The sequence below is a fragment of the Triticum urartu genome, chromosome 6 (assembly GCF_003073215.2).
Source record: "Triticum urartu cultivar G1812 chromosome 6, Tu2.1, whole genome shotgun sequence".
Lineage (NCBI taxonomy): Eukaryota > Viridiplantae > Streptophyta > Magnoliopsida > Poales > Poaceae > Triticum > Triticum urartu.
In genome coordinates, this window is record NC_053027.1 from 69,828,218 (window position 1) to 69,900,306 (window position 72,089).

At 47.5% G+C, this 72,089-nt stretch overlaps 1 long non-coding RNA gene across 1 annotated transcript; it reads left to right on the forward strand.

Moving 5' to 3' along the window:
- Positions 1-34,267: 34,267 nt before the first annotated feature.
- Positions 34,268-35,573, forward strand: LOC125515013. The gene is made up of 2 exons (XR_007286750.1): positions 34,268-35,025; positions 35,112-35,573. It is a non-coding gene; the product is annotated as an uncharacterized LOC125515013 (long non-coding RNA).
- Positions 35,574-72,089: the final 36,516 nt, after the last annotated feature.

The window sequence follows — 72,089 nt, forward strand, 5'->3', positions numbered from 1 at the left end:
AGATAATGCCTTTGGAGGGAGGTAAAGGGGAGGACAAGGAAACTATGGCCTCCTCGAAGGAGGCCGCTCCGAAGGGAGGAACCGACAATTCCTCTCCTAAGGGAAAGAAGAGGGCCGCCTCTGACGACCCGGAGACCACGGCCTCGAAGCGGGGGAAAAAATCCTCGTCAGAGGGTCCGACGCCGGGGAGCTCCTTGGCCGAACTACGCCCTCAAAGGGATCAGCTCTCCAGCGAGCCGTAAGTAGGAAAATATTTTCCTTTTGAGGGATGAGAGAAATCCTTGATTTATATCTGAGAAGATTTAACCGAAATCTTACCTTGTAGCTCGGACCTCAGCCCTTCTCAGCAGAGCTCATCTTCGGGGGATCTTCTTCCGGAGATGATGGAGAGCGGGACGCCTCCCCCTTTCGTACCACCTAGCGAGGCGGGCGACCCTGAGGTGTCGTCGCGAAGGGTTTCTCCGAATCCGGCAGGGGCGGAAGATAGCCATGTGGCCCCCCCAAGGTTCTCCGCATCCGGCCTTCGAAAGAGGCCATAGGACAAGTCCGACATCGTCTGGTGCTCGGCCGGAGGAGCTGAAGATTCTACTGGGGCGAGTCTCTATCTCAGAGGAGCACCGTGCATTGATGGGCACGGTGATTGAAAGGATTTCATCCGCAGAAAGCGGATTGCATGAGGCCGTCAAAAGTTTACTGACGGGTTTTGAGGTACGTTTAGATAATGTACACTTTTGTCAGTTGCGCATAAGTAAGGTGCGCCCTGTGTAGATAGTAGCCCCTGAGACTCTGTGCGTCGTCAAAATTGACGGCGTGCAGAGGATCCTAATCCCAGGTCTTTTAAGTGTCACCTTTGTATATAGGTGGCTAATTGTCCGGGGTCAAGCCGGATTGATGATTTTGCTGAACTGAAGCGGCAACTTGACGTGGTAGATGCCGACATCGCGCTTGTTAACGAGCGGCTTGATGAAGCTCAAGGTATGTAATTCATCGGGCGGCAGCTAGTAAGAGGAGCTTTATGCCAATATCTTACCATGTGTTTGCTTGACACAGATGGTGCGGCCGCCATGGAGGGTCTTAGGGCCGAACTCGCCCGAGCGAAGGAACAAGCCAGAAAAAGCGATGCGGCTGCCAGAAAAGCCCTTGAAGAGCTGAGAGCCGAACAGGCTGCCCACTGCCGAAGCAAGGAGGAGATGGCCGATATGGCCGTGAAGTTAAAGAGTGCTGCTGACCGGTGCAAGCTTCTTGAGGAAGAAGGCCGGGCAAGGCAAACGGGTTTAGAGAAGGCCGTTGCTGATGCCAAGGATGCTCGCTCTGCGATGAGAGCTGCAAAGGAGGAGCTGCGCCAAGCCGGACAGATTGCGGATGGAAATCCCTTTATGCTGCGGAGAAAATTTTGTGATCCAAAGTTCGCTCCGTTGGACCGGATGTGGAGTGTGGAGGACACCTATCTAGATTTGGCAGCGAGTGCTGCTGATGCGACCGAACACTTTCGAGATCAAAAAGATCACGAAGTGGAAAAGCTTTTCTGGTCGCAGTTCCTCAATCCAGAGCGTCCACTAGCAGTGGACGATCGCCTGGCTCAATGGGCCGAACTGAATAGGTTGTCCGAACTCGCCATGAAGTACGTCATGGGTCATCTGTGGCCGGGGAGATCAGAGCCGAAGAGTTATTTCAGCTTGGTGCAGCAATTTCTTGACGTGGTGCCATGTATCAATGTGATGAAGAGGTCGGCATGCATAGAGGGCGCACGGATGGCTCTTGCCCGTGTCAAGACATACTGGGCAGAGATGGAGACCATCGTTGTTGCGTCCCGAGATTCGGACAAAAGCCGAGTACCCTCCGAGCACTATTTTCAGAAAGTCCTTAAAGGTGCTCGTGTAATAGAGATGCAGTGCTCGAATGATGCTATTTTATGATAGCATATGTAATCATTGATGAAGCTATGTACCTAGGGTAGGGGCACGGACCCGTCCAAAGAGCCCTACCCAAGGACATCCCCAGAAGAAATCACCTATCAATCGACTTGAAGGTACCCCACTCGACAGGTTCAAGACACTCGACCAAGAAGCTACCACTCGACCAAGAAGCTACCACTCGACCATGAAGCTAATCACTCGACTGCCAGGAGACCTACAGTCACTCCGTAGGCAAACGGTCAGCTGTTAACTAGTCTTCATGGTCATTAGAGCACTTTATTAGAGGCGTTACCAGTAACGCCCAATCTTAAATGTACCTTAAACTCTGCATTACTGAGGGCAGGAGGGGGCCGGCGAACTCTATATAAGCCACCCCCCTCCTCAGTATGAAGGGTTCGCACCCTGTAATCCATACACGCATAATCCAGTCGACCGCCTCCGGGCTCTGAGACATAGGGCTATTACTTCTTCCGAGAAGGGCCTGAACTCGTAAACCTTGCGTGTAACAACTTCCCAATAGCTAGGATCTAGCCTCTCCATACTCACCCCCCTACATCACTGTCAGAGTCAGAACCACGACAGTTGGCGCCCACCGTGGGGCCGGAATCTTAGCACTTAGTTGGAGAAGTTGCGATCTTTTCTGATCCCTTTGATCATGGTTTCTTGCGGAGTTTTGGTGAAGGGCCGCGAGATCCGTCTCGGCGCGCTCACCTTCATCGCCGATGACTCCGCCTGGCTTCAGGAGGCACCACTCGACATCGACGCGCTCCCCGTCCGCGGCGCGACGCACTTCCGCGCATGCATTCGTGGCGTCCTCCTACGACAGCCGTCGACCCAGTATCGGTCGACCCCTGCGTCGTCTCCCCGCCCTGTCTCCCACCAGCGCAAGCGCTCCGGTCGGTCGAGACTTCAGCGGTGGGTGAGGCACGCCGTGGCCCGCCAGTCGGCAGCCCCACAAGTTGCGGCGATCGAGCCCGTCGAGTCCCTCTATAGCCTGTTCGACCTGTCGACTGGCTCCGTGGGGACCGCATCCGAGTGCGACAGCAGCGACCCAGCGGCTGAGGTTCTGGCGGTCGATGGAACACGCAGTCCCCCCGGTTTCCCTCGCGCTGATGGAGGCGCGGGTGGGGGCGATCCATCGCATCCCCACGATGAGTATCTCCCCGAACCTCTCACGTCATTACAACGAGAGGAGCTTCGCTGCCGGAACATGGATGCGCTCCGCACTCCTATCGTCGGAGAGACCCCCGAGGCCCGGGCCTTGGAGGACGCGCGTTTGGCCAACTTGGCCGAGCGCACTCGACTGGAGAATCTCCAGCGAGCACTCGACGAACAAGCGCGTCAGCGGGCTCCCGAGTCTAGTCGACGCCAGCTCTTCCCGCCGACGCAGGTATATCGAACCCCAGTTCAGAATTTGGCCGCTGCAGCCCGTATAGCAGAATCAATTCAGCCATCCCAGTCAGAGGCAGGCAGGGGCTTGTTGCAGATCAGAGCATTGCTCCGGGCGGCAGGAAACCAGAATTCCGCCGTTTCTCAGTCGCGGGATAGGATCCACAGTCGATCCGTCGCAACAGATACAGTCGAGTCGGCTCACAGCCCGAGATCGCCCCCGAGGCGTGATGGACGTGGTGACCGGCGTGACCAATACAGGAGGAATGAGCAGTATGATCACCGATTCGACCGGGATGGTCGACGTCGAGTGCCAACCCCTCCCCCGAGGAGTGGATCGTATGCGCCTCGACGGCAAGATGACGGACGCCCTCATAGTGTTGGGCAGAGGATTCCAGTCGACCCCAGAGACCCAGGCTTTGATGCGAGATCCATCCTCGTTCAAGGTTTGGTTAACAGGAACAGAGCTCACCGAGAAGGCCACAACAGAGATGCGCCTGCCAGCAGCGGAGTACGTGCTTCAGGGCCAGAGTGTTTCAGTCGAGCCATCAGAGCCGCAGTGATTCCTCCCAATTTCAGGCTGGCGACTGGAATCAGTAAGTTCACCAGTGAATCTAAGCCTGACACCTGGCTCGAAGATTACCGAGTGGCTGTACAGATTGGCGGTGGCAATGATGAGGTGGCCATGAAACATTTGCCTCTCATGTTGGAGGGCTCGGCCAGAGCGTGGCTAAATCAATTAGCACCCAGCAGCATTTACACTTGGGAGGACCTCTCCCGAGTGTTTATCACGACCTTTGAAGGAACATGCAAACGACCTGCAGGCCTCACAGAGTTGCGGTCTTGCGTACAGAAGCCGAATGAAACACTGAGGGATTACATCCAGAGGTGGATCACGCTGCACCACACAGTTGAGAACGTGCCAGACCATCAAGCAGTTTGCGCTTTCAAAGAGGGCGTTAAATACAGAGAGTTGAATCTGAAGTTCGGTCGAACTGGAGAGATGTCTCTGAATCGGATGATGGAGATCGCCACCAAGTACGCTAACGGTGAAGATGAAGACCGACTCCGAAGCGGCAAGCTCAAAGCAGTCGCCCAAGAAACTGGAGGAAACTCCACTCGGAAACAGAAGCAGAAGGCCGAGCCAGCTGCTCCCGGGGAGTCCCTGGCCGTTGCCCAGGGAAACTTCAAGGGAAAACCCAAGGGCACCTGGAAGCCCAAAAAAGTCAAGGATCAGGATGGAAACGATGTTTTGGACTTACCGTGTCACATCCACACCAAGAAAGACGAAGAGGGTAATTTTATTTACCCAAAGCATACCACTCGACAGTGCCGGCTCCTGATCCAACAGTTCCAGGGCAAGCAGCCCAAAGATAAGGAAAAAGAGCCAGACAGGATTGAAGACAAAGAAGACAGTGACGATGGATACCCCCAGATCAATTCCACCCTGATGATTTTTGCTGATGTTGAGAGCAAGAGTCGACTGAAAGTAATTAACCGTGAGGTGAACATGGTTGCCCCGGCAACACCCAGTTACCTGAAGTGGTCGCAGACTGCCATCACATTCGACCAGTTAGATCACCCGACGCACATTGCCACCCCTGGGAGGCAAGCTTTGGTGGTCGACCCAGTTGTCGAAGGCACTCGACTGACCAAAGTATTGATGGACGGCGGCAGTGGCCTGAACATACTGTACTCTGAGACTTTGAAAGGGATGGGCATTCCGATGTCCAGACTTAGTACCAGCAACATGAGCTTCCATGGAGTCATTCCTGGGAAGAAAGCCGAGTCGCTCGGCCAGATTGCTCTTCATGTAGTTTTCGGTGATTAAAAGAATTACCGCAAGGAAAGGTTGACATTCGAAGTTGTGGACTTCCAGAGTGCCTATCATGCCATTTTGGGTAGGCCAGCTTACGCACGCTTCATGGCTCGACCATGTTACGTGTATCTCAAACTGAAGATGCCTGGCCCTAAAGGTGTGATCACTATTACTGGCAATCGGAAGAAGGCGGAAGAATGCTTTCAGAAGGGCTCAAAGATTGCAGATGCTCAGATGGTAGTGGTCGAGCTGCAAGAGTACCAAAAGACTGCCGATCCAAGCGAGTTGCTACGAGCCAAGAAGCCTGCTTCAGAATCAGCTTTTCAGTCGTCCGGTGAAACAAAGACAGTCCACGTTCACCCGACCAACCCCGACGCTGCTCCGACTCACATCTCGACGACACTCAACTCCAAATAGGAAGAAGCGCTCATCCAGCTCCTCCGTGAGAACTGGGATATCTTCGCATGGAAACCCTCTGACATGCCTGGAGTTCCCAGAGAGCTGGCTGAGCACCGTCTACGAGTCGACCCAAAATTCAAGCCTGTGAAGGAACATCTTCGACGGTCCGCCGTCCAGAAGAAGCAAGCCATTGGCGAGGAAGTGGCTCGGCTCTTAGCAGCAGAGTTCATCCGAGAGATTTACCACTCCGAGTGGCTCGCCAATGTCGTCATGGTCCCCAAAAAGGACAAGTCGCTCCGCATGTGCATTGACTTCAAGCATATCAATTGGGCCTGCCCGAAAGATCATTTCCCCCTCCCTCGCATCGACCAAATAGTCGACTCGACTGCGGGGTGCGAGAGACTGTCTTTCCTAGGCGCCTATTCCGGGTACCATCAGATCCGTCTGTATGGGCCCGACGAGATCAAAACAGCTTTCATCACTCCATTCGGGTGCTTCTGTTACGTCACCATGCCGTTCGGCCTCAAGAACGCTGGAGCCACGTTCATGAGAATGATTCAGAAGTGTTTACTCACTCAAATCAGTCGGAATGTGGAGGCATACATGGACGATATCGTGGTCAAGTCCCGAAAAGGTTCCGACCTGCGGGCTGACCTTGCAGAAACCTTTGCCAATCTCAGGAGGTATGATATCAAGCTCAATCCATCAAAGTGCACATTCGGAGTTCCAGGTGGAAAGTTACTCGGTTTCCTTGTTTCCGAACGAGGGATCGACGCCAATCCTGAGAAAATTGGCACCATACTCCGGATGAAGCGTCCTGTACACGTGCACGATGTCCAAAAGCTTACAGGCTGCTTGGCCGCTTTAAGTCGATTCATTTCTCGTCTCGGTGAAAAGGCGTTGCCTCTTTACCAACTGATGAAGAAGTCTGACAAATTCAAGTGGACTCCAGAAGCTGATGCAGCGTTTGCAGATCTCAAAGCTCTGCTATCCACCCAGCCGGTGCTTGCTGCCCCAATCAGCAAAGAACCTTTGCTGCTTTACATTGCAGCCACAGGACAAGTTGTCAGCACAGTACTTACGGTCGAGCGGGAAGAGGAAGGAAAGGCCTTCAGAGTTCAGCGCCCAGTCTATTACGTGTCTGAAGTTTTGACCCCTTCAAAACAAAGATACCCCCATTACCAGAAGCTTGTATATGGGATTTACATGACCACAAAGAAGGTTGCACATTACTTCTCTGACCACTCCATTACAGTCGTCAGCGACGCCCCACTGTCAGAGATTCTGCACAACAGAGATGCAACTGGTCGAGTGGCCAAGTGGGCGATTGAACTCCTTCCCTTAGATATCAAGTTCGAGGCAAAGAAGGCTATCAAGTCCCAAGCAATCGCAGATTTCATCGCCGAGTGGATTGAACAGAAACTTCCGACTCAAGTTCACTCGGAGCACTGGACCATGTTTTTCGATGGATCTAAGATGCTTAATGGTTCCGGCGCGGGAGTAGTCTTAGTCTCCCCCCGAGGAGATAAGCTCAGATATGTTCTCCAGATTCACTTTGATTCCTCCAATAATGAAGCAGAATATGAAGCACTTTTGTATGGGTTGTGCATGGCCATTTCACTCGGCGTCCGTCGCCTCATGGTCTATGGCGATTCGGATTTAGTGGTTAATCAAGTGATGAAGGAGTGGGACGTCAGAAGTCCGGCTATGACCGGTTACTGCAGCGCAGTAAGAAAGCTAGAAAAGAAATTTGAGGGGTTGGAGCTTCATCACATTCCCCGACTGAAAAATCAGGCAGCTGATGATCTGGCAAAGATAGGCTCCAAGAGGGAAGCCATTCCCAGCAACGTGTTCCTGGAACACATCCACTCGCCGTCAGTCCAAGAAGATCCCTTCACAGAAGAAACCCCGCAGCCGAAAAGTGCCACAGATCCGACTGAAGTCGAAGTTCCTGCCGTGGTCGACCTAATCATGGAAGTCTTGGCGATCACTCCCGACTGGACGGTACCGTACACCGCGTATATCCTAAGAAAAGAACTCCCGGAGGACGAAGAAGAGGCTCGACAGATCGTCCGTCGATCCAAGGCCTTCACAGTCATAAAAGGACAGTTGTACAGAGAAAGCGCGACTGGAATCGGTCAGAAGTGCATAACACCGGAAGAAGGTCAGATGATCCTTGATGAGATCCACTCGGGGACCTGTGGTCACCATGCGTCCTCTCGGACCATTGTGGCCAAAGCATACCGAGCGGGATTTTACTGGCCGAGAGCAAATGAGATGGCAAAGGAGATAGTCGACAAGTGTGAGGGGTGTCAGTTCTACTCCAACATGTCACACAAGCCCGCATCAGTCCTGAAGACCATTCCACTCGTCTGGCCCTTCGCTGTCTGGGGACTGGACATGGTCGGTCCTCTGAGAACAGGCAGGAGCGGTTTCACCCATGTGCTTGTGGCAGTCGACAAGTTTACCAAATGGATTGAAGCTAAACCCATCAAGAACCTCGATGCTCGCACTGCTACTAGTTTCGTCAGAGGACTAACATTCAGATATGGAGTCCCTCACAGCATCATCACTGACAATGGTTCAAACTTCGATTCAGACCAGTTCAGAGCCTTTTGCGCCTCTCAAGGTACTCGAGTCGACTATGCATCAGTCACCCATCCCCAGTCGAATGGACGAGCTGAAAGAGAAAATGGCCTGATCCTCAAAGGACTAAAACCTCGACTAATGCGTGATCTCAAGCACGCGGCAGGTGCCTGGGTCGACGAGCTTCCGTCAGTTCTGTGGGGATTAAGGACCACCCCTAACCGGTCGACTGGAAGAACCCCATTCTTTCTTGTTTATGGAGCCGAAGCCGTTCTGCCAAGTGATCTCCTTCACAACGCTCCCCGAGTCGAGCTTTACACCGAAGATGAAGCAGAACAGGCTCGGCAAGATGCAGTAGACCTCCTGGAAGAAGAAAGAGAGATGGCCATGATCAGATCGACCATTTATCAGCAAGACTTGCGTCGATTCCATGCCCAGCATGTGAAGAGTCGAGCCTTTCAAGAAGGAGATTTGGTCCTCCGAGTGGATCAACAGAAACCACACAAGCTCGCTCCTACTTGGGAAGGCCCCTTCATCATCACCAGAGTCCTCCACAATGGAGCGTATCACCTCTACAATATTGATCGCCAGATCGACGAGCCGCGAGCTTGGAACGCGGAGCTGCTCCGCCACTTTTACACTTAAGTTCCTTCCTATAAAGATGTAATAAGAGAAACTTCCGCAGTTCATTTTTATCAAAGTCAAGAGTGTTCCAATGATTGCTATCACTTTTGTTTACATACGAAAACCCCCAATGGGTGACTTAGCCACGAATCCGTTTCGCCTAAGTTAAAAAAAAATCCTACCGAGTGGAGAGCAAACCTCCCACTCGGGGGCTTAGCTGCAGTCCAGCACTCGCCTAACTTCTCCTACGAAGAGACTTAGCTGCAGTCAGCACTCGCCTAAGTTTGAAAAATCCTACCGAGTGGAGAGCAAACCTCCCACTCGGGGGCTTAGCTGCAGTCCAGCACTCGCCTAAGTTCTCCTACGAAGAGACTTAGCTGCAGTCAGCACTCGCCTAAGTTTGAAAAATCCTACCGAGTGGAGAGCAAACCTCCCACTCGGGGGCTTAGCTGCAGTCCAGCACTCGCCTAAGTTCTCCTACGAAGAGACTTAGCTGCAGTCAGCACTCGCCTAAGTTTGAAAAATCCTACCGAGTGGAGAGCAAACCTCCCACTCGGGGGCTTAGCTGCAGTCCAGCACTCGCCTAAGTTCTCCTACGAAGAGACTTAGCTGCAGTCAGCACTCGCCTAAGTTTGAAAAATCCTACCGAGTGGAGAGCAAACCTCCCACTCGGGGGCTTAGCTGCAGTCCAGCACTCGCCTAAGTTCTCCTACGAAGAGACTTAGCTGCAGTCGGCACTCGCCTAAGTTTGAAATCCTACCGAGCGAGAGCAAACCTCCCGCTCGGAGGCTTAGCTGCAGCCCAGCGCTCGCCTAAGTATGAAACACATCTCATTTCCCAAGGACGACGAGGGGCAGGTCGACTGCCACCTTCTCCTGGAGAGCTTCACCACAAATACAATGTGCGCTCCGTCCCACTCTGCAGTAACAGGGTGTAGATCGACTACTACCTTCTCCTTCGGAGCTGCACCACAGACACAAAGTTATTTCGAGTGAAGACCAAATTCCACTCGACGGGTCATCCACAAAGAGATTCAACGACAAATCAAGTTCAAATAAAGCCTAAAAGGTCCCAGAGATCTCAGATCAAAGTACTCGAGCCCCCGGCTCGGCAAAGTTTAACTGTTACACTTCCACTCGGCATTCCGAGGAAAATTTAAGGCAGAGTTTAACGGATTACAAAATACACTCGGCATTCCGAGGCAAGTTTTTTTTCATTCCTCAGGAGGAGGAGGACTGGCAGGGGAGACAAACTCATCCAAGTCGATCCCGTCTGCGATACGGGTAGCAGCAGCAATAAATGTCTCCATGAAGTCCTGGAAGTTGTGCTTCCTCGTGTTGGTGACTTGGATGGCGGCCAGCTTCTCCTCCCGCACCTCCTTGCAATGGACGCGGACCAGAGACAGAGCCACGTCAGCGCCACACCGAGCTGAAGACTTCTTCCACTCCTGCACTCGGTCAGGGATTCCGTTGAGTCGAGTCATCAGAGACTCAAGATCATTCTGGAGCGTAGACTCTGACCAAAGCGTCGGGTCGATCCGCGTCATGGCAACCTTCAGTCGAGCCAAGTAATCCACGACGCCGTCAACACGAGATTCCAGTCGGAGCAGGTTCATGGCAGCTTCATCTTTCACCAGAGAGTTGATTGGATCCAAACCTGTTTCGATCCGCCCAGTCTTCTCTTCAAAGTTCTGGCAAAGTTCTGCATACACGACCCAAGGATAAGTCAAATTTCGTAAAACTGAGTCGACACAAAAAAACCAGTCGGAACTGAGTGTGTACCTTCGAGCTTGATGTACAACTTCTTGGCAAGGCTCCTCAAGTAGCTCTCCAGGTCGTCCCTCCTACGAGCGATGCCTTCCACCTTCTTGTTCAGGGTGAGGTTCTCCTTCTTCCAACGCGAACACTCCCTGTTGGCTTCATTCAAAGCGGTCTTCAACTTGGTATTCTCTCCTTCTAATTGGTCGACCGAAGCCAGCTTCTGTGCGGCCAGAGCAGTCTTGTCATCAGCCTCCTTACGGGCAGCAGCCAAGTCCTGATCCTTCTTCGCCAGAGCTTCTTTCAGTTTTTCTGCAAAAAAATGATGATTGATTCAGAGAAAGCGAAAAGATACTCAAGCCTAAAGACTAACCAGTCGACAAAGGCATCTTACGTGCGGCGCCGTCTCTGACCTTCTGCAGCTCTATCCTGGCCAGCTCCAGATCAAGGTTCATTTGAATTTGCTGCTTCTCCAAGTCAGCCAAGCGGGTTCCAAGATCACAAGATTTCTGAAGTCAAAGGGGAGGAGTTACAATTTCAGTAAAAAAAAGCAACAAAGGCAATAAATACTAAGACTACGGTCGACTGCCAGCAGTCCACCATAGTCTCGGGGACTACACCCAGTGGGTGCACTTAGCGTGCCCCCACCGGTTCCTATCCCACCCGACCGACCCCTGAAGTCGATTCCAAGACAAGTTGCTTCCGAGCAGCTAAGAGACAATAATGGAGTTTTTTAAGACTACAGCCGAAGCGAAACATTCGACAGTAGCCTCGGGGACTACACCCAGTGGGTGCACTCAGCGTGCCCCCACAGTAAAAAAAGAGAGAAAGACGTCGACTGCCCGCAGTCGACAGGATACCGTTCCATTCGACATGACCCGATCAGACAGAGCGAAGAAACTCAACTACAACGACTCAATTTAAAGACTACAGTCGACTGCCAGCAGTCCACCGTAGTCTCGGGGACTACACCCAGTGGGTGCACTTAGCGTGCCCCCACTCATCCAAGAATTGGCAAAAACACCCAGTGGGTGTACAAACTTAAAGATCTTCGGAAAAGAGATTCTTCAAAGGACATATCGAAACAGACCAAGTGTTGAAGTCGACTGACCTGGACATTGCTCTGAAGAGCCGAGCTTGCGTCATAAGCCGCCTGGCAAGCCTCCCGAGCCACTTTCACCTGTTCCATCATGATTCCAGCCTGGCGTACAGCCTCCTTCGCAGCAGCCGCTTGGTCCTCAGGGACGGGGTACGCAGCAAAAAGCGAAGACGGATCCGCAGTCGACGCTGAAGCCGCATACTCGTCAGAGGAACAGCGAAAGTCACGGAAGCCCGAGTGGGTTCGCCATCATCCCGAACTACGGCCTCAGGCGCCGGAGGGGGTTGCGGAGTCTTGCCAGCCAATGCCTTCTTCTTCCTCTTCACCCTCAGTGGTTCGTTGTCGTCGTCGTCCGGGAGGTCGATAACATGAGGGGGAGCTGCAAGGAAAACATTCAATCGACCAGAGTCGCAATAAAGTTTCAGTCGACTCGAAAGCAGGACGTCAGTGATCGTACCAGGGTTGGAGGTGACAGCGTCCTCCATCTCTTGGTCGTCGTTCCTAGCGGAGACCTCAGAAGTTGCACCACTGCAAATCTCTAAAGTTAGTCAGTTGGCCCAGTGAATCGACCAAGGATCCGTCCGTAGTCGACAAAGGAAAGCAAGTGTTATTGTTACCCGGAAATGGTGGGAATAGCTATCTTCATCTTGGGCAAGGCCTTGGGCGGCTTGGATGGCGTCGCTCGTGGGTGCTTGGGAGCCTTCCCGGTAGGCGGAGGAGAAGAAGTCCGAGGGCGTTTCGACGACTGCCCAATAGGAGCAGTCGCCTTGCCATGTTCCTGCGCTGGGTCATGGGTGAGATTGGATCGCCCCTCCGAGTGGGAGGGTTTAGCCTCCTCCTCCTCTTCGCTGGAGAAGATGTCGTCGCCTTCCTCTCCCTCACTGTCGGACTCCCATTCGCCCTGGTCGTCCCCGCTCTCGCCTCCGCTCCCCTCACCTTCTTCAGTCGACCCTTGTGCCCCGTTGGGCGTCGAGTACATCTCAATGGTCGCCTAGAAGACAACAGACAGGACGAAAGTCAATCGACTTACCCAAAGAAAACCAATACAGAAGGTCAGATATCCGACACAAAGACATACCTGATCCACTTCATATGAGTTGTCGAGTGGAATTACCCTTCTGGCTCCTCGGGGGTTGTCCTTGTTCCCCGTGATGCTTGACAGCCACCCCTCCAGCATCTCATCGGTGACTTCCTCCGGGTGGATCCGAGTGGTGTCGTCAAGGCCAGAATACAGCCACATCGGGTGGTCTCGCGCCTGGAGCGGTTGGATGCGCCTCTGGAGAAAGACCTCTAACAGGTCCATCCCAGTCACCCCCTCACGGACCAGCTCAACCACTCGACCCGCCAATACCTTGACTTGGGCCCTTTCCTCCGGCGTGACTTTCAGAGAGATAGGCTTCTCGGCTCGGTCGAGGGAAAAAGGAGGAAGACCAGTCGACTGTCCGGGGGTCGCCTGGTCCTGGCAGTAGAACCAGGTCGACTGCCAGCCGCGGACCGACTCCGGGAAGGTGATAGAGGGGAAACAGCTCTTCCCCCTCGTCTGGATCGCCAGGCCCCCGCACAGCTGGATCACTTGCGTCTTCTCATCACTCGACTTGGCCTTTTTAACCGACTGAGAGCGGCAAGTAAAAATATGCTTGAAAAGCCCCCAATGCGGATGGCAACCCAGGAAGGCCTCGCACATGGAAATGAACGCGGCAAGATAGACTATGGAGTTGGGGGTAAAGTGATGGAGCTGCGCTCCGAAGAAATTCAAGAAGCTCCGGAAGAATGGATGGGGAGGCAGAGAAAACCCTCGGTCGATGTGGGTGGCGAGGAGCATGCACTCACCGTCGCGGGGTTGAGGTTCGATCTCCCCCCCGGGAGACGCGCAGCCTCGTGGGGAATGGCTCCTCCCTCGACCATGTCTTCGAGATCTTCCTGCCGGAGCACCGATGGCATCCAGTCACCCTGAATCCAACCCTTGGGCAGGGCGGTCCGGGAGGAAGATCCACCTCGTGCAGACCTCTTTCCTTTCCCCGCCGCCGCCACCTTCTTCGCGTGCTCCAAAGCAGTGGTCTTGCCCTTCACCATCGTCGCCGGCGAGGTCTCACACGGGCTAACGGCGCTAGGGTACGGCCGAAGGTCACGGGAGGGCTGGCGAAGGGAGAGAGGAAGAAGGAAGAAGAAGAGAAGCGCACGGCTTGGAAACCCCGAGCCAGAAACTTATAAGGGGCCGCTCCTGAGTGGCTGACTGGTAGGCCCAGGCAGTCCAGTCAAATCCCGCAGCATACGCGCGCGCAGTACGTGGCGAAAAAGGAGACGCGAGGATCGAGGTGTTTCCGCTTTATCACTTCCGATTACTGCGGCTGCTCCCGTCCCGCGCGCTTCCCAAAATCCGAATCCCGTGAGATCTGCGGGCCACAGAACCACTTGCCAAAAATAGAGTATCCCGCTCGCACCAACACTCGGCATGTCGCAAGCGAAGATATTCACTCGACGAAAGGCCTGGAATGGATCAAGGCGACTGAAAGAGGTTGATGACGTCATCCGTGACAACTGACCCTAAACGAGGCACTCACACAGCCCCAAAGAACCAGTCGGAAAGGATCCCCAACTCTTTCCCCACTCTAACCTCAATCCATTCGGGGGCTAATGATGAAGCTATGTTCCTAGGGTAGGGGCACGGACCCATCCAAAGAGCCCTACCCAAGGATATCCCCAGAAGAAATCACCTATCAATCGACTTGAAGGTACCCCAGTCGACAGGTTCAAGACACTCGACCAAGAAGCTACCACTCGACCAAGAAGCTACCACTCGACCATGAAGCTAATCACTCGACTGCCAGGAGACCTACAGTCACTCCGTAGGCAAACGGTCAGCTGTTAAGTAGTCTTCATGGTCATTAGAGCACTTTATTAGAGGCGTTACCAGTAACGCCCAATCTTAAATGTACCTTAAACCCTGCATTACTGAGGGCAGGAGGGGGCCGGCGAACTCTATATAAGCCACCCCCTCCTCAGTATGAAGGGTTCGCACCCCTGTAATCCATACACGCATAATCCAGTCGACCGCCTCCGGGCTCCGAGACGTAGGGCTATTACTTCTTTCGAGAAGGGCCTAAACTCGTAAACCTCGCGTGTAACAACTTCCCAATAGCTAGGATCTAGCCTCTCCATACTCACCCCCCTACATCACTGTAAGAGTCAGAACCACGACAATCATAAAGCAATATTTTGATAAATTGTTTTGGCATTTTTTTAGACTTGTGCCTTCAAGTATTGGGAACACCTCCTGTGCGGCCGTTTTAATATATATGTATACAAAATCTGAAAGATGGCAGTCGTTGGCTTCAGCCCCCATGCACATAGTGCGGGGGTGCTCACAGAAGACGCATTTTCACACTTAATCCAACGTCTTGGTCCTACAAAGGAGGTGATAGCGCAGCGGGCTAGGCAACCGGACTATAATGCTTAAAACTTTCACTTAGCCATAGGAGCTTGACAGTGGGACTATTTAGGTAGCCCCTTAGTGGCGACTGTGCTCGCCCGAGTTCGGGGCGCGTATGTGCCTGGCCGGGAAACGGCCCTTCGTCAAAGCAGAGGAATTTGATAGATTCCGATAGGTCATCGAGTGGCTGACCAGTCTCACGCTACATCATGACAGTCAGTTTTCGGCTTTCTCTACTGAGGTGCTCACCCGGCCGAACCGGTGCACAATCGCAGTAGTTCTCCTGGTGCTACCTTAGCCGATATAGCGGAACGTAAGGTAGCCGAACTCAGGAGCCGGACAACCCAACATTTGACCAAAGACATGATTCGGAGCTGATGCATATAATGCCAAAACTCGCGACGCCGAACACTCCCTAAGGTGTTCGGTCTTTATGAGTGCGGGCGAAACAACACTCTTTATTATTAAAAAAGCCCCTAGTGTCCAGGTACGCGCAAAAAATCTGACGTGGCCACATGCCAAGACGCCAGCCTCCTCCTTGGTTATAACAGAGGAAACCAGGGGATGTGTAGCAACGAGAGACAGTAAAAAAGGTTTACGTAGGGTCTTAATCTAAAAAGAATCCTTAGGACGGGTCCCTACTGCACGTCTGCGCCTGTGTCTCCGTTGTGCCGTATCCTGGACGGGCGCCGCACGACGTTCATCTGTAAAAGAGAGGAACTGAACTGAAAATGGGTCGTGCCGAACAAAAAGTTGAAAATAAACAAAGTATAAAGTAGAATATATAAGATTGAGCTTTATTGTCTCTTTATTGTATGTGTACAGAGCCCCTAGTGCGGGGGTATATGGCCACTAAGCCTGCATCAATGATAGTGTTATACCGAACTCGTCTATCCGCGTTCGTGGTCTTTAATGGCCTACTCCGAAGTTTTTGGCTTGTGAAGCCATTTTACTGTGGGGCCGTCAAAGCGGCCGCACAGTCCTCCACTTAGGGGAGGCTCACTCTAATGCTTCCCCTTCAAAGAGATGATGCCTCGTGGACCGGGCATCTTAAGCGTTAGAGATGCATAATGCGGTATTGCGTTAAAGCGGGCGAAAGCTTCTCGTCCCAGTAGTGCTTGGTAGTGACTTGAGAATGGGACGATGTGGAAAGTCAGCTTTTCGCGGCGGAAGTTATCGGTAGAGCCGAATATAACTTCGAACCGGAGAAAACCCATGCAATGGGTGTCCGGACCAGGCGTTACCCCTTGAAAGGTGGTTTTGCTGCGGCGGATTCTTGTTGGGTTTATCCCCATGTGACGGATTGTGTCCTGATATATCAGGTTTAGTCCACTGCCGCCGTCCATAAGGACATTTGAAAACTGGAGTCCGCCGATTATTGGATCGAGTACCAAGGCAGACCAGCCTGCATTCCTGATACTTCTGGAATAATCCAGCTGATCGAAGATGATTGGTTTTGACAACCAGTGGCGGGACCCCTTTGGGATAGATGGTGCAGTGCGTACCTTTATGGGTGCCGCACGTTTTGTTATGTGAAGTAAGTTTACTGTTTTTACTTCTTGTGGGAAGTTCTTTTGTTTGCTGGTGCTCTGCTTTTGGGGTTCGTCCTCGTCTTCGCTTGGTGTGTCGAGCCCCTTGTGTTCGTCGTTGAGTCTGCCGGATTGTTTGAAAACCCAACAATCTCTGTGGGTATGGTTAGCGGGCCTCCCGGGAGTGCTGTGTATTTGACATATCCTATCCAGGATCTTGTTTAAGTTGGATGGATCATCCCTGTTATCCTGGAGGGGTGGCTTCTTCTGATTCTGTCGTGAGTTTTTGAATCCGGCGTTGACTGCCATGCTCTTCGGACTTTTTTCCTTAGTCCCGCGACGGTCCTTGTTCCGTCGCGGTTTTCCGTTTCCATCCCTAGTTTCGGATGTACTTGGGTCGCTGGTGCTACGTCTTTCCAACTAGCTGTCCTCCCTGCGCAAAAGCGGGTCATGAGGCTTGTCAGTGCGGCCATTGTTTTTGGCTTTTCTTGGCCGAGGTGTCTGGCGAGCCATTCGTCTCGGACGTTATGCCTGAAAGCTGCTAAGGCTTCGGCGTCCGGACAATCAACTATCTGATTCTTTTAGTGAGGAATCTATTCCAGAATTGCCGAGCTGATTCTCCGGGCTGTTGAGTTATGTGACTAAGATCGTCTGCATCCGGAGGGCGGACATAGGTCCCTTGAAAATTTGCTCGGAAAGCGTCCTCGAGCTCTTCCCAACTTCCGATGGTGTTTTCCGGCAGGCTTTTAAGCCAATGCCGGGCCGGCCCTTTAAGCTTAAGGGGTAAGTATTTTATGGCATGGAGGTCATCTCCTCTGGCCATATGTATGTGGAGGATATAGTCCTCGATCTAGACTCCAGGGTCTGTTGTTCCATCGTACGCCTCTATGTTTACGGGTTTGAATCCCTCCGGAAATTCATAGTCCAGAACCTCGTCGGTGAAACATAGGGGGTGTGCGGCACCCCTGTATTTGGGTGTGCCGGATTCTGATGGCGGTTTTATTGCATTGCTTACGAGAGCTTGCTTTCTTGGCCCGTAAATGGACTTGACTGGGCCATGATGCGAATCCTTAAGTGGGTCGCATGCCGCCTTAAGTGCGGCGCCGCTTGCCGCTTTATGCTGGCCATGGGGTCGTCTATCCGACCGTGTGGCTTTCTTATTTTTTTTTTAATGCGAGGGCTCTAGGGCCTCTTCGTCGAATTCGGGCAGTAGCTTTCTCTTCGGATAGCTTTTAGTGTGGCGATTGTCGCCGTATTTATCTGCGGTGTTGATTACTCTGCTCCATCTGATCCTGAGTGCATCTTCCGCCGTTTTTAGCTTCCGCTTCTGCTTTTTCAGGCTGCGTGCTGTTGCGACGAGCCTCTTGTGGATATTCTTCTGCTCCGTGGGTTTATCCGGTGTAAGGTCGCCCGGGGTTCCATTATGGCCGGGGGAGGGATGTTCGGCTTCTCTATCCGTGTTGCCCTGTTCGAACGGTTGCTCTAAGGCATGCTCATCGTCGACCGGCTCATCCTGCTCTATGGCTGGGTCTTTATCGAGGCGGGGCTTGGGTCGGTGTTTACGCCGACGCTTTGATTGCTTTTCAAGGGATCGATCCCCTGTTCCATCCCCTTTTTCCTTGTTGTCGTTTCCTTTAGGGGTATCCACCATGTACACATCGTGAGATGGGGTGGCTGTCCAATGCCCTATGGGCGTTGATTCATCTGTATCTCCCGCATCATCATCCATGATGTCGATGTCTGCGGAGTCGAAGTTGAGCACGTCGTTTAAATTGTCAACGGTAGCTACCAAGTGGGCGGTGGGTGGGCTTTGAATTTCTTCATCGTCCGAATCCCAACCTTGCAGACCGTAGTCCGGCCAGGGCTCTCCTGATAAAGAGAGAGACTTTAGGGGGTTCAGGATATCGCCGAAAGGCGAGTGCTGAAAGACGTCCGCGGCGGTGAACTCCATTATAGGCGCCCAATCGGATTCGATCGGTAGGGGCGCGGGGGGCTCGGAGTTCGGAGAAGAATCCGGCTCCTCGGAGTCACGGGCCGTGCGGAGCGCGGGGCTGACGTTCGGCTCGATCGCCTTTGAGATCGTAGCCCCCGAGGCGACGTCCAACCGCTCATCCTCGATTGGCGCAACAGGCTCCGAATTAAGGGTCGGAACCGGCGCTTGTGCGGCCTCCAGGGCACTGCTCGGCGGCAGAGCTAGATCATGCCTCTCGAAACAGTGCGGCGCGCTTGGCTGTGGCTCAAAGCCGTCGAAGATCAAATCTCCGCGGATGTCCACCGTGTAGTTTAGGCTTCCAAACCTGACCTGATGGCCAGGGGCGTAGCTTTCGATCTGCTCCGGTGGCCAAGCGAATTGGCCCGCAGTGCGAAGCCGCCGAAGGCGAAGATCTGTCCGGGGAGAAAAATATCACCCTGGACTGCATCGCCGTTGATGATCAAAGGAGCCATCGAGCCCAAAAGTGACGACACAGAGGAACTCTCAATGAAAGCACCAATGTCGGTGTCAAAACCGGCGAATCTCAGGTAGGGGGTCCCGAACTGTGCGTCTAGGCCGGATGGTAACAGGAGACAAGGGACACGATGTTTTTACCCAGGTTCGGGCCCTCTCGATGGAGATAAAACCCTACTCCTGCTTGATTAATATTGATGATATGGGTAGTACAAGAGTAGATCTACCACGAGATCAAGGAGGCTAAACCCTAGAAGCTAGCCTATGGTATGATTGTTGTATGATGATGTTGTCCTACGGACTAGAACCCTCCGGTTTATATAGACACCGGATAGGGTTAGGGTTACACAGAGTCGGTTACAATGGTAGGAGATCTTGAATATCCGCATCGCCAAGCTTGCCTTCCACGCCAAGGAAAGCCCCATCCGGACACGGGACGAAGTCTTCAATCTTGTATCTTCATAGTCCTGGAGTCCGGCTGAAGGTATTGTCCGGCTATCCGAACACCCCCTAATCCAGGACTCCCTCACTAGTAGTACCCCTAAACCCTCAAACCCTAAAAAATAACCGCTTTTTTCAGGTTGCAACAAAAAACGCAAAGACTAGAACCCCTAAACCCTCAAACCCTCAAAAAAAGTAAGGGTCCAACCCTCAAACCCAATTTCAATCTGTAGAAGTGAGGGTTGGAGAGGGGCGCTCGACACCAACCCGCACTCCCTTCCCCCGTCGCGCGGGAGGGAAGTTTCCCGTCCCCAACCTCCCGCCTCCTCCCTCCCAAGCCGCCGGTCATCGCCCGCCACCAATCCGGCCGGCCCCCCGCCTCCCCTCGACGCACGCCGGCTGTCCCGCCCCTGCGCCACACTCCCCTCCGCCGTATCCGTCGTTCCCCGCCGCCTCCCGCCCCGCGCCCCGGCCCCCGGCCGCCCCGCCCCGTGCCCCACCCCCTGGCCTCCCGCCCCGCCTCCTCTCTTCCTCCCCCCCAGCCGCCTACCGCCCCCCAGCGGCCAGAGGCAGGCCGGCCTCAGGCCTCCTCGAGCCGCCGCGCTAGAGGCCAGGCGGGCCAGAGGCAGCCGCGCCGCCGCCCCGAGCTCCCCGCAGGTATGCTTACTTTTCTTTCTTTTTGTTTTTTTCTTTCTGATTCATTGTTGGCACTCACAATTTATTGTTTGTTGTATTGTGTAGATGGAGGTGAACAACAATGACATGGACTCATTGTCCGATTCGTCGGGTTGATCGTCATCCGATGATTCGGACATCGACGAGTTGTTGCAAGACGACGACGTTGAGATGATGAGCCTCCTCATCGACGTGCAATTGTTTGAAAACCGCGTGAAGCTGATGGATCAGAGGAGAGGGTCGAAGATGGGCCGAGTCACCATCTACCGGAACCGCGCTCTCGGACACGAGCATTTGATGAAATGTGATGAAATGTGTGATATATGAAATGTTTTATGTCAAATGTGATGGAATTTGTGATATGTCATATGATGAAATGTGATGAAATGTGTGATATATGAAATGACAGTTTTAAAGGTTGGTGTTGAGGCAAAGACTAGAACCCTCAAATCCAACCCTTAAAGCAATTTACGGGTTGGGTTTGAGGATTCTAGTCTTTGCCCCTGTTTTTCAACCCTTAAAAGTGTCAAAAACTGGCACTTCTCAACCCTTAAAACTGCTATAAGGGTTTGAGGATTTGAGGGTTCTACTAGTAATACTCTAACACCGATGGATTTATAGGGGCTCCGGGGGTCTGTGGTGCCACTCGTACGCCCAGCTCTCAATCTTATCTCCTTCGAGAAGAAGAGATTATGTGGGAGCTCCTGCGGCTGAGTCAGCCACCGGTGGATTCTTCTCCTGGTGCCCAGGCTGTTGCATCGGCGCCACCCATCGTGGTCCGGTTGCTGCTGCACCTCCTCTTCTCTTCTCTTCCGCCCAACAAGGCGGAAAGGGACTCTCGATCATTAAAAATTCAGTCGTCGTGGCCAATCGATCACAAGCTAGCTAGCTTCCCTCGTTGTCGCCGCATCTTGTTTACGGAGTCTCCCAACGGGATCAGCCATGGCCGCAGGCACGCATTCGATTCTTTTACAGTGCAGAATTTTATTGGAGCAGAGAGAAATCAACGGCCGGAGACGGATGGTACGGACGGCGGCGCACGGGCAGAGGCGGTGGAAGGATCCGGTTCGTGGCCATACTGTCCTCGGACCTCTAGAACTAGGGGTCGGAGGCTCACGTTTTCAGTGGCCTGTAAAAAGTTTACAGTTCCCTGAACTTTTACGGGGTCTGTACTGGACACAAATTGGTCCAAAACCGTAAACTCGCCGGAATTTTTACAGTTTTGGGGTTTTTGTGGGTCTGCTAGAGTTGCTATTATCATGTGGACTTTCATGGGACTTGTGGTTTTTGTGTTCGTGGTTACTATCATGCATCAATAAGTTCTTATCACTTCTTTTTTTGTTTTGAGATGGTATCAACTCGTGAAGATTTTTGGATGCAAATCTTTGTACTAGGTATACGAGAAGTTCACATGTGCAAACAATGTCCACATGGCTAATTCCTAGAGTTTATCATTTCAAATAATGCTTTAACATGACAACTTCCTAGAGTTTTTCTTAACGTCAACATGCGAAAATAATTTTTTGACATGGCAAATTTATAGAGTTGTCATGATATATAATGCTTTTTAACATGGCAAATTGTTGCTTTTTTTTAACAAACTTCATTCTAGTGTTGTCATGTGTGAATTTCATTATAGGTAGCATAGCATTTTTACCTTTTTTAGACCATGACATTTTAACTCGTTAGACCATGTCATTTTATTAGTCCGGCCATGTAGTTTTATTGTTAAGATGATGACAATTTTCGTTATTAATAAGACGGCAGTTGAACATGGCATTTTTTTTAGCATATAGTGGTATTTTCCCTCTTTGTATGAATTTTTTTAGGTTCAAACATCACAGCCACTTTTTTTGTGTGCATAAAACATTTTTTAATTTTATAGATACGTCAAATTATTATAAATTGTGCTTTTTTTAGATATATAGACTGAGCCTTCTTTTGGCCCAACTAGAACAACTAGAACAGGATACGGCGAGGCGCTCTCCTCGTCGTACCCGGTTGGGGAGGCCGGGGTCGCCTTCTTCTCCCACGCGGGGGTCAGCTGTCAGAGCCACGATGGGCAGGCCGTGGGCGTGGCGGGAGGCGCTGAACGCGACGGCCTCCGGAGAGCTGCGGCGATGCGCGGGCCAGGGCGCGGCGGAACCTTCCCCTACGTCCAAGCCAGCCACGCGCTCGCCACCCTCCCGCTCCTCTTCCTCGGCCTCGTCCACCGCCCGCGCTCCATGCTCGCCCTCTGCTTCGGCCGCACGCGAGATACTCCCTCTGTTCCAAATTACTCGTCGCAGAAATGAATGTATCTAGAACTAAAATACATCTAGATACATCCATACCTGCGACAAGTAATTCGAAACGGAAGGAGTAGGATTCAAGGGTGTTTCTTCTTCCCGAGAGAGGATTCTTCAGTTCTTGGCGTGGCTCTCAGATAGTACTAGACTACTAGTAGTACCAATCTTTGTAGTTCCAATGCTGTATGTACTACTCTGGAGATAGGATCTCAAGTGGAATTCTGGTGCTGACGCCGATGACCCGAAGCCGTTCTCAAGGGGAAAATTTGTACTAGGATTTTGCTCCAAGGAGCAAGCAAGTGTGAAGTGCAAATGTATCTTATGTTGTCATCATGTACTGTGTGATTGAACAAACTAACAGGTTCGGCACCAAAGATTCTTAGAGAAGTTGATACATGGATGGAACACATCAGGTGAGTTGGGTTTTTCGTATTGCCACTGTAATTTCTTTCCTTCGCAACTTCGGAAATGACAGTTGAATTTTGAGATCCTCACTTTTGTAAATTCTTATGTATGAGTGCACTGACAGAGTAACAGGTCAACACATGAGATTGGTTCTTAGGAAAGTTGATGCATGAAACAGAGATTGGGCAACAAAGCGAGCCCAAGCGTCTCCATCAAATCGATAGTTATCATCTCATCGAAAGATCGGGATACCTTCGCCTCTATCACAACCCAGCACCACAAAAATCGGATCAATTAATGGCAGAATCTTTCTTACAACAAAGGAAATAACCACGTGAAACACAACCGATCAGTTTTCTTTTAACAGATCAAATCGTTCCTACCAAACTTTAATGCCTTCCAAACTCTTTGTGCCTTCCCCTTGGCCGCACCAAACTTGCCTCTATTTTTTGCTTTTTTTAACCGATCTGATTTTCCCTTTCTTCATTTCCTTTCTTCAAGTTCCAAACGTGGCAACTATGATGCTCTAGCCAACAAACTATGGAAAATCAATAGATGGATTCTCCTTGCAAACCGATCAGAATTTTTCTTCTGCAAACTTTTTTTCACAAGAAGAATCAGGCTCCAAGATGAACGAATGTGATGACGGCGATGAACGACAAAAGCAAACGGATGGTGGTGATGGCGACAAAAATAAGTAGCAGCGGAAGATGACAATGAAGTGGATGATCGTGTGAGTGGACGTGACGTGAAAAAAACGTGACTAGAACTCGAAACTCTAAAAGTTTAGACACTAAAACCAGCAACTCGACACACAATGCAATTGAAAATTCAACAATGCAAAAACTAACTGGCAATGGCCAAAAGGCATAGACTGTCTGAGACACGGATGAACTAATCTAACTTTTTTTGGCTTTTTCTTGGACTATAGGTATGAAGAACAGATGCAATCTAAGACTGAAAAAATGGAAAATCTCACCGAGCAACCTGAAAACTGATACCACTTGATAGGGGCGAGGGCGTCCCGATCTTTCGATGAGATGATAACTATCGATTTGGTGGAGACGACTTTAACGATCTGACTACAAACGTGCACGACATTGCGCCTTAGCAATCGCTAAACCAACTCCGAGAGGTTATTGACCACGCAGGAGCACGATCAATCTGACCACGAAGGTCTATTCCTGCAAGCAATCGAAGAACAAGCAAGAATATGATAAAGCAATCGGAATATTGCGAATATGGATGAAGTATTGATTAAAGTGGGGTTTCATAAGCGGTCTTGGTCTGGTCGTTGGACACAAACGAAGTACACGAAGTTGCAGCGATGGCTAACTTTTAACTAAATAAAACCCAAGTCTAAACTATGCCTTAAGGGCTATATTTATAGGGAAAAGAGAGGGGGTTTTTTCCACCCTTGGCAAGGTGGGACTAAAACACCTCCTAAGTCATTTCCCCTACAATATGGACTCTAAAAATAGATTACATGGGCCTGGCCCAAAGTAAGGTGGCGCAACACCAATAATAAGCTATGGACGAAATTTATGAAAGACCATCTTGTATATTTCGTCCATCTTCTTATATGTCATCATGGTGGCTTCAAAGTCCGGAAATCTCCACTTGAACCTCCGTTCTTGTTATCCTCGCACGCACCTTCATCTCCATGCTTGACCATGCTCCAATGTTCAACCTTCTTGTCCGTGCTAGGCCCTTCAATTGCAAACAACACAAATGTATCTAAATTAGGCAGCATCATATTCTCATGAACACTAGAAACATTATCAAGAAATGAAAGTACCTGATAAATTAATTGGCATATCTGAGCTCTAGCAACTGTTCTAAGAGGTAAAACAGCACGGGATATGGGTGTAACTGTGGTAGCCATGTCCTCATTAGTCGTGACAGAGAAGGACTCCCCAACTTCCATGCTACCCGCAGAAGAAAAATAGTTCCAGTTCCAAAAAAAAAACTAAGTCTGGGAAATTCTGGCTAGGCAGTTTTTAGGACATTGTAGACTTTTTCGAAAAAAAATGTTGCGGAGCAAAAAGAAAGAGGAAAAAAAGTGAAAAAAAAGAAAAATAATTCAGTGTGTGCTCCTCCCTTGTTTACGTGTAGCGCCGTGATTTTGTTAGTGTTCTAGGCTCGCGTCTCTAGTACGGTCTAGCCTAGGACCAACACAGTACCGTCGTTGAGCGTTTATTCAACTTTGCATCTCTGAATTGATTATTGCTAACCCTTTTTGCTACCATATTATAAGCCTTCCCAGCTCCACATACATCTACATCGTGCGTTTGACTCTCCCTGGTAATCGCTCTATCCAGCTCTACTGACTGGGAGAACTTGACGAACAAGGAGCTTCATGAAAAATTTCAGCAAATGATGAGTGGACAGGTGCAGGATGTGCTAAACAGATTTGAAGAGGCCATGGAGAAGATAGATGGCATGGAGAAGACGTTCGAAACAAAGCTCGATAACAAGTTTAATGAATTGCTCGCGCGTCTTCCACCACCACCACCGGCTGCACCTAACGCACCTCTATAACAACAACAACAACAAAGACTACCTCCACGTCGCGAAACAGCCCTCCGCCGAGTGAGCCGTGTCCCTCTTACGCTTGGCCAAATCGTTGGTGCTGCTGTTGATACTTCTGTGGCTCCTGCTGCTGATGCGGAGGAGGATGATTATGTGGGAGATTACAAGGATGAGGTTGTGTGGTCAGTAGTAATGATTTATCGCCTTTGAATCTATGTTAAATCATAATGTCACTATTTTTGTGTGAAAATGCAGTGTTTACTTTATCTATATCATACTCCCTTTTTACAGACATTTTTGCAGTTTAAATTGAACTGCAAAAATGTCTTATATTAGTGTACAGAGAGAGTATTTATGTTCTATGACAATCATCTTTATAAATTACACTAGCCTAATTACAGTAGTTTATAGAAGAATGCGTAGAACTATATGAAACAACTTGTCTCACATATACCAAACCAAGGTTGCTTATGAGTAACCAAATCATGTGTCTCTCCTATTGCCTTTTTACTATATGATTGAAATCCATACCTGACAACAAACAATCTTAAACGGATCCATTTATCAAGGATGACTCTGCTTGATGTCACCGCATACCAGCAGAAGATAAAGCTCAGCCATAGACTTGAAGACTGGGGCTATATATATAGATTGCTTTCTAAAACCAATGCAGATCACCTGCTGAAGAAGAAGGAGAGGAAGTTAGAAATCAGTTTTCAGTTTTACAGGTGCAAAATCAACTCATTCCACTGTAATTCTGGACATCCAGATGTCCAGGATGTCGGAAGCATCGGCGTTGCATTCATGAATCTAACATACACATGTAAGAAATATTCTCCCTCTTACAGCCTTGCCAAACATTGGAAATCACTAGACCGACCATGAGGTTGAGAATTCAGATGATGGCCTCTCATGTAGAACTCAATGCACATGTAGTCAGATACTATGGATAAAGTTGAGTTGTATGCTAGGAGTTGTGCTTTTATCAAGTTTACTTATTTACTTATGATCTAATCATCTCTCTAGAAAGAGCATCTTCTGAAGAAGCTATCGACCATGAGGATTTCTCTTTTTTGCCTTTGTATTGAAAAGATAGAGATAGAAACCTAAAAAAACCATAGTATTAGCTTTTTTATCCAATGGAAATTCATACTGCGTGAGCCCTGAGGTTGAGAATGGGAAAATGACTGAACTTGTTCACAACACTAGCAGTAATCTTGACCTTTATTTAACTGGTTTTGTATTCTCGACCTGTTTGCATATTTTTATAGATGAATCAGTCCCAGTGTTACAGGTTCACTTGCGGCTCGAGCATGCTACTCCTAACCTAAGTGGTTGTTGGTCTCACTTTATTGATGGATGGGGGAGGTTGAGAATTTTCTTATGTTTGTTGTATTTTCTTTCCAGATAATCTGCATGGTGCTACTTAAAATTTATGAAATGGTTTGTCGGCATGTTACTGGGATTTAGAGGCTGAAACCTCTTACTCCTGACTACATGGAGTTCTCAATAAATTATTCTTGACATTTTTTTCGAGGTGATGTTCGCTCCGGTTCCTCCTTCTCTGGCCAGCAGTATGGGTAACTCAAAGCACAGATCTGATTGTGCTTCTTGCAGTCTATGCTTCCTATCTCCGGGTCATCCGCCTCCCAAAGACTACTCCGAGGTATAAGTAAAGCCCCTTCCTCCGCCTTAATGTTGATCGCGTTCATACCTGTGTTATATTTTTTTTGTGCAAAGTTGGAAGAAATGATTTTTTGATTTGCCGTGAGTAATTGCCTCAGGCTGGTCTTGTATTTATAGTCAGGAGATATACATGGTGCAGAGTTTGTTACAACAAATATTGGCCGGATAAACATTGGCCGGATAGGAACAACTCTATCTCATGCTAGATAAGCTATAGGTGATACTAACAGACTAGCTATACTAACTGACTAGTATCCTGGCTAACTCAATACGATTGCGTTAACATTCCCCCGCAATCTTAACCTATATGAAGGTTCAGATTGGTTCGTAATCGATTGAGCATGATCTTCGTGAGAGGTTTGGTGAAAGCGTCCGCCACTTGGTCTGCTGTTGAGAGGAACCTAACATCAAGTGCTCCCATGGCGACCTTCTCTCTCACAAAGTGAAAATCAACTTCAATGTGCTTAGTGCGAGCATGAAATACTGGATTGGCCGTCAAATACGTAGCACCGAGATTGTCACACCACAGCACAGGAGCTCGGGGCTGAGGAACTCGCAGCTCTCTTAGCAATGACAGTAGCCAAGTAGCTTCGGCAGTCCCATTCGCCAACGCCTTGTACTCAGCTTCAGTGGATGAACGGGACACTGTTGGCTGCTTCCGTACACTCCATGATACAAGGTTGGGTCAAAAGAAAACCGCAAACCCACTCGTAGACCTCCTGTCATCGCTGCAGCCCGCCCAATCGGCATCAGTAAAGACACTCAGAAGAGTGGAAGGTGATCGCTGAAGGGTTAAACCAGTGGACAGTGATCCTCGCACGTACCGCAAGATCCGTTTCACGGCCTCCCAGTGAGCATCAGTTGGTCTTGACAAGTACTGACAGACCTTGTTTACGGCAAAAGACAGATCAGGCCGTGTCAAGGTCAGATATTGAAGAGCTCCAACTGTACTACGATATCTGAAAGCTTCATCTTCACTAAGTCCATGACCTGAATCCCGTGTGAGCTTCTCATGAGTGCACATGGGCGTTGAGACTGCTTTGCAATTCGCCATATCTGTACGTTGCAACAAATCAAGAGCATACTTCTGCTGTGTAAGAATAATTCCCCCGAAATTGGGAAGCACCTCAATGCCAAGGAAATAATGGAGAGAACCAAGATCTTTGACAGGAAAAGTAGATGATAATTGGCGTAGCAAATGCGTCATAGCCGAAGAGGAAGAGCTCGCAATGACGATGTCATCAACATAAACAAGCATGTAGATGGTGACACTGTCTTGGGCAAAGATAAACAGCGAGGTGTCGGCAACCGAGGGAACAAAACCGAGCTGCTGAAGACGCTCACTGAGACGAGCATACCATGCCCGAGGCGACTGCTTCAGACCGTAAAGCGCTTTATGGAGCTTGCAAACATAATCTGGACAAGAGGGATCTTGGAAACCCGGTGGCTGCTGCATATATGCTTCCTCAGCGAGAATTCCATGGAGAAAAGCATTGCTGATGTCCACCTGCCGGAGATGCCAGCCACGAGAGACGGCAAGAGAGAGCACAAGACGCATTGTGGCTGGTTTGACTACCGGAGAGAATGTTTCCGAGTAGTCGATCCCATACTGCTGAGTGAAGCCGCGAGCAACGAGACGTCCTTGAACTTATCCAGGGAACCATCAGCTTTGTGCTTGACCTTGAAAACCCATTTACAGCCAATGATGTTCTTCCCGGGAGGACGAGGAACAAGTGTCCATGTCTTGTTTTGCTGAAGAGCCGAGAATTCAGACTCCATGGCTGGACGCCAGTGATCATCGGCAAGTGCCTGACGATAGGAGCGTGGTTCGGCATGAAACGCCCGCCGACGTGGATCATAGCAAACAGTGCCGTCGCTTGGCACCAGCTTTTTGACGATGTTGTCCTTGAGCCTGGTCGTCATCGGATGTGGCGCACTCGCGGGCGCGACGTCGGGGACGGCCTGGGCGGTCGATGGAGACGGTGGGTCGACGAATTGCGGCCCACGTGCCGAGCTAGATGCGGAGTCGCTCGCCGCACTGCCCGCCCCCTCAGCAGCGGAAGGGCCAGCCAGTGACACGGGCGAGACCGGGGCATCCGGCCCAGTGGGAGTCGATGGAGACGTGGGCTCATGCGGCTGCTGAGAAATCCCATCTACATGGGAGTGACCTGGCGTGCATGCCGACGTAGAGTCGCTGGAGGCCAATCCAGCAGCACCTGCAGGAGACAAAGACGAACTGCACGTAGCATCAGATAGCAAAGTCGTGTCATAATTGCGCATGCGATCATCCATTAGAGCCGGCTCTGTGATAGGAAAAAGAGTAGGCGGTGTGGAGAGTATGAAGGAGGAATTTTCCGCTGGCAAACTAGTGGAGAACGGGAACACATGCTCATCAAATATGACATCACGTGAAATATAAATTCGACCGCTTGAGCAATCCAAGCATTTGTAACCTTTGTGCATGGAACTATATCCCAAGAAAACGCATTGCTGAGAGCAGAATTCTAGCTTGCGATTATTGTAGGGGCGTAGGTTTGGCCAACAGGCACAACCAAAAGCGCGAAGAAAGGTATAATCGGGTTTGTCACCAAAAAGACAGGAAACTGGTGTGGAGTTTTGGAGAACCCGAGTGGGCATGCGATTGATAAGATAGCAAGCTGTGAGAAAAGCCTCATCCCAAAAACGAACCGGAAGGGAGGAGTGAGCGAGAAGGGCGATGCCTGTTTCAACGATATGGCGATGTTTCCGTTCAGCGATGCCATTTTGTTGGGAGGTGTGAGGGCAGGAGACCCGGTGCGCAATGCCTTCCTTTTGGAAGAAGCGAGAGAGACGGCGATACTCGCCACCCCAATCCGTTTGTACAGTTTTAATTTTAGCATCGAGCATGCGTTCAACATGTTTTTGGAAAGTGTAGAAGGCTTGTTCAACATCGGATTTGCGCTTAAGGAGATAGATCCATGTAAAACGGCTATAATCATCCAAAAAACTCACATAATATTTAAAACCACCCACAGAGGTAATAGCAGGACCCCATACATCCGAATGAATAATTTCAAGAGGAGCATGAGTGACATGAGTAGAATCTCGAAAGGGTAGCTGATGAACTTTTGCACGTTGACATGCATCACAAACACTAGAATTGGTAGAGGGTGCACAAGCAAATTTATTTATCCTAAGAACTGAATCAACGATGTTTTTGGACGGATGACCTAATCTTGTATGCCACAAATCTGAAGATAGCCTGACACTGGAGAGAGCTCGAGGACCGGACACGAGGGACGACTGCTTGTAGCTTGGCACCGGGTAGAGACCATTGCGGCATCTACTTTGAAGAAGAACCGCCTTCGTTGCTCGGTCCTTAAGACGAAACACATGAGGGTGAAATTCAGCAATGGCATCATTATCAGAAACAAGTTGGCTACGTGCACCTTGTCCTTGCCACCATAGCGCTGATGGAGGCTGAGACGATCAAGGTCGCTTGTCAGGTGGTCGGTGGCGCCGGTATCTGCATACCAGTCCATGTCAACAGAGTAGGAGCCAGAGCTGGTGCTGGCGACGTTGCCGGAGCGCTCACGCTGCTCCTCCGGCTGGAAGGCGTGGTTGAAGCGGTTGCGGCAGTGGAGAGCGTCGTGGCCGAATTTGGAGCAGACCTGACACTTCAGGTTACTCCGGCCATTGCCGCGGCCGCGGCCTCCACGACCACGTCCGCCCTGATCGCCTTGTCCACCGCGTGCGCCTTGGCCGCCTTGACCGCCGCGGTGACCATCAGAGTTGCGTGCAGCAGCGTTGGCGGATGGGTGGATGTTGCCGGACAAAGCTTGTTGCTCGAGGCGAAGCTCAGCGCTGAGGAAGAAGGCGTAGAAGCTGCTGAGGCTGATGGGGTCGTCACGCGTCGTAATCGACGCGACCAGAGGCTCGAACTCGGGACCCAGTCCGGCGAGTATGTAGCCGAGCACCTCGTCGTCTTGGAGCGGCTTGCCGATGGAGGCCATGGCGTCAGCAAAGCCCCGCATCTTGCGGTAGTACTCCGAGGCAGTGAGGTCATTTTTCTTCAGATTGGAGAGTTGATAACGCAGCTGCATGATGCGTGCACGATTCTGTGAGGCAAACAAATCATGCAAGGTAGTCCAGACCTGAGCGGAAGTGGTGAGTTGGGTCATTTGCCCAAGGATGTCCTCGGTCATGGAGCCGAGGAGCGCGATCATGACGAGCTGGTCCTTCTGGTACCAGCTAAGGAACTCCGGGTTGGCGACCTCGACAGCTGCATCGCCGGTGCCCTGTGTGAGGGTCTGCGGCGGCGCTTCCTCGGTGCCGGCGACGTAGCCGAACAAACCGGTCGAGGCAAGGGCGGGGACGGCTTGAGTCTTTCACAACAGGAAGTTGTCCCGCGTGAGGCGAAGCGTGATGAGGTTGCCGAGAGTGGTGACGGAGATCGGAGCGGAAGAGGAGGAGCCGGCGGCAAGGGTGCCGGCGTTGATGGTGGAAAGGGCGCCAGAAGTGTTCGAGATGGGAGCAGCGGTGGAGCCAGCCATGATGGGCGAGATTGGATCTTACTGCTCTGAATACCAAATTGGAAGAAATGATTTTTTGATTTGCCGTGAGTAATTGCCTCAGGCTGGTCTTGTATTTATAGTCAGGAGATATACATGGTGCAGAGTTTGTTACAACAAACATTGGCCGGATAAACATTGGCCGGATAGGAACAACTCTATCTCGTGCTAGATAAGCTATAGGAGATACTAACAGACTAGCTATACTAACTGACTAGTATCCTGGCTAACTCAATATGATTGCGTTAACATTCAACCACAATAATGGTTCTTTATTTGTTTCATTTTGACATACATGTTTCTGGAATACTCTTACCTGCCATAAGACATGCAGTCAAAGTTGATTTTATTATAAGCTAGAACATCGCATAGCTAATTAATAGTTGCACCGCCTGATTCTTTTTACCTAGAAGGTCCTGATGCACATTGTACAGCAGACATAAAGTGTATGTAGTCTTCTTGACGAGGAGGTTTCACAATCATATAAATATGAAATAATTGGAATCATTGCAATGCATCATTTTCTCTCATTCAATATAAATATAAAATGATTTTGGCACGGCCATCCTTTTTGGTATATAGTGTTTCCGATGACAAACATAGGGGATCTTTTGTACAGATGCAAATTTCCATGTTCTTGTATCGGACCTTGGAACTTTGCAGTTATTGCAAGTTCTCTTACATATACTGTCTTCGGACTTCGTACTTCATTTTTAAATTTCAGAACTAGGATAGTTATATACCTCCTTGGCAGTGGCGGAGCTAGCATTTGACAGTAGGGTGGTCTGGCCCAAAAAATTGATAAGCAAAATGACATCTGAATGTTCTAACAAACTATCAATATCTTATAGAAGGTCTTACAAACAACTAAAATTCTCAATTAATCTCAGTTTTGTACATGATATGTTAGCTTGCCTTTTGTAAGTATTTTTCGATCGAGTCGAATTAGCTGCTGCTATCTATGGTGATTTGCATGAGCATAATACTGCTGTAGAAGACCATGCTAATCAAGCGAATATGCTTCTTCAAGAGAATCGAAATAACAGTCAGTCGTGGATGGATTAGAATGGATTATTTTTTACCTTGGTGACAACATCGGGCGGGCGTTGAATCGTGGACATGTCCCCCATGGATCTGGGCGGCTGGGCAACAGATGGACCGAGCTCCCTCCTCCGCCCAAGAAGCAGCCGGGGAAGCAGCACCGACGCCGGAACAACATGGCGGATCCAAATCGCCAGTCTCCTCTGTCCAGAGCTGAACTGAGTGGCTGCCCCCATGAGAGGACATGGGCACATCCAAACCCACACACACCAGACACGCGTGCATGGTGGCTTATCCGGTGGGAGACTACCGCTTGCTCCCGCTGAACCATTGTGTCCCACAACGCTTGCACCTGTCCACCCGTGAACTGCCGCTTCCACCCTTGAATCTTGTGGCCCACTGGGAAAATGCATATCTGAGCGCTCGCAGGTGCCAGCCATCTATTCCAAGGGGAGAAAAAACTCTACTCCCAAGGAGTTTTTCTTTTCTTTCTAAAGAGTCTATTAGTCTCAGGTACTCTCTGTCCCATAATATAAAATACTTTTTGACACTACATCAGTGTTAAAAAACGTCTTACATTATGGGACGGAGGGAATAGGTTTTATTCACATAAACAAGTGTGACGACCGGTCAAAATCTTACCACTCAATTTTTTTTCAAAAATGATCCATATCTATTATCAATGTTCATTGAAAATACAAAGCATATCAAACATAATAAAAATTACATTGAAGTTCCAAGACCATCTCGCATAGCCACTACTGTCGCGGATGCTAGCTAGGAAGTCTTCATGCATGTGCTCCTTGTTCAATACGTGGAGCCGCAATCGTCATTGTTGAACTCTTGCCTAGATCTGAAGCATCTGACACCAAATCCCGCCACACGATGAGAAACCCTAACCTCATCACCCCAGGAAAACGACATGAATCTACGCTAGAGCTCCGTCGGCTATGTTCAAATGGACTGCAAGACAAACTCGAAGAAGTAGCGCCACCATCCGCTCGAGTGTCGACCTGCAAGGACTAAAAAACCTGACCTAAACTACTAACCGAATCGAAGGCATCGAGATTCCCATCCCCATCATCGATCGACGGAGCGGCAGAAAAGGGAAGGTGAATCCACGGGTTCGCCGGTTAAGTTTCGAGGGGAGAGTTTGCCCTAGCCACCTAGAGTTTACTCTCCCCGAACAGCAAGCGACCGAACGAAAACACATGTCGGAGCGCTCCCAACCATCCATTCCCAAGGAGTTCCTTTTTTCCTTTTTGAGGGTCTATATTCTCTAAGGGTTTTTATTCACAGAAACAAGTGGGATGTTGCAGAAACAAGCGTGATGACCCAGTCAAAATCATACCCCTCAATTGAATAGGGGAGCTCCTACCCCTAGGGAGATTAATGATTTATAAAGGTAACAATAAAGACGATAATAAAGATATGCTTTGTTTGCGTGAGAAACTTTCAGTCTATTCATATTCAATTATGGGAGTACAAAGGCACCAAAGAAAATAAAAATGTTAAGTCTGTGTGCATCACTGTTAATCATCACAACTAATACCACGGTCTAATATATCATCTTAATTATTCTATTACTTCTTTCGAGATGGCTGCTGTTAAACATGAGGAGGTAGACACCGCCAATGATACCAGCGGTTGCCAAATTACCCATGGTAATTCTGAAAAACACATTTATAATTGTTTATAAACTGCAAAGAATGTTTCTTCTTCTTCGCTGATGAATGCTGTTTGAAAAGTTTTTTGTATCACTTACACATGCAAGTTGATCAAGTATGTAATAAAACAAACTTCTTTCAGGGTCCAATAGATCTTCTGTTTGCTATTCATTAATGCTGTAATTATTTGTTGTTACATGTGCAAGCACTGCTTACTACTTCCAGCTTACCATATACTATGGATACCATTTTCTGCCTTTCACTAATACACACAAGCTAATTAGCCACCCTGTTTGTTTATGTTATCCTCTATCTGCTGTCGCAACCTTTTACAATGATCTCCTTACCTATTCAACACAGACGAACCACTATGTCGGAAGCACAATAAGCGATACAAGTATATTTATCGCCCATGCAAAGCAAGCTCAATCCAAAAGTTCAAAGGCAAGAAAATCCATCTAAGGCCTGGAAAGTCCATTCTCCGTGGTAAGAACTACATTATTCTTCCCATTCCATCAGCTCTCGCAACAGCTACTGAAAAGTATAATTTTGTGCAATTTAACATAGGTGAGCCTTGCAATCACTACTTAGATGAGTTTAGTCGCCACGTTGTGTGGGGCAACACAGTTAGGCTCTACAACCATAATGTTCGTGCACTACGAAAGATCATCCGCAGCACCACCACGCCTAATAACTACTATGTGTGCCACATGACATAAACATTTGCAACACAAGGCAAAAGAATGGTAATCCTTCGCAATTATTCTGTTCTGTTTCATATAATAGCATGGTATAATATGATATAGTGACTAACCTTTACTACTGTTTTCAGTACTTTAATGTCCACTTTTCTACGGGTTCCCTTTTCCCACACATGGATGCTGACCACGGTGAACTTCCAATCACAACTGGAGATGGAACAACCACCGTCACGGCCTGCTTTATCAAGGGAGTTGCCAAAAAGGCCACCATCACTAAAGGCTGGAGCGACTTCTTCCATCGGACCCACATGAACGAAGGGAAAGCATATGCTTTCGGCTTCAAATGCACTTCCAAGGGATTGTGCCTGATTGTCTACTCAATATAAGCAAGCTGTAGGAGCCCCTTGCTATATAACATAGTATTAGTATAAATGCCTACAAAGACATCTATGTTTATCCTCCTTTTCGATCTTATGTAATCCCCTAAGACAGTGTTGTGCATTTAGCTATCGATTATCCGCTACTTAGACTGCTCTATCGCATGCTTTTGAAACAACCATGATAAAGGAAATATATGCTCCTTCAAGTGCATATCCAAAAGCCTCTGCATGATTATTTATCCAATCTAAAAAGATCACAAGGGTCCTTTCCTGCATGACTTGGTGTATCATTTCCAATCTTATGTACTTACTGCATATAGTATATGAGCTATTCTTTTTGAACAACAATATGTTAATGCACACTCTTACACCAATTGGCTTACATTCGGCCTTTGCGCCATGGGCGCAACGGGTCATCTAGTAATTCTAAAACATGTAGGATTTTAAAGTCAAGACAACGTGAATCCTATGGGACTGAACTATGTTTGTGTGCAGCATAGGGAAGCATCAAATTGTTTGCAAGAGTGTGGAGTTATAAGAAATAATCATGTTAGTATAGTACAAATGACCACCTATGAAATGGTGTATACCAAATTAAACAATCCATCTATGGAATTTCTAAGCACTACAAACATAGAAAAAATGCAAATCGAAAAGAAGAAACAAACCATCCAGGACACATCAGACATAATTTTTCGACATGGTGGAAAGGTATGGCATGCAATACAAAAAACATATTGTACTACCGCTTTACAGAAGCCAGTAGCTTTTCCATATAATTTATTGTCCATATAAATAACTTCAGCCAGATAAAAGGTTACACATTTTTATAATTTAACTAGGCGCATGTAAAAGATGATGTATTGTATTATTACGGAACGAAAAACAAATCAACCACATATTCGTGATAGAAATGAAACATTTCTACATGGATGTTTAATATGCTATCTTCAGTATCATTCATAAATTTTGTAACACAATATCGAGTGCCAATATTTTGCGCATAGGCTTCCAATAGCCAAAAAATAGTGCTTCTTTAAATTAACATGCCAATTAATTTTCTAAATATAAATGTCAACTACATATATTTAACATTTGAGAAAAAAAATCCTTTTTTCTTGCGGTTTAGTTAAATTAACTAATGTGTTAATGTGTCATGGAAACAATAGATACAAACGATGCATGCATTTTTCTTTGAGTGTAGCATAAAAATTAAAATATTTCTAACAAACTATTAACGAAGGGCAAATCTACATTTGTATCTTTATAAATGATTCGGAAAATATTCTACTTATTGTGATGGGAAATATATTTATCATTCGAAGAGGTGGGTATGTTACCGAATAATTTATGGCCCGGGACACTCAATTAGTAAATATTAAAATGAAGATTAGTGAACATTTTCATGTTTTCGTCTATCTTGTCCATCCACTGACATATGTATAGGATGAGTACGGAGGTACCATCCAGTTCAAAAATATATAAGAAGTCAATATAAACATAACATAATTGGTAAACCATACATATATTTAAGTTATATGACTAAGAATCTATTCGAAAGAGTGGATCATTTCCGACACATGGTAACCAAGATGGATCGTTGCATGTTAGTTTCAATAACTAATTATTATTAACATGTTAATTTCAAACAAACATTCCAGACAACAAATGTTATTGAAAGAATAAGCTATCTATCTAAAAATAAGCTAGCCGGTGCGGATGCACGGGTTCACGACTAGTTAGGCTAATTATTGTTAGGATTCTCTATGGGTTTTTCCCCATATATATTACCTTTGCATTACAAGGGTGAGGAAGGCTAATTATTGTTAGCACGTACTCAGGCTAGGAGGGTGGGAGGAAGGCTACGATGGTGCTGATTTTTTGGATTTGTTTCCATATTATTGTTAGGATTCTTTTGAATTGTTTCCATGTATGACTATCACGTGGCAGGGTGGGACGAAGGAGTGGTGAACAAACGAAGGGGAGGCGAACGAGCGAACGACGTACGAAAGCACCATCACAACCGCAGACTCCTCCTACAGATATCGAGAAATTATGTACCGGCAATGAAATTAAGGCATAAATCGGCGCTTGGGATCTGTCGTAATCGTCGATGATCTCCTGCAATATCCCGTGATTGATTTCTGCATTGAATGAGAAGTATTGAATTAATAGGATTATGGATTGATTTCTCGCATGCGATATCTTTTTTGGCGGAATATTATTAGGCACAAAATAGTTATCTTCGCAATATAAAAGGAGGATAAACCAACATGGTGGCACACAGAAATTCATTTGCACCTTCAGAAGATGGGGATGAGAAGTGCCGCCCTAAGGGCATCTCCAGCCGTTGGCCCCCCAGGGGGCGTCTAAAAGCGCCGCCTAGGGGTGAGCTGGCGCAAAAAATGACCCTGGAGGCGAGTCGGCCCCCAGCCGTCGGCCCCCAGGGCCGCCCCCAGGCGCGTATTAAAAGACAAAAAAAGAACGTTCGGCGAAGTTATGATAAAAACTAGTTAAATTTCGGCCAAACATTACAAATTTCGGCGAAATTCGTCCAAACATTACATCAACCTAATCTAAAAAAAAAGAAAGGGGGAAGTCGTCGCCGCCGTCACCGCCATCGTCGTCGTCGGCCTTCTCCTCCTTGACGCAGGCGCCCCTGCTGGACCCCTGCCCGGCGTCGCCATGGCGAACAGGCGGCGGCGCGTCGTCGTCGCTGCTGTCGCATAGGACGACAACCCCACCTTCCTCGCGGCCGTGCCGGCGCTCCTCGAAGCGGCGTAGGGCGGCGCGCTGGCGCTCCTTCTCCTTCTCGCGGCGCGCCTTCTCCATCGCAATGGAGTCCTGGCGCGCCCATTCGAGGGCGGCGTCGTCGCTGTCGGCGAACTCGGCCTTCACCGGCGCCAGCGGCTCCTTCTTCACCGGCGCCAGCCCCGGCTCCGTCTTCGGCTTGACGAAGCGCGGAGGAGCCCCCGACGAGGGGGCGCGCCGGCCGCCCTCGTTGATGACGATGCCGGCGCTGCGAGTGCGCCGGCCGAGCGGCGTCTCCGCCGCGGGCTCGGCCTTGACGCCGAGCAGCGCCGGAGAGCCGGAGGAGTGGGAAGAAGAACGGGACGACGAGGAGGAAGAAGAGGATGCGCCGAACCTTCCTGGAGCCCATGGCCCGGCGCGGCGGTGCTGCGCCGGGGCGGCCGCCCTCGCCGGGGGGTACGCCAACGGCGGGTTGTTGCCGCCCTCAAGGTGCGTGAGCACGCCCTCGAGTCTGCGGCCGGGGACGCCCCACCAGAGGTAGCGTCCCTCGCTGTTCTGCCGGCTGCCGCCGACCACCGGCGCGTTGTTGGTGGACGCCAACCGCTGCTGTTGGCGGCGCTCGAAGTACGCCGCCCAGGCCGCGTGGTTGTCGGCGGCGTACTGGGGGAGGGAGAGCTCGGCGTCGGTGAGGGACGCGCGCACGATGTCGACCTCCTCGGCGAAGTACCTCGGGTCCACCGCGGGGTCGGGCACCGGGGGAATGGGCACTCCCCCGGCGCTGAGTCTCCACCCCGTCGGCCCGGCGCGCATGTCCGGCGGCGCCGGGATGTTCGCCTGGAACAGGAGCCACGACTCCTGTTTGCACAGCGAACGGCGGCCGAAGCCGTTGGCCGCCGCCGTATCTCCGGGGAAGCGCTCTGCCATGGCGAAGGCGGGGCTGGGCGGGCTCGGAAGAGGTAGAGGGAGGGGTTGGGCGGCGGCGCTCGGGGAGAGGTAGGGAGAGGAAGGGCTGGACGGCGGCGAGGGGCGGGGCTGGTGTGGGCGCAGGTGAGCGGAGGCCGCCGGCTTTTATAGCCGGGCCGCGCCCGTGTGTACGCGTGCGAGGGAGTGGAGGCGTCGGCGCGCCGTCCCGTGAACGCGCCGCCCGTGAGGAATCAATGGCAAGGCTGCGGCAGCCTTGCCATTGATTCCCCGCGGGAACCGAGGCCGTTGGGGGAAGACGAGGCGCCGAGTCGCTGACGCGGCTGGCCCGCGTCTTTTTCGCGCCAAAACAGCTTGCCCCGGCGCCCCCGGGCGCCCCCCAGCGCGCCGGGTTCGGCCTGGATCCGCCGGCGCTGTTTTCGGCCCAAGCCGGCGAAAATCGGGCTCCTGGGGGCGCGACTGGGCCGTTTTTTCGGCGCCGGCGCAAAAAAAATCACCTGGGGAGGCCTTCCTAGGGGCGCGGCTGGAGATGCCCTAAGCTTCCTCATCGTACTTGTGTTACTAGGAGGTTCTACTGAAGCAGGTTATTCGTCTCTCTCTTCTTCTTCAATGGAAACTGAATTGAAATTCTCGAAGAATATTGATATTAACTAAGAAGATGTCGAAATAATCCTACATGGTTATTTTTCTTGCAGAGGACTGCAACTCTCACAAAGTCTCACTTGAACTTTGCGTGAATCCACTTTGTCGGGTGGCATGTATTCATTCCTTCGGGGAGCATGTAAGGGACTATGGTTGCAAGGTCTTCCTATCAAATATTTGTGTTTGCTATGTATGTTACGGTTAGACTTCGTCACATGAATTTGCTGAGGGTCATCAGTATTGCTACATAATAAAATGAGGATCTCGGCAATGCCCTCTTTGCTCTTCATTTGCTCGACCTGTCGACCTTGTTTAGTGGAATAACTGTGCTCCTAGTACTTCTGAATTGTGTGAGTCTGTTCATGTGTTTCCACATATACCAACAACAGAGAAGCTCGTGCTACTCTATGTGTTAATTTGTGTGAGAAATGATGACTAAATCTTTGGGACACCTTAGTAGTTTTATGAATATGTGTATCTTTTCTGATTGGCGTAGCCGGAGGCACCATTCGAATTGTCCGGGACAACCCTATATGGATCTCTCTGCGGCAACAGCAACAATGAGAGGGAACCCGCAGCCACATTGGATATTTGCATCAGTGGCTGGCACCATGTGACATATGTAGAGATTAGGCACGGATTAGCTACAATGCTGCAATATTTATCTCCTCCCATACAAACCATTACAAAGAAAAGAAGAAAAACACCATCCATCTTACAAAGAAAACAAAATTAATGTATTTATCTTCAGCCGTAGAAACAAACATTATAAGGTTCCCTCTCCAGGTGGCCTGTGCGATTCACAATCGTAGGATCGGTTTGGCAGCCTCCATCACTCGTCGGCCAGGGCTGATATGCATCTGGCAGTTGTGGCCGCGGGTAGCCATGGTATGCCATGGTTGCTCTTCACTGAAGGGCCACTAGTGCCTAGGCCGGGAGTAGCTGGAGATGGGGAGCCACCGCTGGTGGCCGTGAGAACCCGTGCACCGCCTTTGCCGTTGGTAGCTACGCCACAGGAGGACCTTCCGTGTGCATATACCTTACATTAAACATATTCTAGAATTTGGTGAGATTTATTTGATTTTTTATTTGAGCATGGGTAGGGGAAAACAAGAAAAGTTTCAATTCAATCGAGGTTTTCGTAACATTTGATTTCATGATAAGGGTAGAGAAAGGCTAGGAAAGTCTTCATTTATTTAAGATTTTCGGAGGTACTTTATTCATGTTTGCTATTGTTTTCTGCAGCAACGGTTGAGATTTCAAACAATAAACAAAAAACGAAAGGGGGCCGTGGGGAGAAAAAAACTAAGAGCGGGTGAGGCATGACTACCAACTCCCATTTAATAGTAGAGATTTCCTTTGGTGTTTTACCATATTGAATAAATACTACCTACAAGAAGAAGAATTTATTCATAAGGAACAAGCAAAATTATTGTGATTTTTTCATGCAAATAAAAACATATTTAATTCATTTCCTATAGTTTGTATATATGCATAGTCGCCCCTTAAAGAAACTATCAAGAAATTATTTAGCGGCAGCAAAATTAAGGCATAAATCAGCACGATCTCTTGCACTCTTCAACGATCTCCTGCAATCTCCTATGATTTTGTACAGGTGGGAAATCGTAGCGGGCGTTGATTTCCACATTTAATGACAAGTATCTCTACTCCTAAAGTCTTACTTGGTAGTCTTGCCTCACCCACCACATCCCACCACAACGAACCTTCGCCCACCTTTCGCATCATGTCACAACAGTGTACTTGGGCCGGCCCACCTTGACACAATCCTCCCGACGCCTGCCCTCATCGCGTCTTCGGTACTTGTCTGGATTAACATCTCGCATTAGAAGTTTAAGAAAAAAAATCGTGCTAGGGTTCCTTGTATCGTCGCCATGGAGCTCCTCGACCAGCTTGTCTCCTTCTGCCTTGCCCCTCCCTTCCCTCCATGCTAGACGCTGGCGATGAGGCCCACAATGCCGTCATAGTTGAGCTCGATCGCCTCCAGGAACCCACCACACCATTGAGGCGAGGCACCTCTTGGGCTCCGTCCGTTGCGGCTTCACCGATGACTCCGTCCCCGGGCATGAGAAGTGCTTCGTGCCGCATGGAACCCTAGGCACGTCCGTTGCCGCTTCGTCGACCCCCACGTCTGGTAGAAGTAGTGCTTCTACGCCATCAACTTCTGCGTTCGTGATGCCGTACTCTACATCCACCTGCAAGCCCCCCCCCCCCCCCCCCCCCCCCCCCCCCCCCCCCCCCCCCCCCCCCCCCCGGCCGTACTCTACATCCCCCCGCCAGCCCCCCCCCCCCACCCACCCACCCGCACCCCGAGTCCTTCCCAGCAAATGGATTTTGTAAAATTCGAATTCTCGTCCAGACTTCAATGATTAATCAAACCTTTTGTAGCTGAAGAATCCATTCAACTAATCGAGGAAGGACTGGAGCTTGCACTTCGAGAATGTTTAGGAGAACACGATACAACTTCTTAAGGACGCAGTCTGAATGTTCTTCAGTTGATTGACGTGATTTCATTTGAAGCACATGCTATGTTGTAGACACTAATTTTCTTGTGGTATTATAAAGTTCTAAGGGATAACCAATGAGAACAGAGAGCCAAACATGACTCTTTTTTCAACTTCTCAAGGATAATATGCAGATTAACTTTCAATGAGGGCTCTCCTATTAACTAAATTATTTTAGTCCACATGCCGGTGGGTTACCATTGCATTATTGACCAAGACTATCTTGCACATAAGCCTAAGATTTGCATACACCTGCATACACCATACAAGAAATCGACGTCTTCAACATTGATAATTTTTAATTCAAATGTTTGATTTTTCCCGGGAATACAGTCATTGTACGTTATTGGGATGCATGTGTAATGGTGAAGAATTGGGTCAAATTATTGAATACATTGGTCAAGTATGTTAAGAAGGATCATAACCTACTTGAAGGAGATTCTGAGAAGCAAAAGTTACTTGATGGGGATTCCAAGAAGAGAAAAAGGTTTTTGCCAGAATGGGACTCCTTTTTTCCTAGCTAAATGTTGCCTGTAGTCAACGTGGTTCTGCAGCTAGCTTTTATTTCAGTTTGCAAAGGGTGCTTTTGTTTCAACTTTAAGAAATGGCCATCGGATTTTGCTTCATGAGGTCAACCTTGCACATCTAAGACTCTACAGAGAATTGGTGTTGCACTGGATCGAGAGAAGGGCATGATGTGCCTTGCTGAATTGGGTGATTTTGATTATATTGAATGCCATCCTTGCTTCCTTATGTTTGCTTGCATGAATCCAACAATGGATGCTTGGAAAAGAAAGTTGCCACGCAGTCTTAGGAAAGGAACTCCGGACTACTTTATTCATGATCTCATGGATGATGATGATCTGCCTACTTTTGTACTTGAAGAAAATCACTGTATACTGCTAAAGGAGTTAAAACTGAGCACTGTACTTGGAGAAAATCACCAAGGTATTTTCTGTACAAACTCAAACAAGCTTATGCAATCTCTACTCCTAAAGTCTCAGTTGGTAGTCTCGCCTCACCCATCACATCCCACCACTCCTATCTTTCCCCCATCTTCCACATCACGTCATAACATTGTACTTGGGCCATCCCTCCTAGACGCAAAACTACCCGGGCATGCCCTCATCGCGTCCTTGCGCCTTGCCCCAATTAACATCTCGTGCTCAAGAATAATATACATATTAATTTTCAACAAGGACTCTCCTATTGTTAACTAAATTGTTTTAGTTCTCATGCACGTGGGTTATCATTGCATGACTGACCAAGCACTACAAAAAAAGACAGTTCCGTGATGATACTTGTTGGTCATAGTAGGTCATGATTTATTCATGCTTGTACATCCATGATGATTTTATGACAGAATCAAGATAGTCATACCGGTGCTGTCGTAGAAGTGTTCCATCACAATTCTGAAATTATCACCACGGAAGTGTCCACTTCCATGACGATAAATGACGCGATGGAAGTTCATTCGTCAAGGGTAACCTATACCCGGCATCCACCGTAATGGGACGCCGTTAACCCTATTGGGTCCGATTTTGGATCTGATAACCCGTTAACAGCAATGACCAATGGTGATTTTCCACATGTAAAACTCTCATTGGCCAGAGGAAACACGTGTCGGCTCCGCCTTGGGATAGATGTCAACTGCCCAATCGACAGATGGCGCCTATGATATGTCAACACGTGGCAAGGCCCAACAGCGGCCCATTGAGTTTAAAAGCCAGGCCCAGTCAAAATTAGCGGGCTAGCCCACATAGGGCCTGCTTGTAGATGGCCCATTCACATTTAAGGCATGTAGGAATAGTGTCAGATCGGCATGTGAATGGCCCTTTCTAGATTTCTCATCATTGCAGCCCATTGTGACTTTTGGTCTCTTAACAGTCCGCTAAGTATTTGGGCCGAATTAAAGCCTAGTGTATTTCCGGCCTATTAAAGGTCCTACTACATTTGGTCCCATTGATTGCCCGATGAAACTTTCGGCCCATAAAAGACCGGAGAAATATTGGGCCAAATTCGGCCAGGTCGGACATCCAGCCTGTTCGCGGCCCAATGTAGATTTGGCCCACTTCCAACCTGTTGTGCTTTTTGACCTGTTAACATCGGACGAAACCCATGGGCCATATGTAGCTCAACGTCACATCAGGCCAACTAAAGGCCCATATACTCGCTGATACAAATCGAGCCCGAATGCACTTTCGGCCTGGTAAAGGCCCATCTAGTAGGTCAGCGCATTTACGGTCCGTTTGACTTTTGGGCTGTGAACGATCCGAATTGTAAATGGGCCACCATGAGCTGACATACATTTCAGCCTACTCATGAATAGTGGGTTATTTGCCACATTTTAGGCCCAATCATCTTTCGGCCTCATAAAAGCCATGGGCATAATTTGGCCCAATTAGGGCCCAATATGACTTTCGGCCTATTAAAGGCCCTTCTTCTTTATGGGCCTTACTCGGCCTGTGAGATATTTACACATGTTAAAGGCCTGTTGTTACTAAGGGCCCAAATTATGTTAGGCCTGTTGACGGCCCACTGTGGACACACGCCTATCAAAAATATGAAAGCTTATACTGATTTAGACCCAGATATTTTTTTCTAATTTCCAATTGATTATTTTCAAATTCACTTCAGGCCTTTTTTGTGACTGTCGGATCTGCACAAATCGTAGCGTTATTTATTCTTTTAGAGAAAAAACTAATAAAGGACCTTAAACTCGTAGAGCCCGTTTGAATTGAACCATGAAATTTCAATCCCTGAAGTTAGCACTCCGTACTTATCGATCCCGGTCAATCCCAAGCATCTACCGACGTGTCACATCCCTAGTTAGAGTGCATTAGAGTGTTGCATCATGTTTAAACTTTTCCAGAAACTTGAAATGGGGAAGACAGAACCCACAGCACCCCCCCTAAAAACAACTAGGGTTTACTAAAAATATTTTCAATGAACCTGAATGCCCTTCTAAAAAGTCCACCATTTTTGTCTTGGGTTAGAACCTTTGGCAAAATTGGTGCATAATTTTCTAGGTCATCCTAAGGTCACTGAATTAAATCACTACTTAATTGCAATTGGGCATTTAAATGCTACGAAATATTTTAAATGTCCAAATAATCCCATACTGGGTGGACATGTGTAGTTTGGTGATTTTTGGAGTTGCCTGGGTATTTTAGAAAAATCCCCAAACTTACAGAAATAAAGAATACAGAAAATAAAAGGAAAAAGAGGGAACTGACCTGGCATCACCAACCGGCCCGCCTGGCGGCCCAGCACTATGCTGGCCCATGCCAGCCAGCTGCTTCGTCCCCGCCAGGCGGGCAGGGAGGTGACGCCGGCGAGCACAACAAGTGGGAGACTGAAGGAAATATGCCCTAGAGGCAATAATAAAGTTATTATTTATTTCCTTATTTCATGATAAATGTTTATTATTCATGCTAGAATTGTATTAACCGGAAACATAATACATGTGTGAATACATAGACAAACATAGTGTCACTAGTATGCCTCTACTTGACTAGCTCGTGAATCAAAGATGGTTAAGTTTCCTAGCCATGGACATGAGTTGTCATTTGATTAACGGGATCACATCATTAGGAGAATGATGTGATTGACTTGACCCATTCCGTTAGCTTAGCACTTGATCGTTTAGTATGTTGCTATTGCTTTCTTCATGACTTATCCATGTTCCTATAACTATGAGATTATGCAACTTCCGTTTGCCGGAGGAACACTTTGTGTGCTACCAAACGTCACAACGTAACTGGGTGATTATAAAGGAACTCTACAGGTGTCTCCAAAGGTACATGTTGGGTTGGCGTATTTCGAGATTAGGATTTGTCACTCTGATTGTCGGAGAGGTATCTCTGGGCCCTCTCGGTAATGCACATCACTTAAGCCTTGCAAACATTGCAACTAATGAGTTAGTTGCGGGATGATGTATTACGTAACGAGTAAAGAGACTTGCCGGTAATGAGATTGAACTAGGTATTGAGATACCAACAATCGAATCTCAGGCAAGTAACATATCGATGACAAAAGGAACAACGTATGTTGTTATGCGGTTTGACCGATAAAGATCTTCGTAGAATATGTAGGAGCCAATATGAGCATCCAGGTTCCGCTATTGGTTATTGACCGGAGATGTGTCTCAGTCATGTCTACATAGTTCTCGAACCCGTAGGGTCCGCACGCTTAAGGTTTCGATGACAATTTTATTATGAGTTTATGAGTTTTGATGTACGGAAGGAGTTCGGAGTCCCGGATGAGATCGGGGACATGATGAGGAGTCTCGAAATGGTCGAGACGTAAAGATCGATATATTGGACGACTATATTCGTACATCGGAAAGGTTCCGAGTGATTCGGGTATTTTTCGGAGTACTGGAGAGTTACGGGAATTCGTATTGGGCCTTAATGGGCCATACGGGAAAGGAGAGAAAGGGCCAAAAGGGTGGACGCACCCCTCACCATGGACTAGTCCGAATTGGACTAGGGGGGGGGGGGGCGCCCCCTTCCTTCCTTCTCCTTCTCTCTTCCCTTTCCTCCTCTCCTACTCCTACTACTTGGAAGGGCTCCTAGTTCTACTAGGAAAGGGGAAATCCTACTCCCGGTGGGAGTAGGACTCCCCTAGGGCGCGCCATAGAGAGGGCCGGCCCTCCCCCTCTCCACTCCTTTATATACGGGGGCAGGGGCACCCATAGACACACAAGTTGATCTTCGTGATCATTCCTTAGCCGTGTGCGGTGCCCCCCTCCACCATATTCCACCTCGGTCATATCGTCGCGGAGTTTAGTCGAAGCCCTGTGTCGGTAGAACATCATCATCGTCACCACGCCGTCGTGCTGACGGAACTCATCCCCGACACTTTGCTAGATCAGAGTCCGGGGATCGTCATCGAGCTGAACGTGTGCTGAACTCGGAGGTGCCGTACGTTCGGTACTTGGATCGGTCGGATCGTGAAGACATACGACTACATCAACCGCGTTGTCATAACGCTTCGTCTATCGGTCTACGAGGGTACGTGGACAACACTCTCCCCTCTCGTTGCTATGCATCACCATGATCTTGCGTGTGCGTAGGAATTTTTTTGAAATTACTATGTTCCCTAACAGTTGCATCCGAGCCTAGGTTTTATGCGTTGATGTTATATGCACGAGTAGAACACAAGTGAGTTGTGGGCGATACAAGTCATACTGCTTACCAGCATGTCATACTTTGGTTCGGCGGTATTGTTGGATGAAGCGGCCCAGACCGACATTACGCGTACGCTTACGCGAGACTGGTTCTACCGACGTGCTTTGCACACAGATGGCTGGCGGGTGTCAGTTTCTCCAACTTTAGTTGAACCGAGTGTGGCTACGCCCGGTCCTTGCGAAGGTTCAAACAGCACCAACTTGACAAACTATCGTTGTGGTTTTGATGCGTAGGTAAGAACGGTTCTTGCTCAGCCCGTAGCAGCCACGTAAAACTTCCAACAACAAAGTAGAGGACGTTTAACTTGTTTTTGTAGGGCATGTTGTGATGTGATATGGTCAAGACATGATGCTAAATTTATATTATGAGATGATCATGTTTTGTTGAAGTTATCGGCAACTGGTAGAAACCTTATGGTTGTCTCTTTATTGCATAAGATGCAAGCACTAAATAATTGCTTTACTTTATCGCTATGCGATAGCGAATAGTTGCAAGAGCAATAGTTGGCGAGACGACCATGTGACGACACATTGATATAGATCAAGATGATGGAGATCATGGTGTCGTGCCGGTGACGATGGAGATCATGACAGTACTTTGGAGATGGAGATCAAAGGCGCAAGATGATCATGGCCATATCATGTCACATATTTTGATTGCATATGATGTTTATCTTTTATACATCTTATTTTGCTTTGATTGACGGTAGCATTTTAAGATGATCTCTCACTAAAAATTATCAAGAAGTGTTCTCCCTAAGTATGCACCGTTGTGAAAGTTCTTCGTGCTGAGACACCACGTGATGATCGGGTGTGATAGGCTCTACGTTCAAATACAACGGGTGCAAAATAGTTGCACACGCGGAATACTCAGGTTAAACTTGACGAGCCTAGCATATAACAGATATGGCCTCGGAACACGGAGACCGAAAGGTCGAGCGTGAATCATATAGTAGATATGATCAACATATTGATGTTCACCGTTGAAACTAGTCCATCTCACGTGATGATCGGACATGGTTTAGTTGATATGGATCACGTGATCACTTAGAGGATTAGAGGGATGTCTATCTAAGTGGGAGTTCTTAAGTAATATGATTAATTGAACTTAAATTTATCATGAACTTAGTCCTGGTAGTATTTTGCAAATTATCTTGTAGATCAATAGCTCGCGTTGTTGCTCCCCGTTTATATTTTGGTATGTTCCTAGAGAAAAATAATTTGAAAGATGTTAGTAGAAATGATGCGGATTGGATCCGTGATCTGAGGTTTATCCTCATTGCTGCATAGAAGAATTATGTCCTTAATGCACCGCTAGGTGACACACCTATTGCAGGAGCAGATGCAAACGTTATGAACGTTTGGCTAGCTCAATATGATGACTACTTGATAGTTTAGTGCACCATGCTTAACGGCTTAGAATCGAAACTTCAAAGACGTTTTGAACGTCATGGACCATATGAGATGTTCCAGGAATTGAAGTTAATATTTCAAGCAAATACCCAAGTTGAGAGATATGAAGTCTCCAACAAGTTCTATAGCTAAAAGATGGAGGAGAATCGCTCAACTAGTGAGCATGTGCTCAGATTGTCTGGGTACTACAATCGCTTGAATCAAGTGGGAGTTAATCTTCCAGATAAGATAGTGATTGACAGAATTCTCTAGTCACCATCACCAAGTTACTAGAACTTCGTGATGAACTATAGTATGCAAGGGATGACGTAAAAGTTTCCCGAGCTCTTCGTGATGTTGAAATCGATGAAGGTAGAAATCAAGAAAGAGCATCAAGTGTTGATGATTGACAAGACCACTAGTTTCAAGAAAAAGGCAAAGGGAAAGAAAGGGAACTTCAAGTAGAATGAAAAGCAAGTTGTCACTCCCGTGAAGATGCTCAAAGTCTATGATGTATCTTACCGATTTACCACCATCATTTTTTGGGGTTATGCATTAGAGACAGCTGCATTCACTTTAAATAGGGCATCATCAACATCCGTTGAGATGACACCTTATGAACTGTGGTTTGGCAAGAAACCCAAGTTGTCGTTTCTTATAGTTTGGAGTTGCGATGCTTATATGAAAAAGGTTTTCAACCTGATAAGCTCGAGCCCAAATTGGAGAAGTGCGTCTTCATAGAATACCCAAAGGAAACTGTTGGGTACACCCTCTATCACAGATCTGAAGGCAAAAACATTCGTTGCTAAGAATGGATCCTTTCTAGAGAAGGAGTTTCTCTCGAAAGAAGTGAGTGGGAGGAAAGTAGAGCTTGATAAGGTAATTGTACCTTCTCCTGAATTGGAAAGTAGTTCATCACAGAAATTAGTTTCAGTGATTCCTACACCAATTAGTGAGGAAGCTAATGATGATGATCATGAAACTTTAGATCAAGTTACTACAGAACCTCGTAGGTCTTCCAGAGTACGGTCCGCACCAGAGTGGTACGGTAATCCTGTTCTGAAAGTCATGTTACTAGACCATGATAAACCTACGAACTATGAGGAAGTGATGATGAGCCCAGATTCCGCGAAATGGCTTAAGGCCATGAAATCTGAGATGGGATCCATGTATGAGAACAAAGTGTGGACTTTGGTGGAGTTGCCCAATGATCGGCAAGCCATATTGTATAAATGGATCTTCAAGAGGAAGACAGACGCTGATAGTAGTGTTACTATCTACAAAGCTCGACTTGTCGCAAAAAGGTTTTCGACAAGTTCAAGGTGTTGACTACAATGAGATTTTCTCAACTGTAGCGATGCTTAAGTCTGTCCGAATCATGTTAGCAATTGCCATATTTTATGAATCTGGCAAATGGATGTCAAAACTGCATTCCTTAATGGTTTTCTTAAAGAAGAGTTGTATATGATGCAACCAGAAGTTTTTGTCAATCCTAAAGGTGCTAACAAAATGTGCAAGCTCCAGCGATCCATCTATGGACTGGTGCAAGCATCTCAGAGTTGGAATATACGCTTTGATATGTTGATCAAAGCATATAGTTTTATACAGACTTGCGGTGAAGCCTGTATTTACAATAAAGTGAGTGGGAGCACTACCGCCTTTCTGATAATTATATGTGAGTAACATATTGTTGATCAGAAATGGTGTAGAATTTTTCTGGAAAGCATAAAGGAGTATTTGAAAGGAGTTCTTTAAAAGAAAGACCTCAGTAAAGCTACTTACATATTGAGCATCAAAATCTATTGAGATAGATCAAGACGCTTGATAAGTTTTTCAATAAGTACATACCTTGTCAAGATTTTGAAGTAGTTCAAAATGGAACAGTCAAAGAAAGAGTTCTTGCCTATGTTGCAAAGGTGTGAAATTGAGTAAGATTCAAATCCCGACCACGGCAGAAAATAGAAAGAGAATGAAAGTCATTCCCTATGCTTCAATCATAGGTTCTATAAAAGTATGCATGCTATGGACCAGACCTATTGTATACTCTACCCTGGTTTGGCAAGGGAGTGCAATAGTGATCTAGGAGTAGATCACTGGACATTGGTCAAAATTATCCTTAGTGGAATAAGGATATGTTTCTCGATTATGGAGGTGACAGAAGGTTTGTCGTAAATGGTTACATCGATACAAGTTTTGGCACTGATCCAGATGACTCTAAGTTTTAATCTGGATACATATTGAAAGTGGGAGCAATTAGCTAGAGTAGCTCCGTGCAGCATTGAAGACATAGAATATTTGCAAAATACATACGGCTCTGAATGTGACAGACCCGTTGACTAAACTTCTCTCACAAGAAAAACATGATCATACCTTAGTACTCTTTGGGTGTTAATCACATAGCAATGTGAACTAGATTATTGACTCTAGTAAACCCTTTGGGTGTTGGCCACATGACGATGTGAACTATGGGTGTTAATCATATACAGATATGAATATTGGTGTTAAATCACATGGCGATGTGAACTAGATTGTTGACTCTAGTGCAAGAGGGAGACTGAAGGAAATATGCCCTAGAGGCAATAATAAAGTTATTATTTATTTCCTTATTTTATGATAAATGTTTATTATTCATGCTAGAATTGTATTAACAGGAAACATAATACATGTGTGAATACATAGACAAACATAGTGTCACTAGTATGCCTCTACTTGACTAGCTCGTGAATCAAAGATGGTTAAGTTTTCTAGCCATGGACATGAGTTGTCATTTGATTAACGGGATCACATCATTAGGAGAATGATGTGATTGAATTGACCCATTCCGTTAGCTTAGCACTTGATCGTTTAGTATGTTGCTATTGCTTTCTTCATGACTTATACATGTTCCTATGACTATGAGATTATGCAACTCCCGTTTGCCGGAGGAACACTTTGTGTGCTACCAAACGTCACAATGTAACTGGGTGATTATAAAGGAGCTCTACAGGTGTCTCCAAAGGTACATGTTGGGTTGGCGTATTTTGAGATTAGGATTTGTCACTCCGATTGTCGGAGAGGTATCTCTGGGCCCTCTCGGTAATGCACATCACTTAAGCCTTGCAAGCATTGCAACTAATGAGTTAGTTGCGGGATGATGTATTACGTAATGAGTAAAGAGACTTGCCGGTAACGAGATTGAACTAGGTATTGAGATACCGACGATCGAATCTCGGGCAAGTAACATACCGATGACAAAAGGAACAATGTATGTTGTTATGCGATTTGACCGATAAAGATCTTCGTAGAATATGTAGGAGCCAATATGAGCATCCAGGTTCCGCTATTGGTTATTAACCGGAGACGTATCTCGGTCATGTCTACATAGTTCTCGAACCCGTAGGGTCCGCACGCTTAAGGTTTCGATGACAATTTTATTATGAGTTTATGAGTTTTGATGTACCGAAGGAGTTCGGAGTCCCGGATGAGATCGGGGACATGACGAGGAGTCTCGAAATGGTCGATACGTAAAGATCGATATATTGGACGACTATATTCGGACATCGGAAAGGTTCCGAGTGATTCGGGTATTTTTCGGAGTACCGGAGAGTTACGGGAATTCGTATTGGGCCTTAATGGGCCATACGGAAAAGGAGAGAAAGGGCCAAAAGGGTGGCCGCACCCCTCCCCATGGACTAGTCCGAATTAGACTAGGGAGGGGGGGGGCCCTTCCTTCCTTCTCCTTCTCTCTTCCCTTTCCTCCTCTCCTACTCCTACTACTTGGAAGGGCTCCTAGTTCTACTAGGAAAGGGGGAATCCTACTTCCGGTGGGAGTAGGACTCCCCTAGGGCGCGCCATAGAGAGGGCCGGCCCTCCCCCTCCTCCACTCCTTTATATATGGGGGCAGGCGGCACCCCATAGACACACAAGTTGATCTTCGTGATCGTTCCTTAGCCGTGTGCGGTGGCCCCCTCCACCATATTCCACCTCGGTCATATCGTCGCGGAGTTTAGGCGAAGCCCTGCATCGGTAGAACATCATCATCGTCATCACGCCGTCGTGCTGACGGAACTCATCCCCGACAATTTGCTGGATCGGAGTCCGGGGATCGTCATCGAGCTGAACGTGTGTTGAACTCGGAGGTGCCGTACGTTCGGTACTTGGATCGGTCCGATCGTGAAGACGTACGACTACATCAACCGCGTTGTCATAACGCTTCCGCTATCGGTCTATGAGGGTACGTGGACAACACTCTCCCCTCTCGTTGCTATGCATCACCATGATCTTGCATGTGCGTAGGAATTTTTTTGAAATTACTACGTTCCCCAACACATGTCACTCATGAGTCATTGCATATCCCAGTACACCGCTAGAGACATTTATATAGAGTCATATTTTGTTCTAAGAATCGAGTTGTATTTTTTGAGTTGTAAGAAAATAAAAGTGTGATGATCATCATTTTTTAGAGCATTGTCCCAGTGAGGAAAGGATGATGGAGACTATGATTCCCCCACAAGTCGGGATGAGACTCCAGACGAAAAATAAAAAAAAGAGAAAAAAAGAGGCCATCAAAAAAGAGAAAAGGCCCAAAAAAGATAAAAAACAAAAAAAATGAGAGAAAAAGAGAGAAGGGGCAATGCTACTATCCTTTTACCACACTTGTGCTTCAAAGTAGCACCGTGATCTTCATGATAGAGAGTCTCCTATGTTGTCACTTTCGTATACTAGTGGGAATTTTCATTTTAGAACTTGGCTTGTATATTTCAATGATGGGCTTCCTCAAAATGCCCTAGGTCTTCGTAAGCAAGCGAGTTGGATGCACACCCACTTAGTTTCTTTTGTTGAGCTTTCAAATGCTTATAGCTCTAGTGCATCCGTTGCATGGCAATCCCTACTCACTCACATTGATATCTATTGATGGGCATCTCCATAGCCCGTTGATACGCCTAGTTGATGTGAGACTATCTTCTCTCTTTTTGTGTTCTCCACAACCACCCTTCTATTCCACCCATAGTGCTATATCCATGGCTCACGCTCATGTATTGCGTGAAGATTGAAAAAGTTTGAGAATGTCAAAAGTATGAAACAATTGCTTGGCTTGTCATCGGGGTTGTGCATGATTTAAATACTTTGTGTGGTGAAGATAGAGCATAGCCAGACTATATGATTTTGTAGGGATAACTTTCTTTGGCCATGTTATTTTGAGAAGACATAATTGCTTAGTTAGTATACTTCAAGTATTATTATTTTTATGTCAATATGAACTTTTGTCTTGAATCTTTCGGATCTGAATATTCATACCACAATTAAGAAGAGTTACATTGAAATTATGCCAACTAGCATTCCACATTAAAAGTTATCTTTTTTATCATTTACCTACTCGAGGACGAGCAGGAATAAAGCTTGGGGATGCTTGATACGTCTCCAACGTATTTATAATTTTTGATTGCTCCATATTATCTACTGTTTTGGGCAATATTGGGTTTTATTATTCACTTTTATATTACTTTTGGGACTAACCTATTAACCGGAGGCCCAGCCCATATTGCTGTTTTATTGCCTGTTTCAGTTTTTCGAGGAAAAGGAATATCAAACGGAGTCCAAACGGAATGAAACCTTCGGCAGCGTTATTTTTGGGAAGAATATCATCCTGGAGACTTGGAGTTCAAGTCAGAAAATCCTCGAGGAGGCCAGGAGATAGGGGGGCGCCCCCCCTACTGGGCACACCCCCCTGTCTTGTGGGCCCCTCGAGCACCTCCTGACCGACTTCTTTCGCCTATATATCCCTACGTACTCTAAAAATATCGAATATCAAGATAGATCGGGATTTCCGCTGCCGCAAGCCTCTGTAGCCACCAAAAACCTCTCGGTAGCCCGTTCCGGCACCCTGCCGGAGGGGGAATCCATCACCGGTGGCCACCTTCATCATCCCGGCGCTCTCCATGATGAGGAGGGAGTAGTTCACCCTCGGGGCTGAGGGTATGTACCAGTAGCTACGTGTTTGATCTCTCTCTCTCTCTCTCTCGTGTTCTCTCTCGTGTTCTCTCTCGTGTTCCCTCTATGGCACGATCTTGATGTATCCCGAGCTTTGCTATTGTAGTTGGATCTTATGATGTTTCTCCCCCTCTACTCTCTTGTGATGAATTGAGTTTTCCCTTTGAAGTTATCTTATCGGATTGAGTCTCTTATGAGGGGATTCTTGGGGGGTAGAGATCATCGAGTGGATGCTATGAACCCAACTACGACCCTGATGATGGTTCGCCAAACACTGAGAGTTGCGATGAGAGCATTGCATCTCGTGATGAAGAATCTGTTTCGACGAGGAAGAAGTTATTAGAAGATGCTTTATTTGGTTTTTTTAGAAAGGAGGTATCCATCTCTTTCTCTCATGTGCTTTCTCTTCTTTTCTATTTTCTTCTAGACCTATGGTATGCACATATTTTCTCTCTCTTTTGTCTTTACATTGCGAAATTATCTGATATAAACATCTTTTTCATATGTCATCTATCAGGCAATCAAATCACTCAAGATTGTTCAAAATTCTGCAAGAATGTCGACCTTGAAACTGAGGTATTACACTTTTTTGTCCTCATAAGTGTCTATCTCTGTTCTTCTTTGGTCCTTTTTTCCTCTTCGCTTTCATTCTTTTTATGTTAGTTACCCCTGACAATCCACTCATGATTATTGCCTTTCAGCAGGATAAGAGGCAAAAGGTTATGGGAGCAGGGAGGCATGTGTTCAATGTGTTTTCCACAAAATACTTTGCAGATATCATGAGGCGTATGTCCAGTGGTTGGAAGGACGTGATCTTAGAATACGGGTTCGAGCCTCTTCTGAAATTTAAGAAAACTGATATCCTGTAAGGATTTGTCTGCTGGATTATCGAATGTGTAGACACAATGTCATCTCAAATCATTGTTGCTAATAATAAGATCATTTCTATCTCAAAGGATTCAGTTCATTGTGTGCTGGGCCTTCCAAACTGTGGTGATTTAGCGAAACAAGATAAGGATAGTGTGAGGAACTTCATTTTGCCTCGGTTCAGCTTGACGCCAAACAATATTTTCTTTGGAGACATGCTCATATCTTCTGATTTCCTCAGTGAGGAAGACACTTTCATATGCTTCATGGTGATCGGAATGCCGTGCTTCCTTTTTCCATCTTCCAGCGATCAGATTCACACTGAGTTTTTGACCTTGCTTGTTGATTCAAAGCACACAAGTGGTTTTGATTTCTATGCGCTTGTTTATGATTGGATACTTACTGGCATCATCAAGTATGTGATTTCTGGCAGAGTAACGAGCAGGATACCAAAGGTGTTTGACTTTTGCTCGTACTGAATGACGGTTAGTCTTTTTTGAGTGTTTTTTTCTGCATCCATTTGTTCTTGTTTTGTCTGTTCTGTGTCTCCTTTTTTCTATTATTCTATTGGGGAAGAATAGATGCACTTAACAAAAAACTATTGGGGAATGTAAAGGTCAAGGTAGCTTATACAATTGATAAGAACAAAATGCTCAAGTGTTCCAGGAACTAAACCGGGATTAGTGTCGTCAATGTAAATTGGGTTTGTATTTGCTAGACATTTTTTCATCAATTGGTAGAAGCTAAATTTTAATGCCCAAAATCTACATCAAAATTAAATCAGTTAGTTCCTAATCAGCTAATCTTAGTTTTAACAGTTCAACTACTGCAATGGATTCTTTAGGTTAAATATGAAAATAATCCAGGATAGGTTGCCGCGGAAATGAAGAGCCCAAGGTCAGAAGAGTAATAAGTTTGGGAAGCATAAGCAGAATCTAATAATTCTTACACCTTTAGATAGAAGAGAAAGGCCTGGAGATGTTCATACCTAGGGGTACTCACAATACTTCTTGATACTCTTTGGTTACTTCACATTTTCCTCGCCATTTCTCTCTAAAGACCAACCTATGCAATTTTTGAAATCCATCCTCATAAGATAGATGGGCCTATCAGTGTGAAATGCACATATGTGAAATTTCCTTATTATATCATGGAAATGCACATATGTAAAATCCTCATAAGGTAAGATCTTCTTAATGTGGCTTTCAATGTGAAATCTATTTATCCTCACAATATCCCTTTTTTTCTTTTGAAAAGTTACTTTTGCCTCTCTATCATGTTCCTTCCTAGCTTGAATCTTGCCAATAATGATTATTACTGGATTATTTATTGTCTAGTTAGACAGAAGCATTTTCATATTAGTGTATACCCTGGTACATCTGCACATAGTCGGAGGCGGCAGACCCGGACTCCACATGAGACATGATAGAACCACACATGTAAATTCTCTTTTTTCTTTGTTGCTCTCGTGAGTTTCAGTTTTTGCTTGTTTCCTAGGAGCATGAACTATGCTTGTGGGCGTAGAGATAATATGATAGTTATTCTATTCAATCAATGGCCAATAACAAGTTATAGTAAAAATCAAAAGTTAGTGTCTGTCAACTATGAAATTGATTAAATTGACATTAGTGCATAGGGATAATTTGATCAATATCCGATTCAATCCATGGCCAATAACAAGAAAATCAGTGTCAACTATAAATTGATGAAATTGGCTTCACTACAATAGATAGAACTTTTTATATAACAAATCGAGTATCTTAACGAGCGAATGTCAGGAATCTTGTTCTGGAGCGACCAGTCCTCTTGTCGCTCAATCTGCTGCAATCACGTGCGGTGATGATGGGTACAGAAGGTGGACCGAGATATAAATTTAAATTGTTCATAGAGCTCCCAATGATTAGTTGCTGCAGATCTGAGTTGTACAGTTGGAAATTGGTGCAGAACAATTAGCTTAGAACTATGGGCCATTAACTTAGGTATGGGATAGTTAGTTCAGAACTACGGGCCTCTGATTTAGGTATAGGATAATAATTTGCAACCCATTTAGGTCGTAGCTCAGGTCACCCATTTAAGTCATACCTCATGAACTTTCAGGCAGACTATGCTAGACATAATGGCAACCAAAAGGATTAATTGTAACTTGGAAGCACAAAAAGTTCCCTAGAGTGCCCGTTTTAAAATCATCACAATTGCATGTCATTATTAGATACTGTACATAAATATATCATGTGGCTAATAAGTCGGAAATCGAAATGGACTCAAAACTGCGTATGCCCAGGAATTAATTCATGGTTCAATGTTCATATAAATTTATCTGCAAGTACATATGTATAACTTTCATTTGATAATTTCCTCCATAGAGGACTAATAGAATAGCAATCTACAACTGAATTCTGGAAAGCACGATTAACAAGTAACCGGCAAATATAGACTGGACACATGAGAACTTCAGTAACAGAACATGGTGACTCATTAGAGATACGCATATGGGAAGGCATTGCGATGCATTCAGCGCACCGGGTCTTCTGCTTAGCTGCAAGGCACGTGTTTCGCTGAGCCCGCAATGCCTTCCTCTCATCCGGTGGTATGCTCTGCCTGCGTGCTCTTCGACGGGCGTTCATCTCTTGCCTCTGCTCAACCGATATATTTTTACTCGCTGCCCTTCTACGGGCGTTCATCTCTTGCCTCTCCTTGGTTGTCAGATTTTGTGTGGCAGCCCTTTGGCTTGCATTCCTATCTTCAATAGTTTTATTTTGTCTAGATGATCTTCGACGTGCATTCACTTCTTCCCTTTGCTCGGGATTAGGCCATCTCTCCTTGCTTTATCACGGTTCCGTCTTTGTTGATTTTTGTCTTCTTTAACGCTTGCATTGGAAGCAATATCTTCAGCACCACTAGGTGCTCATTGACGTGCGGTAGGGTATTCTGCATGGCCAGTGTGTAATTTATTAAATCCAAGACCCAAATTGAAGCAATATACCTAGTACATGGTTAGACTTAATAAATCTAGATCTATAGATGACCATACTTCAATGGTAGAAACGTCGTGTGAAAGGGTAATACCATTTGATGTTCCCACATGCTCCTGTGGCTGCAATGCAGTCATGGTACCGGTTGTAGCTGTTTGGGTGGACGCTTCACATATGAACATTCCGTATGACTATTCCACAACAACAGTTAAGATTACAAGATGGTCAGCTTCAGATCATCAATTAAGACATTATGTCTCCACAATTTGTTAGAGAATACATGTATCTTTTTCCCTTATTATCGGACATATTATAAGAAAATGTTGCATGGATAATGACTAACGACCTTTGAACCTTCACCACTGTAGTCCATAGACAAAGTAAAATAGTTGGTGCTACGATTTCAGGCAGTAAAGATGCTATGAAGGAGAATTCAGACAGAAAAGGCAAAATAAAATACTATAGTAGTAAATGGTGCCGGGATTGTGGTTAGCCCCTTTGAACCTTCAACACCACAGTCCATAAACTAAGAAAAATGAATAATAATTACCAACATATGCTGTTTTTCCTCCGTGCAAACATTATTGTCTTCTCCAGACAACTAAATTTTAATGAACTTACAAGTTCGCTAGGTAGGTTGCGTTTCTTATTGCACAGGTTGAAAGTTCCTGGAGACCAGCGGTCAATATGCAGGAGAGCGTTGTGTTCAAATCAAGACGTGGCAGGATATTTCTTGATAAGTGATTTTGTGTAATTACAACTTATCTGGCCTAGGAATTGCAGAAACTATGAGAATCATTTTTTGTAGTAGTTTGCCATGAAGATACACAAGAAAGACGGCACCACGTCGGAGAAACAGATGGCTCTGTCAAAAGGTGAACTCACCTTCGGGTGATGAAAGCAACGCTGACAGGTTGATAATAAACTCATGTGTGAAAGAATTTAGTGTGTACTGCATCGCACATGATTACATTTTTGAAGGCCTCTGGATAACTGTTCCATATCCCCGACGGTTTCTGGGTCGTGTGGGAAGGATCCCCTATCGCACACACTCACTTGACGACGGTTTCGAAGGTCGTCGTGGAAAGGGGTTAAGAACCGTTTGTTTAGGACTGATGCGGACCAGTTTCTCCACCATCTCCATGCTAGCCAAGTTGTTGCAGCTCCCTCCATCTATGATGACGTTCCTTCACAACTCCCTTTGTATGGAACAAATTATGCCACTAATTTTGCTCAGCTTCTGTGACATGCACACTCAAAACACATTGAGCAACTAAACATTCATACCTGTCAGCGTCATCAGGAGCCATGTATTGCGTCTCATATTCAAAATCATCTCCACCGTGTTCTTCACGTGTAATAAGAGCCAAAGTCTCCTCATCTTAGTCACTAGCGGACTCCTACCCACCATCCTTGGTAGCAATCATCACACACTAAGATTTGCATTCTCTCGCAAAATGACCTCTTCCCTTAAAACGGCGACAAATAATATCACTTGTGTGCCCTGTTGATGCCACGGAAGAAGAGCTCTGTTCAGACCCGACAGGTGTGCTCTTGGAAGATAGTAGCGGTTGTGCCTGCTTTCTTGTATCACGGTTGGAAGTGGCCGCTGATGGAGGTGCTGGTGCAGTGGAAATAGAGGATGCACACGGTGTCCATGATGAAAGTCGACCTGCAGAAAAGTTAGTTCGCACCAATGTCTGTCGATCCTGCACTTCACGTTCAGCTTTGCAAGCAAGATGGAATAAATGAATGATATTATTATACTCCTTATACTCTAAAATGGTCTGAATCTCTTTATTTAATCCACTCATAAAACATGCAAGTATAGCTTCATTATCCTCAACAATACCACATCTAATCATGCGAGTTTGCAATTTTTTATAATATTTTTCTACATATTTTTTCCTTGCCTTAAACGCTGCAATTTTTTAGTAATTCACGTGGATAATATGGTGGAACCCTACGAGTCATTATAGCAGCTTTCAAAGCAGCTAGAATAGGATATAATCTACAATGTTCAGACCACCAAACACATGCAAAACTAGTGAAAGCACAAACACCAGCAACAACACGTCTTTCCTCGGGATATTGTAAACAGGTAAAACATTGTTCAGTTTCTAACTCCCAAGTAATATATATATCAGGAACATATCTACCCTCAAATGTTGGAATATTCAATTTCAGTTTGGGGATATGGTCATTATCTCATACCTGAGGTGGTGGTGCAGCCCTATCGTTACGAATATATGCACGAGGACGACCTGGTGGTGCTGGTGGTTGCATGTAGTTCTGATTTTGATGAACCTCATCCTCATAATCGCCCGCATAATCGTCATCCTCCTCGGCACCAACAACAGTAGTAGCAGGAGCCGAAGAAGCATCAACAGGAGGTACAACAGCACCAGAAGTTTGGCCATCCTCAATAGGGTGCGTTGTTGTTATCGTTGCAGAGGTGCGACAGGTGTAGCCGGTGGTGGTTGGGGAAGACGTGAGAGCAATTCATTAAACTTGTTATCGAGCTTTGTCACGATGGCCTTGTTAGGTAAGGATCCGAAGAATATTTATTCAACACCGTCATCGTCGCCGCCGAAGCAAAGACAATGAACAACCTAAAAACCTAAACTATGAGGGAGTAAAATCAATCCACACGCGTGGATCCGGTGACCCCCCACTACCTACAACCGAATATGGTGGAGATGTTTGAAGGCGTAATCAATCTTGTCGGACGTTCCTTATCTTCTTCCTGATGTTTCGATGTAATAATCCATATACCTACCTATACTAATTATGCACTCCCTAGAAATTACCATGTTATTTGAGTGATGGAGCTCATACTTTAGGAGATTATACCTTACTGAAAATCCCTATTACCTTCCACACTCTCGTGCAATGACAAGTGAATAAACACTCATCTTGAGAATAACATACCTAGCATGGAAAATATTGGCCACTCCCTGCCGCTTCATGAGCGGTACGGACACACAAAAAGGAAAAAATCATTTTGTAAATTAGAGTTGGCACATACAAATTTACTTGTAACGACATGGAAATACCACATATAGGTAGGTATGGTGGACTCATTTGGCACAACTTGGGTTTAAGGAGTAGGATGCACAAGCAGTATTCCCGCTTAGTACAAATGAAGGCTAGCAAATAGATTGAGAAGCGACCAACCAAGAAACGAAAAACGATCATAAACGAGCATTAAACATAACTAACACACTGAATAATGCAACACAAGTAGGATATAACTTCATTGCATAACTATTGACTTTTACGCGCATGCATAGGGAATCACAACCCTTAACACCAATATTCTTACTAAAGCATAATTACTCACCAACATGACTCCCATATTACTATCTCCATATCGCTAAACTATTGCAAGGAATCAAGTTTTTAATATCCAATGATCTTCATGAAAGTTATTATATCCCTCTTGAATATCTATCACTTTGGGACCAAATTCATATTTAAAGCAAATTGCCATTTCTATTAACAAGGTCTCAAATAAATTTAAGTGAAACACAAGAGCATAAATATTTCTTCAAAATTTTCATCTCACAAAATAATAAAAGTGAAGCATGAGAGCATTTTCTTCAAAATTTTCATCTCTCAAAATAATATAGGTGAAGCATGATAGAATTTCTTCAAAAAAATTACTAACTCTCAAAATGATCTAAGTGAAGCATGAGAGCATATTTCTTTAAAATATTACTAAGTCACAAAATAATCTAAGTGAAGCACATAGAGCAATTCTAACAAATTAAGATATCATTGTGTCTCTCTCAAATAGGTGTGTCCAGCAAGGATGATTGTGACAAACTAAAAAGCCAAACAAGCAAAGGCTCATATAATACAAGACGCTCCAAGGCAAACTCATGATATGTGATGAATAAAAATATAGCTCCAAGTAAAATTACCGATGGTCGTTAGAAGAAAGAGGGGATGCCTTCCGGGGCATCCCCAAGCTTAGTTGCTTGGTACTCCTTGAATATTACCTTGGGGTGGCATGGACATCCCCAAGCTTAGGCTCTTTTCACTCCTTATTCCTTCATTCATCGTGCCCAAAACTTGAAAACTTCAATCACACAAAACTTAAGAAAACCTTCGTGAGACCAGTTAGTATAATAAAGCAAATCACCACTTTAAAGTACAGTTGCAAACCCATTCATATTTTGTTAATGCATTATACCTACTATATTCTAACTTTACCATGGCTTATATCCCTCGATACAATCCATAGATTCATCAAAATAAGCACATAGTCTGTCAAAAACAGAACAGTCTGTAGTAATCTGGACTTTGACCATACTTCTGTAACTCCAAAAATTCCGAAAAAGGAAAACATAGGCAATTTGTATATCAATCATGTGTAAAAAACTCATAATTTATCATGCTCTGGTGTTTAGAATTTTCTGGACTGAGTGCAAAGGTTTTTGTTTTTTCACAGGATCAAATCAACTATCACCCAAATCATCCCAAAGGCTTTGCTTGGCACAAGCACTAATTAAAAGACTAAAACACAATCAAAATAGAGGCATAATTTTGTATTTATCAAAAAAAAATAACTATTAGGTTGCCTCCCAACAAGCGCTATTGCTTTACGCCCCTAGCTAGGCATAATGTATAGATTCAGGTGTTGTCATTTTTAGTTTTCAATTCATCAATTGCACAACCATAATTTCTAGGAGTTCTAGCATATTTTTTTTATTAATCACACTCCTAGGAACAAAATCAAGAGATGTATTTTTATATACTGGTTCCTTTATGAAATCTACGAGACTGTGGCTGTCAGTGTCAAAACCGGCGGATCTCGGGTAGGGGGTCCCGAACTGTGCGTCTAGGCGGATGGCAACAGGAGACAAGGGACACGATGTTTTTATCCAGGTTCGGGCCCTCTCGATGGAGGTAAAACCCTACTCATGCTTGATTAATATTGATGATATGGGTAGTACAAGAGTAGATCTACCACGAGATCAAAGAGGCTAAACCCTAGAAGCTAGCCTATGGTATGATTGTTGTTCTTTTGTCCTACGGACTAAACCCTCCGGTTTATATAGACACCGGAGGGGGCTAGGGTTACACAGAGTCGGTTACAACGGGAGGAGATCTTCATATCCGTATTGCCAAGCTTTCCTTCCACGCCAAGGAAAGTCCCATCCGGACACGGGATGAAGTCTTCAATCTTGTATCTTCATAGTCCAAGAGTCCGGCCAAAGGTTATAGTGTGGCTATCCGGACACCCCCTAATCCAGGACTCCCTCAGTAGCCCCTGAACCAGGCTTCAATGACGACGAGTCCGGCGCGCGGATTGTCTTCGGCATTGCAAGGTGGGTTCCTCCTCCGAATACTTCATAAAAGATTTTGAACACGGGGATCGTGTCCGGCTCTGCAAACAAGTTCCACATACTACCGTAGAGAGAATAATATTTACACAAATCTAATCTACTGACGTATTCTGTAGCATGACATCACACCACAGCCAAGCCTTTATTCAAATCGTTTTTGTTGTCCCACCTCAGCGCGTTTCGCGAGGCGGTTTCCTTGGCACGTCTTGTCGAAGCAGAGATCGTGTCCCCTTATCACGGGATTCTCATCAATACGGGCGCGGGTAACCCAACCGTGCCATTGATTACGGTGCTTGGGGGATAAGCAAGTTTTACCAGGCTGGTGGGGATGCATAGTTTCGTTCGCCCATATAAGAGGATAAGGATCCACCCTTTCATCCACGCCTTCTTCCTCCTTTGCTCATCCATCTTCGCACACTCGAGCTCCAGTGCCAAAGTCCGCATTTCCCACCTTGACCTTCTCCAACCATGTCCGGAGCGGGAGGCAGGTGGATGGTCTCCTCCATCACGGAGGGACACATCAAGAAGCCGAGGAGAGCCGGATACTTGCCCGACGAAATCGCGCACCGGCTCCCAGATGAGGGGCTTCTCCCCCTCCAGCAGGGGGAGAAAAGAAAAGGAAGGCCGCCCCAACTAGGGAGGCCGGAGGGTCCAAGAAGGGAAGGACCCTTCCTCTGGACTACTCCACCAACGCCGCCGACAGCGACGAGGAGTGGCCGCCCAGGGCCAAGCCCCTGGCGAAGTTGTAAGTATTCGGACACCAGAGTGACTCATAGTGTTCCTTTATTGCACAGCTTCTCCTGACGCCAAATATAATTATGCAGTCTGCCCAAAGCCCGGCTCGACGTGTCGTCGAGCGGTTCCTTGGGTTCGTCGGATGTGAACAACACTTCACTTCCGGCCGCCTCCTCCCCTCATCCTACGGATAATGCCAGGTGTTGTCTCAGGGGGTTTCCAACCGAGGGGAGGTAGTCCTGGAGGCGCCGCAAGGTGACATCCCAGACTCCAGGCGCAAAGGGGGCAAGACTCCCAAGGGCTCCAAGTCTGGCCCTGGGCCGGACACCGCACCGGAACCTTCAACGGCTCTGGAGTCCGGAAGGCAACCCCCTGCTAAGAGGGGCAAGCCTACTGTGCCGGTGTCCTCCGTCCAACCGGAGGCACCGAATAACTTGCTGGAGGTGCTTAACGGCGCCTCCATCGACGAGGAGCACTGCCCTATCATGAGTGCGGTGATCCAGAAAGTTCAGTCCGCCAAGAGCAGGTTGACTGAAGCTTGTGCCAGCCTGCTGATAGGCTTTGAGGTATGTAAAAAATATATGAAAATCTTACCGCATAGACAGTAGCCCCTGATGCTCTGTTTGGCGTTCACAAAGAAAAGCCGAATAGAGGATCTAATAATTTTCGCAGGAGTCTAACATAAGTATGTCGATATGCGTATGCAGGCTTCGCTGCTGGCCTCTACCGCACTGACTGCGGAGGTTGACGCGCTGAAGCAGAACCTCGAGCGGTCCGAGCAAGAGCTCGGCCTTGCCAAGATGCAGCTCGAGGAGAACCAAGGTACGTAATGCCTTGTCTATTTGTGTATAAAAAGATGTAGTTGCAGAAAATGATAGGATCGTTATCGATGTGCTAGGGGCCACGACCGAGGTGGCGACCCTGAAGCAAGCACTTTCCGAGGCTGAAAATAAGGCGGCCACGGAGCGCACCGAGCGGGAGAAACATGAGGCACGTGTTGACGAGGTGCAGCAAGAGCTCCATGCTCTCATGAAGAAGCAGGAGACTTTGGAGCTGGACTCGAAGACTCGAGAGTCCAAGCTCGCCGCGGCCCTCGAAAGCGCCAAGTCTGCCAAGAAAGCACGTGAAAGTGAATTACTTATTACTTACCCGAGTCCGGAGCTCTCCAGGAGCATTCGCAGATTTGCCCCGTAGCGTGTCAGATGCCGCCGCCTTCTACCGGGCCGAGGAGGGGGAGCTCGATGGAGAAGGTGTTCTGGTCTCAGTATGCTGAGGCCGGACACCTGGTGCCCTTGAGCGACCAGCTGAAGCAACTGGTCGAGCACCATAAGGTGGCCGAACAGGCCATGAAGGGTCTCATAGTCCGGCTGTGGCCTGGAGAGGCCATGCCTGGGAGCTACTTCGGGCTGGTGAGGCAGCTAGTGGATGCCTATCCGTGGCTTGAAGTCATCAAGCGCTCCGTCTGCATCAAGGGCGCCCGTAGGGCGCTTGCCCATGCTAAGGTGCACTGGGGCAAGATGGATGCTGAGAAGCTTGTGAAGGACGGGCCACCGCAGGGCAAGGAGCATCGCCACCCCGAGATGTATTATGAGGGCGTCCTGAAGGGTGCCCGCCTTGTGGCGGATGAATGTTCCAAGGATGTAATATTTGAGTAAACTCGCTCGTGTGATCTTGTGCGCTAAAAACTTGTTCATATGCGCTATGCAACGCTTGTTTGAATTTAAAATATTACCTTCTATGCGGCCATTTATTAAATCTGAGAGATGGAAAGTCGTCGGCTTCTGCCCCCATGCCACGAGTGCTGGGGTGTTCGGGATAAACCTGAGCACTCTTTTTCCCATACTTGGGTCCTTCGAGGGAGGTGCTCAGCACAATGAACAAGGCAATCGGACTATAATGCGTTATCACTCTCACTTAGCTAGAGAATTCTATAATTTTAAATTTCGGCGAAGCCCCTAGTGTTTGGAAGACCGATTTCGGGGCACTATACACGCCTAGGCCGGACATAGCCGACTCCTCGCTCTAAGCGGCATAAGTCTTTAGGGACTCGAAACCTCTCGAACAACGACCAGCTCTCGCCCTATCATGACAGTCAGTTTTAGCTTTCTCTACTGAGGTGCTTAGCCCAGCTGAACCGGGGCACAAACACAGTAGTTCTCCCAGCGCTACCTTAGCCGATATAGCGGAATGTAAGGTACCAAAACATGGTAGCCGGGCAAACCCAACTATTGACCAAAGACATGATTCGGAGCTGATGCATATAATGCTATAAGTTCGGAGGGCTGTACTTGTGTAAGTGTTCGGACTTCTCACACCGTATTGTGGGGTACTTAAGCCCCTGGTGTATTGGTCATACCAAAGTGTACGGGTGCAATATGTCATGAATGAACATGTATACACAAAAAGGAATGAATAGAGAATGCAATAATAGTATGAGGCTAAGCATTGTTTATTCAAAAAGGTGCGTTAAAAGCAGAATGATACAAATAGTGCGGTAAGCAGGAGATGGGACTATTTAACATGTCCCCTCCAGGGGCGTGCTGCGGAATGGCATGTAAAACAGGTATTTTGCTCGTTATAGAGACCACCTGGGAGTTCCATAGTGCGGCGTAGCTTTCCGCCTCCCTGGTTGTTGCATCGTGTGTTCGACAATTGTACTGCCAAGCAGGTCTTCCGGAGAGTGGAGTCCTGAAAGTAAGAAAAAATGACAAAATCGGCAGCCCCTAGTGCGGTTGAGCCGCGTTTTGGGCGTGCCGTAGTCATGCCCCTCCCCCTGTGCCCATGGTATTTTCAGAGCGTAATTATGTACACGTAGCACTGATTTCGCTGTTTCGCAAGGGCTGGGGTTGGGGACGCATTGCTATGCTTGCTCGGAACATGCCAGGCGGTCTTGTTGTAGGTTACTCCGGGTGCGCTTGACGGTGTCCGGACGTTTTATCGTCGGACTGGAGAATTGCCTTGAGAGGCTGCTTTGTACTTCCGCTGCGAGGGCCACCGTATGCTCCTCCATTTGGAGAGAGCGTTCGGTGTTTCCGTTGACCGTAATGACTCCCCGAGGTCCTGGCATATTGAGCTTGAGGTATGCGTAGTGCGGCACCGCATTGAACTTTGCAAATGCGGTTCGCCCGAGCAGTGCGTGATAGCCACTGCGGAATGAGACTATGTCGAAGATTAACTCCTCGCTTCGGGAATTATCCGGGGATCCGAAGACCACTTCAAGTGTAACTGAGCCTGTGCAGTTGGCCTCTACACCTGGTATGACGCCCTTAAAGGTCGTTTTTATGGGTTTAATCCTTGAGGATCTATGCCCATTTTCCGCACTGTATCCTGATAAAGCAGGTTTTGGCTGCTACCGCCGTCCATAAGGACTCGAGTGAGGTGAAATCCGTCAATGATTGGGTCTAGAACCAATGTGGCAAATCTGCCATGGCGGATACTAGTGGGGTGGTCCCTTCGATCGAAAGTGATCGGGCAGGAGGACCATGGGTTAAACTTTGGGGCGACTAGCTCCAACGCGTATACGTCCCTTAACGCACGCTTCCGCTCCCTCTTGGGGATGTGGGTTGCGTATATCATGTTCACCGTCCGCACTTGTGGGGGAAAACCCTTCTGTCCTCTATTGTTCGGCAGCCGGGGCTCCTCCTCGTCGTCGCTATGTAGCCCCTTGTCTCTGTTTTCGGCATTTAACTTGCCGGCCTGCTTGAATACCCAACAGTCCCTGTTGGTGTGATTGGCTGGCTTTTCAGGGGTGCCGTGTATCTGACACGAGCGATCGAGTATACGGTCCAAACTGGACGGACCCGGAGTGCTTCTTTTGAATGGCTTTTTCTGCTGACCGGGCTTGGAGCCTCTGAATCCGGCATTAACTGCCGTATCCTCAGTATTGTCGTTGTTAATGCGGCGCTTGTGCTTGTTGCGACGCGACCTGCCATTGCTGTCCTTGGTATCCGAATTACCAGGGTTTTTTGACATGTTATTGCTGTGAGCCAGCCAGCTGTCTTCTCCCGTGCAAAAGTGGGTCATGAGTGTCGTGAGGGCTGCCATAGATTGCGGCTTTTCCTGCCCAAGGTGCCGGGCAAGCCACTCGTCGCGGATGTTATGCTTGAAAGCCGCTAGGGCCTCTGCGTCCGGACAGTCGACGATTTGGTTTTTCTTGGTTAGGAACCGTGTCCAGAATTGTCTGGCCGATTCCTCTGGCTGCTGAATTATGTGGCTCAGGTCATCGGCGTCTGGTGGTAGCACATAGGTGCCCTGGAAATTGTCGAGGAATGCGGCTTCCAGGTCTTTCCAACAACCAATGGATTCTGCTGGCAAGCTGTTAAGCCAATGCCGAGCTGGTCCTTTAAGCTTGAGTGGGAGATATTTGATGGCGTGTAGATCATCGCCACGGGCCATGTGGATATGAAGGAGATAGTCCTCAATCCATACCGCAGGATCTGTCGTGCCATCATATGATTCGATATTTACGGGTTTGAAACCCTCTGGGATCTGATGATCCATTACTTCATCTGTGAAGCATAACGGGTGTGCGGCACCTCTGTACTGGGCTATATCACGACGTAGCTCGAATGAGTTTTGTCTGCTGTGTTCGGCCCGACTGGAGTTACTTTTACTATATCCGGCATGACGGGTATCGTCTCGTGTCATGGGGCGCCCACGCGATTCGTAGATCGATCTTGTTTGTCTTGCTTTGTCCTCCAACATATCTCGCAGGTCTAGCGCATTTCCCCGTGCCTTGGTATTTTTTGAGCGACGCCGGAGTGCGGCTTGAGTTGAGGGCCGGGAGGCCTCTCTGTCGCGGCCACGAGGTGGCCGGTCAGCCGCGTCATGCGTTGGAGGTGTAGGTTTAAATGCTTCCTCCTCTGATCGGGGTAGCAACTTGCGCTTTGGGTAGCTCTTGGAGGGGCGTTCGAGTTTGTATTCCTCGGCGGCAAGGACTTCAGTCCATCTGTCGGCTAGCAAGTCTTGATCAGCTCTAAGCTATTGCTATTTTTTCTTAAGGCTACTTGCCGTCGCCGTAAGCCTGCGCTTAAAGCGCTCTTGCTCGACGAGATCCTCCGGCACGACAAATTCGTCGTCGCCGAGGCTTGCCTCGTCTTCGAAGGGAGGCATGTAATTATCATCCTCTTCCTCTCTGTCTGCCGCTCTCTCAGGGGGGCTGGCTTCTCCATCCTCCTGCGCTGAATCTTGCTGGAGGGAGTTGTCTTCGACACTGTCCGGGGTGCTATTATCTCCCGTGCTGGTATCACCGTTTTTTCTTTGGCGGGACTTAGAGCGGCGCCGCTGACGCCGACGCTTAGGTTGCTTCTTGGAGGGGTCATCCCCTGCTGTTCCGTCGCCATTGCCTTCTTTGGGTGTATCCACCATGTATATGTCATATGACGAGGTGGCTTTCCAGTGCCCTATAGGTGTTGGTTCCTGTTCGTCTCCTACATCGTCGTCCATACCGTCGATGTCTTCGGAGTCGAAGTCTAGCATGTCGGTTAAATCATCAACAGTGGCTATGAAGTGGGTGGTGGGTGGGCGTCGAATTGCTTCGTCGTCCGCATCCCAATCATGCCGGTCATAATCCGGCCAATTCTCTCCTGACAAAGAGAGAGACCTTAGTGAATTCAGAATGTCGCCGAAGGGCGAGTGCTGAAAGATATTTGCGACGGTGAACTCCATGATCGGTGCCCAATCGGATTCGGTTGGCAGGGGCGCGAAGGGTTCAGAGTCCGGAGAAGAGTCCGGCACTGTGGAGTCATGGGCCTCGCGAAGGATAAGGCTAGTGTTTGGCTCGATCGCCGTTGAGACTGCAGCCCCCACGGCGGGGTCTAGCCACCCACCCTCGGTTGGCGCAGTTGGCTCCAAGCTAAAGGTCGAAGCGGATGCGGGTGCGGCCTCCAGGGCACTGTTCGGCGACAGAGCTAAATCATGCCCATCGTGATAGTGCGGCGCGCTCAGCTGTGGCTCGCATCCGTCGAAGATCAAGTCTCCGGGATGTCGGCCGTGTAGTTTAAACTTCCAAATCTAACCTGATGTCCAGGGGCGTAGCTTTCAATCTGCTCCAGATGGCCAAGCGAATTAGCCCGCAGTGCAAAGCCGCCGAACACGAAGATCTGTCCGAGGAGAAAAGTCTCACCCTGGACCGCGTCGCTGTTGATGATCGGAGGAGCCATCGGGCCGAAGGATGATGACAGAGAGGAACTCTCAATGAAAGCACCAATGTCGGTGTCAAAACCGCCGGATCTCGGGTAGGGGGTCCCGAACTGTGCGTCTAGGCGGATGGTAACAGGAGACAAGGGAGACGATGTTTTTACCCAGGTTCGGGCCTTCTCGATGGAGGTAAAACCCTACTCCTGCTTGATTAATATTGATGATATGGGTAGTACAAGAGTAGATCTACCACGAGATCAGAGAGGCTAAACCCTAGAAGCTAGCCTATGGTATGATTGTTGTTCTTCTGTCCTACAGACTAAACCCTCTGGTTTATATAGACACCGGAGGGGGCTAGGGTTACACAGAGTCGGTTACAACGGGAAGAGATCTTCATATCCGTATTGCCAAGCTTGCCTTCCAGGCCAAGGAAAGTCCCATCCGGACACGGGATGAAGTCTTCAATCTTGTATCTTCATAGTCCAAGAGTCTGGCCAAAGGTTATAGTCCGGCTATCCGGACAACCCCTAATCCAGGACTCCCTCAGTGGTGAACCCTAATCATCCTAAGATCCTCATTATTCCTAGTACAAGTGTGATACGTCCATTTTGCATCATGTTTTCCTACTGTTATTTATGATGTTTTTATGCATAATAATGCCTTTTCTCTCATAATATGCAAGGTTCACACAAAGAGGGAGAATACCGGCAACTGGAATTCTGGACTTGAAAAAGCTACGTCAGGCTACCTATTCTGCACAACTCCAAATGAGCTGAAACTTCACGAGGATTTTTTGGAATAAATAAGAATTATTGGAGCAAATAACTACCAGAGGGGGCCCACCAGGTGGGCACAACCCACCTGGGCGCGCCAGGGAGCCCAGGCGCGCCCTGGTGGGTTGTGCCCTCCTCGGCCCACCTCTGGTGCCCATCTTATGGTATATAAGTCATTTTGAGCTAGAAAAAAAAATAAGGAGAGGACTTTGAACCTAATACGGGTTTAAGCACTGTGGCATTTGTCTCCTGGGGGCTCCGTGGATGCCAGCTCCGGCGCTTCTTCAAAGGAGCATTGTCGAACTCAGGGAGGCCGATCCGAATAGGGTCCGGGAGGGGGACGTCTTCTATATAAAACCATTCCGAAGGCCAGTCTTCAGACGTCTTCTTTGGGGTTCCAGACAGATATCCGGTCCCGATGATGCGCCACACTTCGGCTCCGCCCACTTGATATATTGACCCCTCCTGAGAACGGGGCACAAGGCAGAACAACTTCTTCCA